A 55,390-nucleotide genomic window follows, 5' to 3' on the forward strand; every position below is an offset into this window, starting at 1 on the left:
GAGATGTTGTAGAGGTGAAATAGATGAGAGATGTTGCAGAGGTGAAAAAGACCAGAGATGCAGCAGAGGTAAAATCAATAGGCCTTGGCAACAATTCTATATGGGAACTGAGAGATAGGGAGAAATAGATGATGCCTTTTAGAGTTTTTAGACTAAATAATCCCAGTTCCTTCAATTAGTCATCATATAACATATTCTCCAGTTCCCTTAGAAGCCTCATCACTCTCATCTGAGCACTCTCCAGGCTGCCAATATTACTCCTGAAATGTGTTGCCATATTCAGTTTCTCTGGTTGCCTGATGGCACTGGTGACTCATTTGAACTTGAAATCTTCTAAGACCCCTGGATGTTTTTCACTTTAACTATGGTGTACAGACACACACACACACACACACACACACACACACACACACACACACAATATGTGAAGCCACATATTGGACTTTATATTTACCTATTAAATTCTATCTTACTATTTTTGGTTTATTGTCTACACAGTTTTAAATCCTAATTCCATCATCCAAAGGGAGCTATCCCTCACAGTTTCATGCTATGTACCTTCTATGCCTTCATCAAAGTCACTGATAAACATTTTTAAATGGCATAGACCTAAGACAGATTTCTAGGACCCTCCACTGGTTCAGGTTACTTCACTAAAAGGAGGAAGCCCCTTAAACCTTGGGACAGACAAATTTAAAACAAATATGAAGGAATACTATTTAGCTCAGGGAAATAAACTTACAGAACTCCCTAAAGTAGCACAGACTAAAATTATGCATTTTTAAATGCATAAATTTTGCATATGCCTCTTTATGTACCAGGGCACCTCTTTTCATTTTTGGCTTTGTGTTCCCAGTATCTGTGCACATTTTAGGTGCTTAATAATTGTGGGTTGGTTGACTGACTTTGATGAATGCATGAATGACTGAGTCATAATGAATTTCAAGGAGAAACAAGGATATTTTTTAATATCCAGCCTTGGAAAGTGACATCAAAGAAAACAACCACATCTTTCTACAATGCATCTCGTAGTGCTTTTTTTCTGAGACTATGGATTTGACCCTGAGTAGTGATTGTTATATTTAATTGCAAGTTTATCTCTGTATCTCAATTTCTCCAACAGTAGAGCAAGAATGTCTACTACTATTATCTACCTGCTAGGAGGTTTGAGTGCCTCAATAATTTCCTTTGTGTAAAAGCTGATCCATGTAAATTCTAGGTATTATCATCATTATCTATACCAAATATTCATTCAGTGCATGTTACGGATGTACAGGATATTGTGCTAATCACTAGGCATACAAAGAGATGCAAAACAGCCTCCTTCTGCCCTGAAGAGGCTCACATTCCATTTAAAAAGACAGCACAGATGCGTAAAATGAGAGACAATATGGGGAAATAAAAAAGAGAGGAGACATCTGCTTTGGCCTATACAGAAGGCACCTTTTTTCCCCTCCTTCTCAAAGAAAAAAAAATAGAGAAAATGAATGCTCCAATACTCGGAGGACAATGGAGATAAGATGAAAGAAAAATATCAAAGGACAGAAATTTTTTTCTAGTCCTACCCTAGGAAATTACATTTTATTAATAATATTTTTCATACTAAGGAGCAGTGTGCCATAATAGATAAAGAGGCTGGGCTTGGAGACAAAAGGCCTGAGTTCAAATCTCATCTGTGTCACACAAAGCTGTATGAGCATGAGCTTCAGGGCCCCGGGCAAATCTGTAAAACCTATAGATTACTAAGAAGTTATAGATCTGGACTCCCATGGGAGGTCTTGTCTTCTCTGGCACATCTGACAATGAAGGTACCATTTCTTTGCAATTCATTATCCTCTTGGTTAGCACAGATGGTGTTTTTAAAAACCACTTTTTGAATTCTACTGACTGGCAACTGCATCAGGCACATGTATTATCCATCACATTTCAAACAACTTTGTAGATTTATGCTTGGACCAATATGTCCCCGCCCTCTCCCCCTCTCTTTGTCGCTCTTTCAGAGAGATTTTTGGTGATGAGATAGCTTGGGGGGCAGTGGTAGAGGGGTGTGATTTTGTTAGTTCTCAAGTCTAGGGAGAATGTGGCCTATAGCTACATATGACCCAAAATGAGCGTGATGACTCTGAGGTCCCTGCTAGCCCCAAATCCCACACTGTCCTGCTGCATTCTGCTTTGTGTCCTCCTGATATATGGGCAAGTTATCTACATGGGGGACCATAATAGCCATCCTGGTAGATGACAAGCTCCCTGAGGGCAGGGGTTAGACTGTTCATATTCTTTGATCCATACCATCAAACAAAGAGCCTGGCACATGGGCTCTTAGTGGCTACTGAATGTGGTTCTTTGAATGGCTTTCCACTGACAGACCTTGGCAGATGCTGAGAGGACAAGGTCTTCTAGACTGTGAAATCCTTTTAATGTAAGAGAAGAAGAGAGACAGACAGAGAGAGACACACACACAGTGAGACAGAGAGATTCTGTCCCACAGGATTTGGACCTTGTGGATCCAATGTTGTTGTATCCAGACCACCTGGAACAATGTCCATTCTTCCTCCAGCATATACTGTTCTCTCTTTTCACTGCTGCATTGTTTCCATTTTTTTTCTAAATAACCAAAACAAAATTGTATTCTGTACTTTCCCCTAAGCTCTTGAAAAATAAAAAGGGGATTTTTTTCCTGTGTGCAAAGTCATTATAGAAATCATGCCAACTAAAGGATAGATGGAGGGGGGAAGACAGAGAGAGATGAGGGGGGAGAGGGGGAAGGAGGGACAGAGGGAGGGAAGAGAGAGAGAGGGAGAGAGAGGGAGGGAGAGAAAGAGAGAGAGAGAAAGGAGGGAAAGAGAGAAAGGAGGGAGAGAGAGAAAGGAGGGAGAGAGAGAAAGAGAGAGGAAGGAAGGGAGGGAGAAAGGAGGGAGAGAGGAAGTAGGGAGACAGAGACAGAGACAAAGACAGATTGAGTAAGATGATAAGAGACATACACAGAGAAAAGTCTAGAGGAACAGCTACCCCAAGCTGCCTGCAACACTCCACAGTGGAGAAGAAGCAAATGACAATATAACTGGGAACTACTTAACAAAATAAATAAGGCGGGTGAGATGACTTTGTGGGGTGGGAAGGATCCAAGAAGGCCAAGGGAAAGGTGAACCCTGAGCCTGGCCTTGCTTTGGGGTGACAACCTGCCAGATGGTTGGGGAATAACGAAGAAGAGACCAGTCCAGCAGACACGTTGGCACGCAGGAATGGAAACAAGGCCAGAGCAGTCTAGGACACTGGGCCTGGTGTGGGGACGGCTTGAGATGCCAAGTGTGGTGGGAGAGGGCTGCTCTTAGAAGCAGGAGGATCTAAATTTGGATCCTGCCTCAAACACTGACCCGACGTGCGACCCCAAACAAGTTGCTTCCCCCTCCCCACCAGACGACAATCTAGCAGTCAGTCACACGACAACACATAGCTAGGGCATAGGTCTGACCTCTTCATCAAGGATAGGTGTTTCATTGGCATTTGTGGATTTCCCTTTGGAAATTTCTATTTATAAAAACATGTTGCTCTTGATTAAAAATATGACTCACTTCTTAATACAACCTTTCAATACCCATTTCAGCCACTTTCCATCAATGACCATCCACTTGGCTCCCAGTTCTTCATGATCACATATACACTTATACACATGTGTGCACACATGAATGCATGCACACGCATGCACATATGTGTACACATCCCTACACCCATATGCATGTACATGTGCACGCACACACACATACATACATATACACATAATGGCTGCTCTAAACATTTTCCCACTTCTTCTCTCTGTCTTGGATCCTTCTGGGGTCCTGATTTCTGGAAGCAGAGCAGGAAAGAAGGGAAAAGTCTGTGGTCACTTCCTCAAGCACAGAGAGGAAGCTGGATGGAAAGAAAAAACAGGTGAGAACAAAGGATAGATCATATGCAATCCCTTTTTTTTGTCCTGCATTATGCACTAGAATCGTTTTTCTTGGTAATTGCTAAAGTTCATAATTTTTAAAAACAAAAATTTTAAATATCAAACATGCATTCAAGCTGGGGTAGCCTGCTTAAATACATAAGGCTCCCTGAAGGCCACAGACTGCCTCAGAGAACCATTTATTAACACCTTAAAACATCTAACTATGCTTTTATTTATTTTGTTAAACATTTCCCAAAGACATTGTCTTCTGGTTCAGACTTGAGACCACAGACTGCATGTGTGACACCTCTGCATTAGAGGCCCCAAAACAAGGCCTCCCCTTTGTTATTGACTAGGGACTGAGTAAGGCTCGGTAGATGGGGTAGCATTTGAGTTGGGCCCTAACAGAATGGGAGGAATTTAACAAGTGAAGAATCATCCCAGCTATTTTTAAAATGCTACACATTAATTATTCTTTTGTTTTTTTAGGTGAAAGATGAAACTTTAAAATCTAACATGTAAATTGAATCGGATTCCTCTATTTGTCAAAAAGAAGGAAAAAGTATGAGAATAAGGAAGGACAAGTAGGAGAGGCCCAGGAGAGGCCCAGCTGGAATAAAAGCAGTGTCAGGGGCCGGGGAACAACACCACAGAGTGGGGACAGAGGAGGCTCTGTAGCCCTAAGCCAGGCCCTTGGATAATGAACATTTCCTGGTGCATAGAGGACAATATGGCTACTTGCAACGTATAAAGAAGTGATTCAGTGTCTAGCAGTGAATTCCTCAGGACTGAAAGAAGCATGTACCATGTAGAATCCACTACAGTGGATCTGTTTTTGAATCCTGGCTCACTGGTGCCAGTGACTGAATGGAGTGAGTCAATGAACCTCCTTGGGCCTCATTTACTTCCTCTGTAAAATGATGAGGTTGGAGTAGGTCTCTCTGCCTTCCCTTCTATTCCTACAAAGATCTGTGCTCCTCAAACAAAAAAGCACAATGGGGAAGGTTTCAGATCTGGTTTGCATCAGTCACTGGATATGCCTTGACAACTGAGAGGTCAGTTCTAAAGCATGACCAGACAATTTGCCCAGATCGTTTCTTTTTTTCTTGTGCATGAATGAAATATTGAGACATGTGGTATTAAAATTAATACAAGGAAAAGAAATGCTTTTTTTCCAGGGAGGAAGCCAGGGCAATTGGGGTTTAGTGACTTGCCCAAGGTCACATGGCTAGTAAGTGTTAAGTGTCTGAGGCTGGATTTGAACTCAGGTCCTCCTGACTCCAGGCTGGTACTCTATTCACTGTGCCACCTAGCTGCCCCAAAGTATAAGCTTTAAAAAGTGTATCTGTAAAGAAAAAAAATCCTCTCATATTTAAATTTTGATTTTTAAATTTGAATATTTTATATCATAGAACAAAATTTTATCTTTTTTAATTAATTTCTTTTAGTTTTCAGCATTCATTTCCACATGATTTTGAGTTCCAAATTTTCTCCCCATCTCTCTCCCCTCTCCCCTACTCCAAGATGTATTGCAACAAAATCTAATCTTAAAGATAACTTTTTGTTAACCTTTCTTGTATTACAAGTTTTGTTTCAGTCAACAACAACTCCTCAGCAATTCTTCTACATATAGGTGAAATCCTGTTACAAATACCAGAGTGATTTTTTTAAAAGTACATAAATTATTCCCAACCTCTAGAGAAAAGACCATTTATTACTTGTGCTCTCTCCTCAAATTACTTCTTGTTAATTTAATGCTTACTAGCTGTATAATGCTACCCAAGTCATTTAACCTGTGCCTCGGTTTCCTGCTCTATAAAATGAAAAGGTTGGACTAGATGGCCTCCAAAGTCCCTTACAGCTCTGATGATCATAGGACCCCTGTACCTGTTATATTCACCCCCACTGGCATTAAAACATAAGGTTCTTGAGGTCAGACCCCTTCCTTCCTCTTCTGCCTTTCATTCTTTCTTTCATTGGTTTGGTCCTTGTACGTGCAGAACCTTGGACAGTTCCTGGAATTTCGTTTCACTTAAATGAGCTGTCCTTTCATCGAAATGGATACTCCTTGGGCCAATTCAGATCACAAGCCTTAATTTAATAGTGATAGAGGTCTACAGAGAGTAAGAACCTTGTCCATGGTCCCAAAGATAGTAAGTGCCAGAGGTGGGCTTCGAGCCCAGATCTTGTTGACTCCAACTCCAGGATTGTATCTCTCTTCTATTCCAAGCTGTTTCTCCCCTTTGCATATATTTAACAATTAATACACATGCGTTGAATTAAATTGAATTATTGGAGCAACACTGATAAAACAAAAGTATGAGAGAGCATACTAATTTTAATAGTTCTTTGGAAGTTGTTATCATAAGACTTGATTCTGGCAGGGTTGTTTAGAAGTTTCAAATTAACCTGATTCTGATTTGCCCCTCCTGAGTTCTTCCTAAGTATTTCTTTCTTTTTTTTTCTTTTTGGAGGGCAGTTGGGGTTAAGTAACTTGCCCAAGGTCACACGGCTAGGTTTTTTGTGTGTGTCTGTGTTGTGTCTGAGGCCGGATCCGAACTCAAGTCCTCCTGGCTCTGGGGCCAGCGCTCTACTCACTGTGCCACCTAGCCACCCCCCCCCCTTCCTAAGTATTTCTAAAATTCTCCACATCTTTTAGTTTTCTATGACCTTAATAAAGCATTAGGCAAAAATTGGTAAGCAGAGAGATTATTTCTGCTGCCATAATTCTGATTAAAGGACTCAGTCATTCTGCATCACCTATTTTACAAAGCACTCCCTTTTTTCTGAATAAAATTATATGGGGAATTTTATATAATTACAACTTAATTACATTTTGTTTTTATCTGACAACTTTCTCTTCCCATAGAATTTTACAGCTGCAAATGCCAGTATCAGATGGAGTTAAGATGATTTTTCTGTAACCTGTCACCATTCTATTTTAGCTGGCCCTCTTACTACAACTCATAAGTCAAGGGAAGCAGTGATAAAAACCTAGGTGAGAAATCTTGCTTTAAATTCACATCAAAAAGCCTTAATTGTACTGCCTAGTTTCATGTGGCATTTTTCTCTCAAGATGTAGAAGTAAATATCAGGATAAGGATTCTTTCCAATGAATTCATGGGCAGTTCATATCTTGGGGTTAGAGGAGCTCATCTCCCACAGTAGGATGCCAAAGTCTGAACCCCAACAAAGAATTGTACCTACTCCCCTCTTCAATCACCCCACTTAAATTGTCCTGCAAAGGCTCATGGGAGCTGCCCTAGGCAAGACTATTTACCTTGATTAAAGGATTCAGCTGCAGGAAAATCATCCAGTCTTACCTTGCAATCTATTGAAGAGGAAACTGAGGCCCAGGGAAGTTAAGTGAATTAATCTAAAGTCACATAGCTAAGATTCAATTGTAGGTCTTCTAGTTCAAAATCCACTGCCCCACACTACCCTGAGGTAAATCAATATGTGGCTATTATCTGTCCCTTTCCTTTCCCTCACACCTTACCCCCCCCAAAAGAAATCTTAAGTTTACTGTGTCAGTAACTTTCAGATACTTTGTTGAAGTGGTTGATTGCAAAGGAAATATTAGGGAAATTAAGATGGAAAAATCTAAAGAATAAAGGACAATCCCTTCAGAAGAAATTAAATATAATTTGAATTCCTTGTTTTCCATTGGATGAATATGGAATTATTAGATCTGAAAGTTATATGAAAATAATAGTAACACCATTAATGACATAAATGATCGCTCCCCCTTTCTGTGAGATTCTAATAGTGTCATCTAGTGACCACTTTGAGCATGACGCCTCCATATTTTCAATTCCCTATATGTAAACTGTCATTGTACCACTACTTTCCCCATGTTGCCCTCAATGGTCTCAGTGCTGCAACAACATAATCCAAGATTACATTGATCCTAGCTTCATAGAATCTTCATGTTCAAAGGAACATTGGAGGTAAACTGACTCAATTCCTCCCTGACTTCCCTTCTGCAACACCTTGGACCAATGGCTCATTCCTACTCCATGGGGAACTTCTAACTATAAAGTGACCACGAATGTGGCAGAGAGTCAAAAAGTGCTTCCTTATATGGATCCCAAACCTGCCTTCCTGAAATTTTCATCCATTGGTCACCCTTAAGAGAATATCTACTCCTTGTGAAGTTTATTATCATGTCTCCCCTGCTCTTGTCTTTTGCAATTTAAATATTCCCATCTCTTTTAACTGAAGATAGAATTTACATCCTTCATTATTCCTCTTGCTTTTTTCTTGGCATGCTCCCTCCACTTATATCAATATCCCACTTAAAATATGGTGACCAAAACCAAACACAAAACCCCACATACTAAGCAGTACAGAACACAATGTAACTGTTCATCTCTTTTCATACAGACATTATTCTTCTCTTAACCTTCATTAGTTGATGCTGTTTTCTAGTAGCTACATGATCCACTCATACATGGAGCTTGTGGCTAAACTCCCCCAGATATTTTTCACATAAATTGTTATCAAACCAAATCTCTCCCATCCAGTATTTATGATTTGTTTGTTTTTGTAGGACTCTCCATTTATTTACAGAGGACCTTCATAGTCCACTGTGAATGATAGTATTTATGCTGGGGTGTCAACCTAAACTAAAACAATAAGAAACATCACTTGGAGGGGAGCTAAGTGGTAAAATGGTTAGAGCACTGGTTCTGGAATCAGAAGGATGTGAATTCAAATCCAGTCTCAGACACTTACTAGCTGTGTGACCCTGGGCAAGTCACTTAACCCTGATTGCCTCCCCCCAAAAAATACGAAAAGGAATGTCACTTGTTTTTATTTAAAAGGGACAATATGTGGAACCATCTTGAATTAGTAGCAATTACTATTAAAATACATCTTCTGACTGGGATTCTTTGAGAGACTTACTTTCTACTTAAGAAGGAACTTTCCAGTGCCTCTAGAATTAAGGACAAAACCCTCTGTTTGTCCTTTAAAGCCTTTCTCAAACGAGGTCCTTTTCCAGCCTCTTAATACAACACTCCTCTTTGAAGGCTTCACAGTCTAATCCAACTGGTCTGCTTTCACACTATGCCCTGTGCCCTTCACACTGACTACCTGTTCCGATGCTGGGAGTGCATTTCCCTCTTCACCTCTGCCTTTTATAAACCTCTTTTTTCTTTCAAATCTGAGCTCAAGAGCCTTCTTCATGGGAACTCTCTTGATACTGTGCCCCCCTCACCCCATAATTACAATGGATTTATTTTGCACATGCTTTCATGTGCACATTATCTCCCCTGATAAAATATAAGCTCCTTGAGGGCAGGAACTGTACCACTTTTGTCTTTATATCCCCAGGGCCTAGCACTGTGGCCAGGACATAGTAGGTGCTTAAAAAAATGTTTGTTCATTGAGTTGACTGAATGGGCATGTAGACAAAATATATGGATATAGCTCAATTCTCTCCCCAAAACTGCAAACAAGGAAGTCAATAGAAGAGATAATGGAAGAAACCAACATTCCCTCCAGTTGATTTGTTCTCCCTAAATAATAGAATTGATTTTTAATTATGTTACTGTTTCCTCTTTTTCTTTTGCCTACAACAAAATGTCCTTCAGCATTCTGCTCATTAAAAAGCTTTCTTTCACATTTGTACACGTATATCTTGAAAAGCAGTACAGAAAGTAAAACCGTGATATATATAACTAAATATAAAGTACGTCTTTTATTCTCCCACCTGGTAAAGAAAGCTAAGCAGACATCCATTCCATTTCTGTAGACATGGAGAACAAACACAGAAATGCCAAGGACAAACTGAAGATAACACGCAAAAAAAATCAATAGCATCTGAATGCCTTTGTTTAATGGCAGAAATAAGCAAATCTGGTGTGGAAATTGATGGCACTTAGAAACATTTAAAGTTGCACTGATCAATTCTTGCCAGACTCTTTTCATGCCATAGAGTTACTGATAATAACTGAGGGAGATAGATTGGAGCCCACATAGAGCTCCTGCCATGATAAAGTGAAATAATAAAGTCTATGTTCTCTCCTTCCTTCACTCTACCCAGGGGACCATCACATGTCAGTGTACTGCAATTCTCTTCATCTATTAGAGATGAGGAGTTCTGGCTGAGTCCTAATTTTGTCCTGAAAATGCTTTCTTTCACTTAATTGGGGGTCTTTTAAAATGGAGTCCAATCTCCCCAAGTCCAGCCAGTTGCCTGGTCTCCCATTGGCTCTGAGAGACAAGGATGGGAAGGGATTTAGCTGCAATGTTGAATGATGTGAGCAGAAAAAAAAAAAAGCTAATTCCTCATTCTTCCTGACCTTCTTAGGTCTCTTTATGCTAAGAAATTAAACTCTCTTTTAAAAGATAGTCACTAGAGAAAAGATGTTTAAAATCAACAACAAAGGATAGCCAGGCTTAATGGACGCGATGGTTGATGTATAGAGGAAAGCAACAAGGGAAAATATTCTGGTAGACAGACAATATTTGTCATTCCCTATCTGGACCTCTTCCTTCAATACTTGAAAGATCTCTCATGTCACACATATGGGAGCTTTCCCCATTGATGCAGGTCTTTTATCTTCGGGATTTGTCTTCAATGTGAACTTATTACTCATTTTAAATCATAAAAAGTTTTATTATCAACATCATGCCCCTCTTTAGATTTAACTCTTAGAATAAAGAAGAGCCAAGCCCTGTGGTGAGGAATGAAAATGATGTGCCATTAAATATAATCACTTAAAGAACTCGAAAGAAACGGCCATAGATGCTGAGATCCAAAGCAATGGTTTAACTTCTTTGTATGTCCCCACTACACATGCAAAGACATACACAAACATACACACACAGATATACATGTACACACTCATAGTTACACACACACACACACACACACACACACACACACACACACGAAGATAGTCTGCCTGCCTCCTCTGGGTAACCTTTCAAGTTCCTGAAGCTGATTTTCTCTCCCTTGTCAAATCATTATGTAGACATGTTCCCCATGTCTGTACATCATAAACATTTAATAAAAGCTTCTTGGATTGGATTTTGGTTTAAAAAATAGATTTACATGATCAATCAAACTTTGCAGTAATAGAAATAAACTTAAGCATAGGGAAATACAAGTTTTAAGGGCCTTGGTTATGAAGGTTTGTAAATTCCTACCAGCTCATCAACCACATGAGGGCAGCAAAAGTACCTTAATTATTTGGGCAACCCCCAACCTGGTATGTGCAAAGTGCTTTTCACACACATTAGATGCTTAAGAAATGACTTTCGAATGAAGCAGGATATTACTAGGGCATTAAAAAAAAAAGCACCACTGCTTATATAGGTCATGGGATAAGAGCCGGGAGGAATCTCATCTTGTACTGAGGAGAAGGTTAAGTGACTTCCTCTACGTCACACATGTAGAAAGAATCAAAAGTGGAATTTGAATGTAGGCCTCCTGTCTTTGAAAGGTAGTGTATTTTCCATTCACTGTACAATGAGTTTTCTGACGGTCTGATGAGAAATTTATTAGTGACAAGATGACGGGGTAGTTAACTCTATATTCCCCATTTTTTCCTTTGACACATCCTGGTCAGACAATTTTCCTTGGGGACAAGTGAGATGAAGACAGAAATAACTCAGATGACTGATGGGTTATTATGCACAGCTCATGATACCCCCAAAATCTTACTGACCATTTATTTAGAATACTTCTGATTGGCCAATTCAGGGCCCTGCTTGCTCGAAACTGGGGCATTTGTAAAAGGACCAGCTACCTTTGTCTACCTGGTATAAAAAACTCACCAAGAGGAAGCAGGCAGGGCTACTCAGAACTAGCCCAAGGTTCTGAGCAAGACTGGTGACCTGGGAGTCCTGCAGCAACTGCCTCATTTCTCAGAACCAGACCCAACCTTTGGTAGCAACCTCAGTAATTGAGGCAGTCAAGGCCACATGCATCCTTAACATCCTTTATGCTCTTATTTGGTTCATAAGTGATCAAGAAGCCCCATCCTTAGCGTAAAGGGGACTTGGCCCACACACAGACCCCGTTAGCTTGCTCAGAAGGCATCTCTCCACGTGAAGGGATGGCTTCCTGGGACAATGGTAATGACAGGTAAAGGAAGAGCTTTGGAGAGATAGTGGAACATATACAGACTGTGCTTCAATCAGTGCCTCACATATAGTAGGCACTCAATAAACCCTTGATGACTTGATTAGACATGCCATAATTAGTTCTGGTTGGCTAATCACATGGTCGAAGGGGCCAAAGTCAAGCTTAGCCACAACATTTTTATTTCTTTATTATATATTTATTATCTGAGCAAGCTTCAAGGTAGCTTTAGTCACAGCATCAGATAAGAGACTATGATGTAAGAGGAGAGACCTCAGGACCTTCATCCTCTCTCAGACCACAAGTCCCCCAAGAAATAGGTCCCAGTTCTAGCCTTTTTCTTTATTCATTTCCTTTCTAGGAACAGAAAATGAAATTTCCAACTTGGTTAGGAGGGCAAGGCCTGGCAATCTGGGAGTCACAATCGAGGCTGGATATTATACCCAGTCCTACATCGATGACCCAAAACACATGAAGTGATCTTCAGGAGCTACCTTCTGGACCTCCACTGACAAAAGCTGGAACAAGGACTCACTGAGCAGGGCTGCCCCTTTTGGACATGAACTTGGTAGGGCCAATACTATTCAAGACCCAAGCAAAGTAAATGTCTGAGGCTAGATTTGAACTCAGGTCCTCCTGACATAGGACCAGTGCTCTGTCCACTGAGCCCACCTAGCCACCCCACTGAAAAGTACTTTTAACAAACATTTCCATCAGGCTAATATCCATATTAAATGAAGCATACTTTTCTAATTAATTTGGGCCTGATGGTTGTGAGATTGATTTTAATTCAAATTAATTAAGCCAATGTCTGTTAAGCATCTAGGAGGAGAGGCATAGTGGATGGTTAGCTTCAGTCAGAAAGAGCTAGGTTCAAATCTTGCCTCTGACATATAGCAGCTATGTGAAGCTTACACTCTTCTTGCAAGAGGGGAAGAAGTTACAATTTGTGCCAAGATGGGTAAATACAGAATATATACAAAGTACATAGTTAGTATAAGCAATAAATCATAAAGATGTAAAATTACTGTAACTAAAAACAGTAAGTAGAAGTAATTTCAAGGCAAAGACTTTTTTTCCCCTTCATCTCCAAACTGTGACAATGACAATCTAAGAAGCCCCATGAGATTTACATTCATGTCAGTCAACTGTAACGGTGTACAGAAAGCAATAAATTTGTCCCATAAAGTTGCCATGGTTATATTGGTTTTGACACTATGAAATTGTCTGAAAAGATGATAATAAGTGTCTTTCTAAAAACACTAATAACCAACTGTATTATTGATATTATGTGGCCATCTGGCTGCCCACTGAGGACATCTTATCAACTGCCTGGACTACTCTGGTTGGCTGCACCCTTGGTCACCATTTCCCCCTTGTTTGGGATACAGTAAACAAGTCAATAGCACTATTACTTATTAAAAGGGGATAGTCAACCAACTGCCCGATTCTTCAACTTACATACTGTGACTCCCTAGACCAAAACTCTATCCCCTGATTACCACTTTCTTTTGAAGGCAGAGATTTTCTCCCTAAATATTTTTCTCCTCAGTCCTTACCACAGTTACTGGTACATAGTAAGTGTTTAATAAATGCTTTGCTTTTTCATTACTTCATTCACTTGTTCATTTAATATTCCCCCTCTCCTGCCCACCAAGTGGCCCTACAACCATGACCAGTAGACCTTTCCCTTCCCCAATCCTTCACCACTGTCCACCTCCCCCGAGATCCTAGATTCCCACCTTCAGCATTGGGTAGGAAGCCCTCTGTTTAGGTCCTACCCCTCCCATCTCGTGGCTGTGGAACCGTGAGCAAGTTATTGAATAACTCAGCTGTCCCCACCCCATACGACTCTCAAATGCTAGAAACTGCAGAGTTGATGTGGATCTTGATTGTTAAAGGGAACTGCCTCAGCCAGGAATTCCCCATAGCCATAAAATAACAGGTTCCCTCCATGACTGAAGACAAACATCTTTTTAAGGATTAAAATATAAGAAGACTTAGAGAAAATGATTCAGCCTTGTGTAGTTGGGAGCCTACTTTCAGCTCTGTCCATGGTACTGAGATCCCACTACTATTTCCAAACAGCACCAGGGGAGGAGAGCCTCTGCTATCCCTCAAAACAAGGGTCTAGTAGTCAAATATTTTAGTTCACATAAAGCATACAATTTTAAAGAATGAAAAATGCAACAAAATATGTTTATCATTTGTGTTAGGGTGTTTGGGAAAGACTCTGTCTAGGAAACCTGCAAATACTTTATCATCATAATAAGGGGACCATTCCAGTGAAATGATTCCACAATTCTATCCAAGTTCCCTATTAAAGATCAACTGAATTGGGGGCAGCTAGGTGGCACAGTGAATAGAGCACCGACTTTGGAGTCAGCCTGAGTTCCAATCCAGCCTCAGACACTTAACACTTACTAGCCACGTGACCTTGGGCAAGTCACTTAACCCCAACTGCCCTGCCTTCCCCCCTCCAAAAAAATAAAATAAAATAAAGCAAAAAAAATATTCTAGACAAAAAAAAAAGATCAACTGAATTGACACCTCATAGATACTTCCTAAACTGTATCTTCCACATGATGACACTGAAAATCCTCTATAAAGAAGCAATTTTCTGTTGAGATATCTTCTGTCATACCATCATATCTAAATAGCATTCCAATTCATAGGTATTATTACTTCAGTGTTGGGGGGGCGGTGTTTGCATCTCAGCTTTTTTCATCTGCTTTCTTTCGTTGTGCTCAGACTTTTTTTTGGTTCACTCATTCCTTGAATATTCTGAAACAATTTTTCTTGGAACATTTTAGGTTGTTTTTTAATTTTATTTTATCAGTTTGGAGAGTTTAGAATAGTGTTTGGCACACAGAAAGTGTTTAATGAATGCTTTTTCACTCATTCATCTCATCCTGGCAAAGAATTCTCTTCCCCAAGGTCAATTTTTGGAGAAGTGTCCATTAACGAAAACTGGTGTTTATCTGCTCAAAATAATGGCCCCATGCATACATAGACCTTGGTGAGGAGAAGCCATCTTGGATAATCTCCAGTTAAAGGAATAAAAAAGCCAACTGAATCTAAAAGAATACCACTTAGAACTATGCTCAGCCTAGGGCCCCTGGATTTTATATTAAACGATATCCTGAAACTTAGCACTTCTGAAGAGAGTGGGGAAACAACAGGAAAGAATGGAAGTTCCATGGGAACACAGGGTGCTTCATAATTCTGATTTAGTGTCTCACTCTCAGTGATCAACTCCAAGCATGGGAAGATGAACAGGGGCTCTTTCCCCATCATGAAATTGGCTAGATAATTTAAATAGATCTATATATGTTTGTTTATTTCTATGCATATGCATATATAAACTTTTGGTCTAAATTACAGACTCAAGAGTGTAGTTCAAATGATCAGATGCAATTAATGATAGAACTTTTCAGTGTCAGAAAGCTTAAGACAAACAATTCTCAACCATGGTTTCCAGTGATGGGAGAGAGGCAAAATATGGTCTCTTCTAACCAAAATAAGTTTTACAGTAAGTTAGTACTACATCTCGAAGATCAATCAGATAATTAACTTGGAAGAAAGTTTTCCAAAGATCTTACACAGATCTTTGCATTTCTTTTAAAAATAAATTGCTCTGAAAACATTTCTATTTCTTGAATCTGCCAATAACTAGCCTGTTGCCAAGACCCTACTTATGGCATCTCTACAATGGTGGAACTTGGCAGAATTTACACTTTACCAGCAGCACCACTGTTGAGAACCCTGAGTCACCATCTTACCAGCAGGAGGCATCAGCAACAGAGAACCAATGGGGAACTTCAAAAAACAGGAGAAAAAAATGCTAATCATAGGGTAAGAAAGGATATGGAGTGGACAGGCAGACTGCCAGGTCTGCCTCACAATGCTCTGAGGGATTGAGTAAGGCCTCAATCACAATGGATGAACTCTGTCACCCAGGACGGAACAGTCTAAATTTTCACAAGAGAAAGTCTCATAATTGGAGAGATCCGGGTACTATTATTAACTAGTCATATAAGTTATCAAATAATATTTGACACCTCACAGTTTAAAATTGGTATGAAGGTAAGAACTCGCTTGAGTTCTACCAAGAACACAACACCACCATCTAGTTAGTTCATCTGCTTGAAGAATGGTGCATGATCCTTACAAGTTGAAAAAGGAAAAAAATATGCTGTGTTGATATCGTAAGATCATGGATTTCAAGCTTGAAAGGACTGTAGAGGTCAGCCAGTACAAAAACTTCTAAACTGACCTCCCTACATTACATTTCTCCCCTCTCTAATCAGCTGCCAAATACATATTCCTAGAACACCCTCTATTCAAGTATCTTCCATGGCTCCCTACTGCCTCTAGGATGAAGTACGGATTCCTCTATTTGGCACTGAAAATTACAGAAAGGGTGGGGATAATAGAGAGGACAATATTCTGGAAAAGACGGGAAGGGATGGGATCCAGCATGTAGATGCAGGGGTTTATCTTTGCAAGAAGGGCCACCTCTTCTCGTGAGAGATGTGGAGGAAATCATGGGCGAACGTCTGAATGATGTGCAATTAGGAAGAGGAGAGAAGAGGGATCTCTTGCTGAATAGCCTCGATTTGTCCAGTGAACTAATGGCCAAGGGCCTTGGCTGAGAAGGGAGAAGAGAATCTGTGGCAAGAAAGACTGGAGGAACACAGAGCTTAGGAACGGGCTCTAGAGGGGGAGGGAGAGTGAATCAATCAGAGGAATGCCTCACTGCAGGTGTGTAGCGTCTTCAGGAGCTGGAGGGTGCTGAGATTTACCTGCCCCCACAAGCTTTATTCAATGGCCCAGGGCAGCATGAACACCCCTGGCAGCTCCCATTCCGCACCTGTTAGTACAGATTCTGGCAAACTTCACCGAAACAGACCATTTTCATCAATGCCATCAAACTGTCCAGGAGATTTATTTCCTGAAAGAGCCACACAATTGTTTTGCAGCTCTCAGGTTTTTTAATTAATTGTTATTCACCAGCCCCCTAATGCCACTTCACGTTGAAATGCCAAAGCTATTCATCAGAAAACAAACACTTCTGCCACATGCATTTGCGCAGGAAAACCAGCTTGGGTTCTTTTCAGTTTGCTTAGAGCCGGGTAAGGAAGACCAGGGCCATAACTAGCAAAATTTTCCTCGGGGGCAAGTGGGGAGTCCTATGTTCCGGCTGATATGCCTTCAGGATGGCACAGGAAGGTACTGGCTAGGAGGACTGTCTCCCATGACAGCTGCCCATTTGATGTGACTGGAAACAATCTGGTCCCGTTTCCTTCTAATTCCTCACTAAATTATGCCTCCTCCATCAGTCTCTACTGCTTCCTCCACCAGAAAAGAGTCAGCTCCCATCCTGAGCCCTGCTGACCCACCATTCTGATTTGATACTTTCTTCGTCTCTCCAGATTTTCTCTTTTCTATCTTCTTTTCCTTTTAGATTTTGAACTTAGTCATACGAATATATACATTGTTTCCCTCAACCTAATGTCAGATCTTTCATGGCAGGGCCCACTTCCTTTTTGTCTTCACAGTCTCAGCATCTGGCAGTGTTTGGCTAACAGAAGAGGCTTCATAAATATTTGTTGGCTGACTGTCTGGGAAATAGCTAGGCTGCTCAGTGGATAGAGTGCTGGGCCTGGAGTCAGGAGGACCTAGCTTAAATCCAACCTCAGACACATCCTAGCTGTGTGACCCTGGCCAAGTCACTTTATCCTGTTTGCCTCAGTTTCCTCATCTGTAAAATGAGGTGGGGAAGGAAATGGTGAACTACTCCAGTAGCTCTGCCAAGAAAACCCCAAATGGGGTTGAGTTGGACACGACTGAACAAACACCTGGTGAAAGAAACATTATCTAAATACTCTCCCATATAAGTCAGACTAGTTTGGGTTTTTTTTTTTTTCTTAAAAGGAAACCATTCTCAATACTTGGTTGGCTCAAGAACCCAAAGGTTCAGGGCCTTCAGCCTCAAGGCCACATGTGGCCCTCTAGGTCCTCAAGTATGGCCCTTTGACTTCACAAAATCCCCTTAAAAGATTTGTTTGAACTCAGAAGGCCACAGTCAGGGTCCTAGGAGGTCACATGTGTCCTCAAGGTCACAGGTTCCCCACCCCTGGCTCAGGCAATTAGCTTTACTATTCCTTGTCCCCTGAATATACAACAGCCTAGAGGACTGCCTGGACTCTGATGCCTGGCTGGCTGACCACATAATAATCCTAAAATGCTTAACCTAGTGCCAGGCCCATGAGAAGCACTACATGTTAGCTATTGTTATTATCATTCATAGCTTACAATTATCAATTATCCCTCTCAGCTTTGGAACACCCTTCTGTGTCTCTCAGGTGATGCATACAGTACCTATCTTGAGAAATTATGGGTTATTACATTTAGAGTGAGAAAGGATCTTATAAATCACCCAGGCCACCTCCCTCAATTTACAGAAAAGGGAACTAAGTCCCAGGGAATCTGTGATGGGACCTTGGAGGCCATGTAGTCCTTCATTTGACACAGGGGTCAGGTGAAGTCAAGAGAGGTAGTAATTTACTGAAGACCACCAAAGTGCTGAGCAGCACAATTTGAACTCAGGCCCTTGGACTCTAAGTCCAGCCCTATTAATGAGGGTTCCTTCCAGACAAAAAACTGCCCATGCTTTAGGGGTTTTGTTCTTCATGGATCTCTAATTCAACCAAACACATATTAAGTGCCTACTGGGTACAGAGAACTATCCTAGGCCTGGAAGAGACAGTCTAAATAAAGCAGTCTCTACTCTCATGAAGCTTTAGTCTAATAATAGAGGGATAAGCCTTACATAGGTAACTATCTGAAACAGTAATGCATGATAAATGTAAATTAGAGAAATATAAAGCTAGGTTTTACTCAAGGGTCCAATGGGCAGGCATTGATGCCAATGGCTAAAATCAGGAAAGACTTCATAGAGGAGGGCAAAGTGTCTATCTATCTATATACAGATATTTGGTTATTTTTGCTGAACTACATTTTGTTTTGCTTTTTTTTTGGAGGGCAATTGGGGTTAAGTGACTTGCCCAAAGTCACACGGCTAGTGTGTCAAGTGTCTGAGGCCGGATTTGAACTCAGGTCCTCCTGACTCCAACACTGGTGCTCTGTTCACTGCGCCACTTAGCCACGCTGATGAACAACATTTTGTTGACTTCCTTTTTATTCTTCATTGTTTATGAGGAATGGCTCTCTTGTTTGGGGAGAAGGGAGAAGGATATTTTGGGAAATTCAAGGGGTGAAAGAAAGAACACAAAACTAAGATCACTTTTTACAAGAACAAATATTTTATTTTTTCCCTGAAAAAAACTAATTAGGTCCAACCAAATACATTCCACATTTACCCTGCTGTGGCCTGTGCCATTTCTTCACTTACACAGCGCCAGTCTATAGGACAGCTGCAGAAGAACTCAGACAGCTATCTCTGAATACAAAAAGCACCTGAAATTTTCCAACTTTGTTTTAGTAAAATATTTTCATAATTGGTACAATACGACACCATGTTTCAGGAATGAATATTCCCAAATGCAACCCTGTAAAACTTAATTCAATACAGCTGAACAGACACTGTGCTGCACGTAGCTGAGGAACTGAGAACAAGGTAAAATGATGAGCCAGAGAGGGCATCATGATGACAGGTGGACCTGTAGCCGAGTGTTCCTTGGCTTGACACTCGAGGTCCCGAGTGAGAATCCTCTCAGGCTCTCCTAGACAATCCCCAAAGTGGCTGTCACCAGCACAGCACCCTTTCTTCCACCTGCTGAGGGAGGGCAGTGAGGCTTGTGACAGTGAATCCTGCCTACTCTCTTTAGAACCATGCTGTCAAAACTCACTCCTCGTCCCCGGGGACGCTGCTCTCTGAACCTCATCACCAACTGCTGGGACTCCCAGAGCTTCGGGGGAAATGAAAATTCATCCCTCCTTAGCAAACCAAGGCTACTTACTAACAAAGTCACTAGACCCTCTGAGCATCAGTTTCCTAATCTGTACTTTTCTGTACATTCTTTGATTCTATGAAAAAGCTGAAAACTATCCTCGGAAAAACTTCTGCTTTATATAATAAATGTATTCTTGAAAAGTTCTAAATTCAATTTGTATAATTATCTTCTAAGACAATGAAGTCCACCACAAATAGAAAGCGGGCCACTAAACCATATATAAGGATCACTGAAGGGCACAGATTAACCTAGAAAACCATATATTAACATTATTTATATTCTACTATACTTTTAATTACTTTGTTAAATACTCCCTAATGACATTTTAATCTAGTTTGGACAGTGTATTTGATACCTTTGCTCTGAACGACCTGAAAGCCTCCTACTTAAAAAGAAGCATTTTGTAAAGTAAATAACCCTCCTCCAGATTGTCACGTTACGTTTCCTGAAAGTAGGGTCCACGTATAAGAACCAATATTTCCCTGACTTTCCATTCCACCAGAACCCCTCCCCAACATCTCTCCTTGTGAAAAACATCCAGCTAGAGACCCCCAACCTCCTCCAGCTCCCTGACGAAATTCATTTTTCTCCCTTTAATTCAGTACAAGAAAAAAATAACCCAGAATAAAGAGATGATGCACCATGCCACCAGCACAAACTGTCCAGGAGTCCAACATGAAAAGAGAAATGATGGGAATATTCACATATCTGGATACTCTTCATTAAAATTAACTTATTTTTAATTAACTGCAATAAAATATTTCTCTTTTTCTTAGAATGTGGGTAAGAAAATGAAATATCAAAGGAGGAGATTATGTTCACTTTGCTGTTGATAATTTAATTGTTCCAGTGTTTGGAACACAAACATTGTGGACAGTAGTCGCTACCTCTTTTCGAGGTTATGCTTTTGCAAATGAAATGTTTATAAATATACAGCAATCTCTCTTTAGATACTCTGGCAAATAGTGCAAATAAAGACATTCTTTGGGTCGTGATTTTAAAACATTCCCAACATCATATCCTATTCTCTATCAACAACTAGTTAACAAAATATAAGACTATAAATATACACATTTCCCAACAGCATTAGTTTAACATAACTATGTCTGTTGAAAAAAAAAAAACGATTCAATGACAATATTCTCCACTTGTCCAAAAGACATATACTTCTACTTAAATAAATATAGAAATCAGCTCCTGTGTCTCTTGAACGGTTGAGCCTCACCCCAAACACAAGAGCTTGGTACTTCACCCACCTGCTTATTACACCAGCTCTGTGCCAGGATAAATACCTGCAAAGGCAGAAACTTGCCTGAAAGTAATACATCAACCATCCCTTTCAGTTATATACAGAAATGAAGGTTCCACGGATCCCACGCACTCCTTGGAAAACATCACACAGACCTAGAGCCAGCAACAGCTTCTGCCCGAGACAGAGATATTCCACAGCCTTCCTGGGAGGGGAGACGAGCCACGTGTCATGGCCCGTTTCACGGCCCAAGGGACTCTTAGGCTGCTATCTGATGTGGCCCGACGCATTGATTCTCTTGCTGGGTGTCCCGGGCAGGAGATTCCCGCTGGTGCCGTTGGTGATGTTGGCGGCCGAGTCGCTGACCCCTATGTAGTCCACTCTGCTCTCCAGTTTCACCAAGCGCTGTAAAATGTCGTCCAAGAGGACAGCAATAGTTCTTTTCAAATCAGCTGGGAAAGGAAAAGACAGACCACAAGAGGAAGGAAAAACAGTGACTGAATGATTCACGTTAATGTCCCTGTGGGTCTGAGAGGGAATCAGAAGGAAGTGTGCAGGCTTTACGGCAAACCTGAACGTAAGGACATTCATATACTCCACAGATGTTTCTGAAGCATCTGTAGGAACAACATGCCCCAGCCTGGGAGGAGGCAAGTCACCTAACCTACATGAGACTCAGTTTCCTCATCTGTAAAATGCAGGGGCTTGACTAGATGGCTTCTGAGGAGACTTTCAGTTCTAGAGCTAGGATCTTATGTTACTAAAATCATTCTTTTCCTAGTGTTTAACTACGTTTAAACTAATTTAATTTGACATGTGGTTGTTATGACACAGAAGTGCCTATTAATTATCTGTCTTTTTGGCCAGGCAAGCTGGACATGAGGATTCAAGGCAGGCCACAGGCACGGGGAAAATGTGTGATCAAGGCAGGCAAGTGTGAATACGATTCAAGCTCATTTGAACCAAAGGCAGGAAGTTAAGCTCTTTCAGCTGATTTAGGGGAGGCCAGGACCTGGGGAGCAGTTCTAGCTCCCAGCAAGGGTTTTCTGGGGCAACAAGAAACAGCCTGGAGAGGGAGCTGTTAGGAGGTAGAGGCCAAGGCCTCGGAATTTAAAATGCCCTATCCAATCATGACAGGGCCTAATCCTTAGATTCTGAGCTAAGGGAAGAGGACGGTCCTCTTCTGGATCCACCTCAGATGGTGGGGCCATCTTGGTGATCCTAACTCGAAGGTCTGTTCTCCAAGGTTCTATGTCCCCAGGATTGGGACCCAGGACCAAGCTGCTCAAGAATATTGCTATGATGACCATGACTGTCGTTATCTTCCTTGTCCAAGGTTTTGTCTGCCAGTTTCCCTCTCTCTCCCAAGGTAGGCAGGCTCTGGGCCCTGACCAGAAACTTTACTGACAAAATCAGCTAAACAGAGTCACTAAGCAGCCTCAGTGCCTGCACAAATTAAATTTACCCAGAGGAAGGCTCAAGGGCATCTTCTCTCCAAAGAATTTCCCAAGGCAGGGGAGAATTCTCTGAATTGTGCCATGGGATGGACTTTCCCCTTTATACTTGGCAGTTTTCCTCTTCAGAGGAAGGGGTAACCTCAACCCCCCCCCCCCCCCCCCCCCCCCCCCCCCCCCCCCCCCACCGCCCTCTTTTACGGGAACTGAGAAAAGGAAAAAAAGGCCAAGGAACGTCTGGCTCCAGAAGACCCCAAAGGAATTTCCCATCAAAAACCAAACCTAAGAAGGATTCTGGCCCCAAGCTAAGGTTCAGCATGAGTTAGGAAAGAACATTCTAATTAGGGTCTGGACCTAAGAGTGAGGTAAGAAGAAGCTATTAAAAGAAAACTTACCAATTAGGAAGAAAGAAAACCCTATTTGTATCTTGGAATGTTGGACTTAACAATGCTCCAAGATACAATTAGCTTGTTTAAACTGTTTTAATCGAGCGTTTTTTATATAAACAGTGAGGAAATTGTTCTGTGTACAACAAGCTTGAGCAGAGGACCACCTCTTCTGTCTTCAGGACAAACGCTTTTACTACCAAAGACTGTACATGGCCCCTGCATCTATCACATGAGCTAAAAGCACACTGGGGAAGGATAAGCTGGTGGAACATCCCATATCATTCCTAGGGCCTGAGCCCTAAAGTACAAGTGGAGAATCACCTCCATTCCAACTGAGAACAAGCCACATCATCCCTAGCCTAGAGGAAGGAAAACTGTCATGAGGCAGGGCTGGTTTTCAAGGCTGGTTCATGGGTCTAAGAGTCTAGATCAGGCTGGGGGTCCAGGTTGGTTCCAAATCATTGGGTCTGCATTCATCCTGTGTCTAAAAGACACCCATGGCTGTATAGAGCCCTTGGCTAGGCACTGAAAAGATGAAGAACAAGGGAGAAAATAAAGAAGCAGGAGGAAGAAAGGCCCTTGGGCCAGTAGCAAAGTCTTAGATGAAGCAGGCAGGCAGAGGAATTAGCCAATTGATCATAATTGTGCATCTCTCTTCTTCTATAATGGGGGCAAGAACAGACCATGCGCATGAGAGCTCCTGAGGCACATGAAGGATGAGGGAGTCACCTCACTCTTCTCCATGGTCTTCTGCTCTGTTTCAGGGTGGTCAGGAAATTGAGGAGAGAGGGCAAATTCCCAACAGCTGCTGTGTAGAGGGAGATAAGGAATCAGTAAAGCAGCAGAAGGACCTGAGATGATTCTCCACCTAGATCTGTAAGAGGCAAAGTCAGAGTTGGCAGATCCAAAACAGGACAGGTCAGATTAGTGACTCAAGTCCATCGGGGCTGGGTCCGGGGACCAGTGAAGCAACACTAAGAGCAGGAGAATGGGGATGTCGAGGGGGACCTAACATCAAAATGAAGAAGGGGAAAGACCAGCTCCATTGGTCGTGGGGAGGCAGATATGTTACTGGAGGGCAGAGCTCCAAAGTCCAGAATGTGGAAGGTAGCACAATTCTCCAAGATGGTTGGGGTCTAAATAGAATCAGGCTCAGGACTGAAATGGGGCAGAAACACAGTCTGTAGGGGTGGAAGACACCTAAGAGTTCAATGATCAGGTGTTGTCAATATGATTACTGAAGTCCACAGATTAATGCCAGATTATGGAAAGAAGACCAGAAGCCAAAGACTAAATTCACTGAAAATGAGAAAAACCCATAGGATGATAGATGGGTGGGGAGAGGAGCAAGCTCTGAGTCTCACCTCACTGAGGAATGGTGATCTGGAAGTGGCTCTGGGAACCCACATCTCCCTGGCCTCATAAATCAAGCCCAGTGGGAGAAGGAGTTGGCTCTGGGGGAAAGGACTGCAAACAGTGTGGTGAACTCAGATGAGAGGTAGGTTTCTGTTAAATCCAGGCAGGGAGAGAAATGTTGGTTGAAAAGTTAAAGAATATAAATGGTAGTTTGTGGACAATAAAATGGGGGCTCCAAAGGGCACCATGGGGTGCTTTGAGTTTGGGTGGGACTGGAAAGGAAAAGGGTGAAAATGACAGAGGAGGTGCACGATGTTCACCCACACCTAAGACAACTAAACCATGTCCTGGGATGGGGACGCTCTGACTGCTCCCAGAGGCTAAGTCCTACATCACAGAGAGCGATGGCTTCGGCACTGGAGTCCAGGGACTGGAAGCCTCTGTCACTCCGAATGGGACCATGGGAAGGCTCAATAAAGGGGTGAACTCAATGGCCCGAGGTCCTTACTGGCTTTAGATATAGGATCCCTCAGCAGCAGGAACACGAAGTGGAAAAGGCTTGACTGAAGCCCTGGCCCATTGATGGCTGGAAGGATGGACCAGCCCCACTGATCTCCTAAAGACCATCCTGATGGTGGGGGCTGGGCTTTGCATCAGGAAGGAGTTCCCTCACCCAAGAAATCACTGACCCTTGAAATCAAGCTAGATCTGTTTCCACAGGAGACAAAAATCTCTATCTTTGGTCATGCTAAGAAAAAACAAACATATAATACCTTAATAATGCCATTAGATATTTAGGAAACATTTTATAATTTGATTTTAAATCATAACATTTTTATCAATCACAATTTTAAAAAAATTCTGTTTTATAGGAAGATTTTATTTGAAACACAATCCACTCAGTTCTGTATACAAATATAGCGCTGGAGAAATAGTAAATACTGAAGAATAAATGCTGGAGAAATACTGAAGTCTTAATTCAGAGTCCACTTACATAGAATTTGTGATTAATTCAGAATTAGATTGGGGTAAAAATTTACCTTCCCATTATCTATGAAAAGATAATTTGCTAAACAAATTATGTAAATCAGGCTACAGAGGGATTTCTCAGGCTCATTAAAATTTTTAAACACTTTTTAAGTTTCTATAGGAGCAGCCTATTAGCAGAAAATGTGCTCATTTCAAAACAATCTTTGGCAATCACTAAAGCTGGAAATGAAGAAAGACCACAATGACTAGATTTGAGTCAAAAGATGCAGCTTTGTATCCTGGCTCCACCAGGCATTTCCTTGCCATCCTCCCAGCCAAGCACACTCTGAACCCCCCAGACTTCCTGATACCATGACCACTCACTCTGGAAACCCCCAAAGAGGAATCATGCTGCCGATAACTGGTGAGTCAGAGCCAGTCAGTACAGATGTACATGGCCCACTCTATATTAGCCATCCCCAAACCCCGCTTCACAACCATCCAGCCATAGATGGCCATCTCCTTGCCATCCATTTTGATGCCAGGGTGGGTACTACTACCACCTCTCCCTCCCCCAATTTCTACCTCTTATCCTGGGAACAACAATGAAATCAACATGACTCTTGAGAAAGGATATTAATTGGATTCCCCTATGGTTCTAACTCACCAGCCCAGTGCCTTACAAACCAAATACTTTTCCCTGGCCACTACTCCTCTTCAGGTATCTCCCTCTATTAGAAAACAAGCACCTTGAGGGCAGGAACTATCTCCAAATACACACAGTTGGCACACAGTAGGCACTAGATACTTGTAGAAACCACAACGAAAAGAATGAAAAACAGAAACTAAACACTCATTATAATGACCAAGGTCAGGCAAAAAGACACGAGAATGCCCCCCTCTTTTCCCCTCTTTTATCTTTTCTAAGGGTAGGGGATTCTGGGTGAAGATGCTGCCTAATACTGGGGTTGATGTGGGGTATGGAGGGGGTGGGTTGGTTCATTTAACCCTGAACTAACATTTTTTATTCTTCATTGAAGGCAGAGCCTTGAGGAGGACAGGTGAGAGGGCTATTTACAAATGAAGATGATGTAAAAACCAAAGTTACAACTAAATATACAGTTCTGTAAATGTTTGTTTACTGACATAATTGGATATTTTGGTTGAAAAAGACAGGCTTGCAGTAAGAAAAAAAAAAAACAGTGAGCACTAGCAAATAGGGCTTGATCACCTAATCTACTTATTTATAGTTTTGGGGGTGGTTTTTTTTTTTGCTTTTTGGAGGACAATTGGGGTTAAGTGACTTGCCCAAAGTCACACGGCTAGTGAGTGTGTCAAGTGTCTGAGGCTGGATCTGAACTCAGGTCCTTCTGACTCCAGGGCCAGAGCTCTATTTACTGTGCCACCTAACTTCCCCTAATTAGTTTTTTTAAAAAGAAAGATTTAATGAGAATAAATGACAGGCCCCTTAATCCCACAGCTAATCACCAGCTGACTAAAAATAGTAATGCCATAATCCATTATTGCCTAAGTAGGTATCAGATCAGTAAACAACAGGATTAAGTGTAAAAGGGCCAAAGAAAACAGAATTCACACAATTGTAAATACCTTCTCAAAATGTGCAGCTATGAAATACTGCCTCTTTTTGTCAATAATTATATTGTGCCATCACAAAAACCACTTTTAATGGTTAGATGGAAGAAACAAGTAAAGAAGACATGATTATTTATGGGCATGGAAAATACTGATATTTAGATCTAAACCGAGGCTGGATTCCCTTGGCCTCCCAGCATGCAACATCACTTTATCATGCAATAGAAAACATAATTAGGGAGGCAAGAGATGGGTGATATACTCTGCTTTCTACAGTTTAATATAACTAATATTTGAGTTCTCTGCTCCTCCATGCATACATCCAGCTCTTCTCCCTTCTGTTCATTAGTACAGTTGATCAAGCATTTGCTACAAAGGGAATGGATTCTGAATGAGGGTAAGATCTGTTCTCCCTAATGCAGCAGTAAATCTGAATGGGACTTAACACATCAAAGAACCTCTCCTAAGCCCCACACTGAATGCCATGCACATGAGAGGAAGGAGACTTACTCCAGGCTGCATTCTGCCAAGGGGTTCAAACATGCTGCTTTCTAAAAATAAACCCAACCATCTCACTTGGCCTAACTGGATCCTCAGATCAACAACCCTGAAGTTGCTGCTCTGAGGGCAAAGTCTGCTCTTCCTCTCCTTTGCTTTGTTCACCAGCTTCCTAAGCTGGTTTTCCCCAACCTCTGCCAGCTGTTCTCCAAACACTTACCAACAGCAGTCACTGGGCATTTACCTAAGATTCTGTGTTTTCTACAACTTCTGCAACCTTTAAAAGTCAGTCTAAACCATTTTTTCTAAAGGAAATTTCAGTGGGCTGTATTTAGGGTGGACTATTTTTTATAATTTTACTTGGAAGATTACAAGAAACAGATTTATTAAAGAGCTATATTCAGCCAGAGGCATATGACACTGATAAAGATAAAACATTAAACAAAGACATCAGGGTCAGACATCAGCTGTAAGAGCATTTGGAGGGTGTGGGGGAGGGGATGGTCCAAGCTGAATGGAGAAAGTTTGGAGGCCAAGAGACTCTCCTCTGGCCCTACTCACTTGTAAATACAGTAATGACAACCAAGTTGTGCTCAGGATGCCAGACCAACAGATGCCAAGGACATTCCATTAACAAAGCTGAATGGCTAGAGAGACTGGCTCATTCCCAGAAAATATGGGGTCCCTGGGTAAGTCCCTTAACCTCTCTTAGCCTCAATTTTCTCATCTAAAAAATGGGAATAATCACAACATCTTCCTCACAGAGTTGTTGTGAGGATCCTATGTGAAAACAAACATAATTTGGTGTGCCAATCTGAGTGCTCTGTACGTGGCTATTATTAAGCATCCACATTTACTTCATGGTAAGGACACTCCAGGAAGGCCAACAAGGGAGAGGCATGTCTATGTGGAAGCACACACGTGCACAGATGTGTGAACACCCACAGCTCTTTATATGGGCGCACAATGTAAAAAACCAAAGAACACGAATTTAACTAAATACCTACTACACACCAGCCGTCATGCTAATCCCAGGGAGCACAAGGATAAAACCAAAACAATCCTGCCCTCCCAGAGGTGACCTTCTGTCAGGGGAAACAAACATGGATGGGCCTGATCGGTCCGGGGGAGGGGGGCAGGGCAGGCTTGTTGCAGGAGGTGGGACAAAAGGACAGAAGGCATCCCTGCCGTGGTCACCAGACTGATCAATGGCACAGAGGCGGGAGACAGGGCACACAGGAGGCTGTGGCCGTGGCAGGCCAAAGGCTCTAAGGGAAGGATGGATAATCAGACTCAGGGACTGTTTGTACATGGCCCTGAAGGCCTGAAGAGGACGGAGCTGCAGCTTACTGGGCGGAGACTGACCTGGTCAAACCAATGCTTTAGGAAAATCCCTGGCAGCTGCATGAAGGATGGATTATGGAGGAGGAAGGCCATGAGAAAGCCAGCTCTGGAAGGGGGGAGACTCCATGAGCACAGGGAAGGGCATGGATGTGAGAGGCATTGTGGAGTCAGGCGGGATGAGGCTTGGCAGCTGGCTGGAGAGGAAGGCTGAGGATGGCTCTGAGGCGTAAACATTGGGACGGGAAGAATAATGTTTGGAAACAGAGGAGTGTCAGAAAAGAATTTGGTGGCAGCAAGGATGCAGGCATGTGTGAGCAAACCCGAAGGAGGCCTTGCTTGGGTTTGCTGTAGTGATCAGTGGGCCAGGTCACCTGTTAGCCTCCTCAGTAGCCAAAGTGAGTCATGACAGGCCAGAAAGAAAGATGGGCTAGCTTCCTTTGAGCCCGTATCTGGCTCGGGAGAGAGGCATTCAGTAAAAATTACTGACACAATAATCACACTGTGTACAGTCAAGTCTCATCAGAGAATGAGCTGTTCAAGATAAGCAATGGCTCAGGGGGTGTGCACCAGAACTCATTTTTATGCATTTAAAAAATCTCCAACATGCCCGGCGTGCATCTCCTGCCTGCTGAAACTGAAGCGTAGGACTGAAGAGGGTTTTCACTTCTCTTGATCCTCCCTATCCAATGCCTTATTCTGACAGTGACAGGCTGGACCTGTATCTGTACCACCCAACTGCCAGAGACAGTGCCCCTCTGTCAATGAAGTCTGAGCAGGACTCAGCCCCAGAGTGACCAGAAAGTGACACATCTGGGGTCCCCTTGAGGACCTTCTGCTGACTCTCAGACTGCCTGCAAACTTCATCAGGGAAGGAGAGTCCTGGCCTACAAAATCACCCTGTAGAAGTCTTGCTGATTCAGGGCTCTTGCTAAGGACCCAGTTATCAATCACAGGGGGCTGAGCACAAACATTTACAAGAGGGCTTCTTTTTTTTTTTTTTTAAGCAATCAGGGTTAAGTAACTCGCTCAAGGTTACATGGCCAGGTGTTTCTGGGTGGGTGCTAAGTGTCTGAGCTCGGGATTCGATCTCCGGGTCGTTCTGACACTGGAGTCGCTGCTCTTACTCGCTGTGCTACCTGGCCGCCCCAACAAGAGGGCTTCTTGATAATCAGTCCAGTAAAGCCCAGGAAGCCCTTCCAGGACTGGTTTTTTAAACCATAAGCAGAGTATTGCAAAGGAAACCAATTATACTAAAAAACAGTATACTAAGCATGAGCATACTTCTTATCAGAATATTTTAAAAATAAGTTCACAAACCCCGGGGTCCAGAAGTTCCAATTTTTAGAAACTGCTCTTTTGAAAAAGTCTCTGATTTTAGACTTGAAAGCATGAAGGTGAAATTTGAAAAGAAACTGCTCCATTACTTGTGAATGACTGATTTTTTGGAGCTGAGTATCTTCTTAGCCCACAGAAGCTACTCCGAGTGCTATCTTCTCTCCGAAACCTCCCACACCTACTCCCTCATCCCTCTCTCAGCTAAGGACCTCGAGTCCATTCAGAAGGAGTTCCCACCTACCCATTCTCATCTCAAAGCCCCTTAATATCACCCCCCCCACTGTCCTCCTCCTGTCCCCTAGTCTGACAAAAAGGTGGCTGTTCTGTTAAAGCCAAAGCCTGTCCGTGACCTCTCCCCTACCATCTTCTCCAGCAGACTTCAACCTCAATCACTGACACCACCATCCCCATCTTCAAGTTCCCCTATCCACTGCTTCTTTCCCTATTGCCTTCAAATGTGCCAAGTCTGGACCATCCTTCAAAATCCTTCAGTAGGCCTCCTCAAGCCAGCCAGCTTATCATCTCCCCTCTTGCTCAGTCATCTCTCTCAAACTGTCTTGTATGTATTCATTTTTGTGTTTATATTGCTGTGTCTAAGTACATGTGATAAAGAACTTGTGAGCAGAGACAGGGTCACTCTTTGTCCCTGTGATACATGGCATGGCAGCCAACACACACACACACACACACACACACACACACACACCTTAAGAAATTCCTTCTCATGGACTAATAAGGAACACAGCAATACTTTCTGAGTGGATCCTCCCAAGGGGTCAATTGTCCTCCCCAGCAGAACAGAATTGGGAGGAAGAGATTAGGAAATCGTTACTTAGTCAAAGTAAATTTAATTTACTTTTAAATTCCACAGGCTGTTAGTTTAAGCCAAGTAAGAAGTCTTCTTGGGAAAGGTGGTGAAATTCAAGCCTTCTCAAGTTTAAGCAAACTTGTGAAATAGTCCCAGTTTCACTGACTAATTGTCACTAAAGGTCCTTGAAGAAGCTTTAAACTGATATGTAAACTAGTTCTTGGAGGGGGTAAGAGAATTCATACATTTGTTCTTGCCATTTCCTCCTTTTCTGATTTTCTATACTTTACTTTGCTCTTGGTTTTTGTTTTTCTAAGCAGAGAGCTAAAAAAGAGGGCCACCACTGCAGAAAGGGCAAAGATGGTGGGAAGAACAGGCACAAGAAGAGGTGGCAGGCATCTGTTTGGGCTTACCAATCAAGAGATATTTATAAAGGACCTACTAGGTGGAGGATGCAAGTCCAAAAACAAACAGTATCTCCCAGCATCTCACACCCAGAGCTTACATTTGAATGGACCTCAAAGGTGTGCATGTACCAATCTCAGACTGTTCATGCCCGCAGTCAGACCAGAAAAGGAGTTTCTCAACAAGTGTGCAGAGGTGTCCCAACTCAAAGAGTCTGGGGGCCCTGAGAAGGCTGCTGCCATCCTTGTAGCCAAAAAGCCACACCCTGACAGTCTGAAAAGACTGAGGCTGCAGGGCCAGAGCACAGCTCAATTCCCATCACGATGCCCGTCACCATCTTACCGTATCCTGCCAGAGACGCCCCATTCTCGCCATTCACGAGGCTCTTATTCTCCTCCGCCAGAGCCTTCACGTATCTCTTGCTCAAGTCTAGGATCTGCTCCCTGAGCTCCACGCTACTCGGATGTCTAGGATGCTGGAATGTGTAGTGAAGCAGCATCAGCCCCCAGATGAAGCCGAACACCAGCAACAACAAACTCAGTTTCTGAGACATGTGTTTTCTCGAGAGTGTCAAGAACATTCCGGAGGTGGGCGCGGGTGGAGCTGGACGTGAGAGTCGGGAACCAAAGCCACAAAATCGACAGAAAAAGGGTTTGGAGGAGGGACCCCTTCAGTCTCCTGGATGGCTCATCTTGGACACCACTCTTTCCAGCTGAGCCAATGCACTGTCCCTAGGCGGAATCCAGGAAAAAGAACAGTTACTCTTCCAGTTCTGGGCAGAGCAGCCAAAGGATGAGCCATGGAAGAGCTCCGGGAAGCTCCTGGGTAACGCCTCGACCTGCCTGGCTTTGAGAAGAGGGAGCGTCTCAATCACCTGATCCCTTCTAACCTTCTCTCCCTGTTCCATTAAGAAACCGTTTCAGTGCATCGCCCTCAACAACCCTCTCTGAGCTGCTTAAATCATAAGCATTATTACCAACAACAGAATGGTAGAAAAAGTACACATTCCCTTATAACTGAGAGCTTACCTTGGACCCCGTGGGCAGCTCTGCCAATTCCATGCACCACATTTGGGTACAATCTTAAAGCTCCATCTCCTACAAAATGTGAGAAAGGTTAAAGTGGGCAGGGAAACAGGAAGGTGGGGAGTTGGCACAGCAAGGCCTATAAACATGGGGATGAGGTGGACCTGAGGATAAAAACGAGAATTGAGAGCAATGGGAAAACTGACAAAGGGCAGAAACAGGTGAGCCTGGATGGAAATGCACTGGAACCCATCAGGAAAGGAGTAGGTTTAACTGTCTATAGGAAATTTTCATAAGAAGTAAGCTATTTCACAATGATATTGGGAGACATGTTACTAAAGAGAGTAGCTCCCCAGAGGCCATTCAAACACACTTTTCTTCAATGCCAGCTAGTTCCAAGTACAAAGGCCAAGAGTGACACAAGCCTGGCCCTCGTGGGAGGGGTGGCTGCTTGTCCTCTGTTCTCCAAGAGGACAGTCATGGTCAGGAAGGCAATGCCACAACTTAGCTCGGGAATTGGATTTAAGTGAGGCAAGGCTGTGCCAACATCTCACACCCAGATGCTCTAAATCTCTTCTTCTGACGGTTGAATGTCTATGAAACTCAGTTTCCCTACCTGTAAAAAAAGGTCAAATAAAACACCCGGCCAACCTCCTAAGGCAAAATTCTAGGATTATGAAACTATCTTATGATCAAATGTTAAGAGCTAGAAGGGATCAGCCATCATTTCCATTTTATGGATGAGGAAACGGTGGCCCAAGAAAGGTAGTTGACTTACTCAAGTTCTCCAAGGAAGGATGGAAGGGGCAGAAGCCTCAAGCCTCTTCACAGCCTTCTGTCCACAGCACCAGACATACAGACCCATGCCCACTGTCAGCCGCCACTATCCAGAATGCCATCTCCTCAGCTCTCATCCTTCAGGACCCCATTCAATGCTTGCCTGCTAAATGGAATGAGCTTTGACTACTTCATTCCTCCAGGATACTGACTTCTTCTGCCTCCTTGCAGCCCTCCGTCCACACCACATAAGTGAACATGGAATCATACTCTGAATTTATTGTTCACTCTTTTTCCTGTGATGGTCCCCCATCTAGACTCTAAGCTCCTTGAAGATAAAAACCATTTCATCCTATTTCTATGTCCTGGAAGGGTCTGCAGAGAGCTGTAACCATGAGCAATTTATTTTTGAACACTCAACAACCCTCTGTGCCTCACCACAGATGTAAAATTGTCAGAACATGTAAAGTTTAAAAAAATGAGGATTTGGTGAGAAGCAGCCAACTGTCTGGTCCCTGAAGAGCACAGACACAGTGCTGTCTGTCTGGGATTACACTTGTTCTCCTGGACCCTGAAAGGCAAAACTAGAACCCACAGAGGAACTTTTCAAAGAAACAGATGGAGGGTCCAGTAGTCCAAAGTAAAATGAGCTGCCTGGGGATGGGGGGCGGGGGAGTGAGAGAGGCTGGCAGGGAAGGAGGAATGGGTTTGGCCCTGAGGACTTCAGAGAGGCTTGCTAAGAACCTTGAGGGGCACATTAGTGGAGATTCCTGCTCCAGGATTCAGAACTCTCTCCACTCAGAGATTCTCTGATTCACTGGAGGAAGAGGGGTTGGAGGGAGAGAAGAGGGAGGAAAATGACCCAGAGCAATCATCAGAAGTCTCAGAAGTGACAGCCTGGGCTAATTCCTTTAAAAAAAAAAAAACAACAATATGGGGGTAGCATAATCTTCAGTCCTGAGGAATACTGGTGGGGCTAAGTCATGCCCATAGGTACCACCAGCAGGCCATCTGGTAGTAAAGGTAGCCCCCGCTACCCACCTGGGACTCAGAAGAGGGTAGATCATCACACAAATATGACAGGATGCATATTTTCTACATCTTTTTCTCATGGTTGTTCTAGAACAACCATCAGCTGGGGATGACAGAAGGATGTGCCAGACCACTGTACTGGGCAGCTCCTGGGCTAGCCAGCACAGTCACAGCCCATTCTCACTCAGAAGAACAAAATGAAAGACTAAAGACAGTCCATCTGCCAACCGATGCTGAAAACCCAGCTCAAAGGCCAGACCTCACTAGGGTTCTCTTTGTAAAACAGGGGGTCTGTGGTCACCAAATGAAGAATCTGAACCCAAGACTATGAGGAGTGAATGAAGAGATTCAGCTCCTGCCTAAGGCTCCCCTTCAAAAGGCTCAGAACTAACTAAGCCTGGGCAGGAAAGAAAGCAGGCAAGTCTGTCCATCTACCCAAAGTGGCGATGTGTAATTGCCAGGATATTGACACAAGGCGTCAACAGAAGAACACTAAGTCAAGTGACCAACTCTTATCTTGCTTTTGTAGGATTTTATTATAATACAGAACAGATCCAATTTTCTTACACAGTGGACTGCATTGTATTTTCAAAACCTTTGTTAACACAATTTACCATCACCTCTATGCTTAAAAATAGCTGTATGCAACATATCACTGATGTAGACTGTATGCCAATTAAAAAATTTCCTGCAACAAGAGATACTGAGCTGAGACTGAATCTATAGATTGTGGCCAGTCCTAAGAAAAACCACAAAATCCAATTGCAGGATTCATTCGGTGCCTTTTTCTGACTCCTGGCCCTGCCCAGACGCCAATTCCAACCTTAACCCTAATCCCTGGGGCCAGTGCTCTCCTACCTCCCTCCTTCAGTGAAATTTCTCAAGAAAACACCAGAGAGACTCATCTATAACTTAAAGTGCAGGTTATTATCCTTCCCAGGGTATCTCTATTTTAATCCTTATCTCTAGTGGGAGAATGAATGGGCTTGCTCTCCACTAAAAGGCATTTCAAGCCGAATTTCCCATTCACGGGAAAATTAAGGGGGTGGAAATTACCTGTCCAGCCTTCACCTAAGGTAGGGTCACCAGTACAGCTTTGGATAACTTCATTGGACCCATCTGGATCCCAGTGACACCAAACCCACAGATTTCCACGTCACACTGGAATGGTGAGAATTAAATTGTAAGAAAACACTGACTGGGGCAGCTAGGTGGCTCAGTGAATAGAGCAGGGCCCCAGAGTCAGGAGGGCCTGAGTTCAAATTTGGCCTCAGACACCTAACACTTACTAGCCCTGTGACCTTGGGCAAGTCACTTAACCCCAACTGCCCTGCCCTCCTCCCCCAAAAGCAAAAAGAAAAAAAAAATAGAAAAAGAAAACACTTACTGTCCAGAACAACAAAAAGCAAAGAGTTTCAAAAATAGAGATCAGTTAAACAGAAATGAAAGTAATAGGAAGCTAAGACTCATGAAAATTTCTACCATCAAGATACAGATGAACCATCAGGTTCTGCCACAAGAGATTTCAGGTAGAGTTCATACTAAGTGAAGGCTAAAAGCTGGACATAACACTAATTATTACACTGTCAAAAGAATCTATAAATTAAGTCCTCAATATCCCCTGTTAGAAATCTGACTAAACAGTACTTCTCTAGAAATTAATGACTGAAAATTTTAAAACTGTGGTAGGATTTTCTAATTAAGTTTAATCTAAAATATATAAGTCAAAATATTTCACTTAAAATTATTCTAATTTTTTTAAAGAACCTACTTCTAACCACACAGCGTACCTGAGAAATATCACTACTGATGGATACTAGGGAGAAGGGATTTTGCCACTGTGGCTGCAACCACACTGGCACACACAGGGCAGCTGCTACAACAGATTCTTCAATCTGCTTTTCTAAAGGAAAGCAACTCAAAAAGGGTTAACAATCTCACTTTAATTAAACATATATCTCATTCACTTAGTTCAGGGGAAAAGTCAGCACCCTGCACTTCAGAGAAAATACAAACAGAAATAAGAAGCAGAGAAAATAGCACAGATCAATAGACAGGGGCTTCTAACTGAGAAATTAGCATAGACAACATACAGATCCAACTGTCTCACCAACACAATATATACATACATAGTTACCAGAGAGAGAGAGAGACACCAACATCTGGTTTTTCAAAGCTAAAGGGGCTCCTTACCAGCTACCAAGAGTCTCACCCCGCCAAATCACAAGAACACTCTTCCAATGAGTGAGCCCCAAAGCAAAATGCTAATTTCAGAGTATATGTACCCTTCTCAGAGCCAGAGTGCATCACAACCTCTTGACCCAATGCCTAAATAGAAATTAGCAAAAGGTGTGAGCCTTCAAACAAGCATCCCCTAATCAAGCTTCCCTCAATGGGCTCTGGGTGAGGCCTATTAATGGGCAGGGAAGATCTTCTATTCCATTAACATTATAGTCACACTTTTTTCTTTTTTTCTTTTTGGAGGTCAACTGGAGCTAAGTGACTTGCCTAAAGTCACATGGCTGGTTTTTGTGTGTTAACTGTCTGAGGCTAGATTTGAACTCAGGCCCTCCTGACTCCAGGGCCCGTGCTCCATTCACTTCGCCACCTATCCGCCCCTACAGTCACACACTTTAGTGTACTGGATCCCAACAAGTGTGGATCCAATCAAATGTTTTTTTCCTTCCTCAGAAAAAGTCTCTTAAAAACCTAATCACTGATGGTTTCAGAAAAACCTGAGACTTATTTGAACTGATACTGTTGTGCCCAAACCCAAATCACCCATCTCTTGAATTGAAGCCCACCATTAAGCCCCTTTATATATTTGTCTTATACCCTGTAATAGCTTGAAACAGCTTAAGGCATAGTCTTGGTTATTGCCCAACGTGTAGCCTGGGGCTAGGGTACAAGTTTATCTTAAGGAGAGACCACCCTCTTGTTTCTGTTCCTGCTGACCCAGCAGGGTCCCCACACCCTGTACCCAGAACATGACCCCTAGCCTGTCACCATTACCCAACCACCCTTCCCCTGTACCCGGCACCCTGTTCTGGGAGGGACTCCCTAGTACCCTTGTGCCACATTCCCAAAATAGCCCTGAGCTACAGATCTAACCAATGGCAATTCTTGGCTTCTGTGCATCATTGCTCATCCTAGTTCCCCTCCCCAATTGTGGTTTTATGGTTTTAGCCTTTATAAGCACTGTGTGTACCCCAATTCAGGGCTGCCTGATTTGAGTTTATACTCCAGTCAGTCTGGAACTTAATCAATAAATCCACACCTAAATTTACCTTGAACCCAGGTCTCAGCTCCTGCTTATTCTCTGCACAATACAAAAAGTGAGCAGAACCCAGAGAACAGCAATATTGTAACAATGATCAACTGTGAAAGACTTAGCTACTCTGTTCAAGAAAATCCCAAACAATTCCAAAACCTGTTCTCCACCTCCACAGAGAACTGATGGACTCCGAGTGAAGCAGATCTTTCACTTTGTTTTTCTTGGGGGTTTTTTCGTTTGTTTTTCAACATGGTTAATACGGAAATGTTTGCATGACTTTTCACATATAATGGATATCATAGTGCTTACCTTCTCAAGAGGTGGGAGGAGAGCTGGAGGGGAGAGAATTTGAACTCAAAATTTTTAAAGATGAATATTAAAAATAAATATTTTTTTAAAAAAGGAAAGAAAACCTTCTTACAGGGGAAGGCTGCCATTCACACAGCACCTCCAAGTTTTTTGTTCCATGTGCACATTTGAACATTCAGAAAATAGCATCCTCAGGGCTGGGAAGGACTCAATATTTTGTGCCTATAAATACAGCAGAATGGTTATTTTCATTAAAATCCAATTATATTGAGGGCCAAAGACATTTCCTTTTCAGAAAAAAGGGGAAAATTCCCCACCAAGCTCAATAACACTTAACAGGAAAAAAAAAAGCCCATCATGAACAATGCAAATGCAACAGTGTAGAAACCATGGGCAGAACATTTTGACATTTCTGCCAATCCAGAGAGGGTTACATTGGTTTAGTTGTTCCACCAAAAAATCTACTCTAGAAAACACAAAGGCTAAGAGAGGAAAGAGAACCTTAGCCAGTGAGAAGATATGGGGAGCTCTCTTGAGAACAGAGTTTAGGAAAGCAAACTGAGCTGGAATGGGAGAACCCCTCCCTGTACTTAGGATGAAACAACAGGAAATGCCTGGAGGACAACCTGGAATCCCCTAAAGGCCAGCTAAAAAAAGAAAGCTGATCCCTAAAAAAGCAACATCATCAGTTTCTCCAAAGTTCTATCTCTTCATGTGACTATCTCAAGAAGGCAGAAAAGTCATACTCCTTTAGAAGGTAGAAAGGGGTGGGATGCGCCCAGGATTTAGGGTGGGGGCTGTGACCAATAAAACAAAGCATGTGAGGAAGCCCAGAACAATTCAACCCCAGAAACCCATAGACTCGATTCTTGTCTTGGGAAACACCTGTGAGATATTCCCAAAAGCGGTAATAATCAACTACCATCAGCCATGGAAGAGTTTTCTGGGTTTGGGGAGTGTTGAGGAAAGCCCAGCTCACAGGCTTGGAGGCAGAAATTCTGGCTTGACCACCTATTAGCTATGGAAGATTAGGCAAGTTCCCCCATTACTGACCCCCCCCCCAACTCTTTTATCTGAAAAATGAAAGAGCTGGTCTCTGAAGCCCCCTAGATAGTCTCTGAAGCCCAATAGTAGTTTCTGAAGCCCCCTAGATGATCTCCAAAGCCTCCTTGATGGTCTCTGAAGTCCCTTAATGGTCTCTGAAGCCTCCTGAAAGGTCTCTTCCCCTCGATGGTCTCTGAGGTGCCCTCCAGGACTCATTCTAGGATGCTTGCTAAGAGAAAGGAAAGCTTTTAAAAGGACAATCTGGCTTTTTTTTTTCCCCAAGTCAGACAAGCAGGAGACTAGACAAGAGGACAATGCGAAGGGTCCCAGCTTTAGACTGGAGGGCTTGGGTTCAATCCAACTCTGATAATTCCTCCCTGTATGACACTGGGTCACCTCTGGCCACTCCTCTGAAATGAAAGGGCTGGACTGGACATCCTCCCTGGTCCTTCCCACGTGAAAATTCCCAGATTCTGGGCCTTCTGCCACCGTGCCCCACTTCCAGTCCTTAAAATGACATCCTCCCGACCATCCGGAGAGAAGACGAGAAGCCAGGTGGAGCCCTGGTCGGGCTGCAGAATCATCATCACAGCCGTAGTGGTAGTGTTCATGGACAGTACACAACCTGCGCTCACTGTGGACGGAGCCCTGGGCCCGGACTCAGCCCCGGGTCCGAACTTACTCTCCACTCATCGATCGAGCCTCGCCCACACCCTCCAAGCTGAGCCCCCAGCCCCGCCCCACCGGCCAGGGCGACCCTCCCAGCGCAGCCCTGTCCCACCTGCCCAGGGCGGGAGGGGGGGGGCGGTCCTTATGGGGTGGGCTTTCTTGGCCGGAGGCGGCATGCCCAGTCCGACGGGGGCGGGACGGGGGCGGGACGGGGGCCCCCTTCAGGCCCTCCAGGCTTCGGGGGCGCCCCGGGCGCGGGTCGAGGAGGGAAGGTCAAGGTCAAGGCTCCAGCCCTGCCCCTCCCCCGCTCGACGGCCCCGAGGGCAAGTTCGGGCTGCGATCTGCACCGCTGGAGGGACTAGCCCAGGGAGGAGCGCCAGCCCCGAGGACGAGGCTGGAGGCGGGGCTGGCCCCGGGTCCGAGCCGTGCTCTCGTCTGCGCCTCGCGGTCCGGGGCCCTGACGCCGGGTCGCGGGTCCCTGGGGGCGCGGCGGGAGGCCCAGCCGGGCCCGGAGGGGAAGCGGGGCACGGTGCAACGGAGACGCCGCCGGGATTACCTTGTCTGTCCGTCCGTCCGTCCAGGCCAGAGCCTGGCCGCGGGTGCCCTCGGCGGCACGGGCGCGGGCACCGGCGAGGAGGCGAGAGCTCCTTCTCGGACTCCGGGCGCTGCGCTCTGGCCGCCCCCTCGCTCGCCCGGCTTCCGCTCCGCCTCCCGCGCTGTATTGTGGGAGGTGTAGTTCGGCCAGGTGGAAGAGGGGCCTGGACGCCTGGGAGGAGTCTCGGAGCGTCCGCCTCCCGACACGCCCCCTTCCCCCGCCCTCCTCCGACTCCGCCCACCGGTCTGCCTCCTTCCCCGCCTCTTCCTCCCACCACCCCACCACCGGAAACGCCGTTGCGAAGCAACCAGGGGCCCCGCCCGTCCCTTCTCGGCGGGTCGTGTGCGTCTGTGCGCCTGCAGATTCGCTCTACTGGCTTCCGCGAGGGTGGGTGGGGCGCGATCTGTGCAGAGAAAGGCTCATACACTTGTAGCTGCAGGAGTGTCTGCTAAATTCAGAGCTGGGCGTCTCCCCTTAGAGGCCATGGAGCCTGGCTCCAGCACTTGACAAACGATCAAACTGAAGCCCGGGGAAGTCGTGAGGCACGCACGCTGAGCCTGGAGTCTGGAAGAGCCCAGTTCAAATCCTACCTCAGACACTTGCTGGCTGTAAGACCCTAGGCAAGTCGCTTAACCTCTGTCTGCCTCCGTTTCTTCTTCTGTAAAATGGAGATGATAATAATAAATTAGAGGTTAGCCTGTTCAAAGCAGAAACCTGGTCTGCATTAATCAAACACCTATTTTATGTTCAGTTTTCTGGGTTAGGTTCTAGGCATACAAAGAAAGACCCGGGAGGCGCGCGTTCAAATGCTGACAGTGGCTGTATGGTATAACCTCTCCTGGTCTCACTTTCCCCACCTGTAAAATGGGGACGATAGAACAATCACCCGCTTGCCAGGAAAATCATGTAAAACAATGTATCACTAATGTATGTAATACATCACTATTGTGTATCACTATGTATCACTAATGTATGAAATATGTTGTTGGTGTTGTTATAATGTTGCCAATGGTGTAAGGGAGGGAGGTCACATGGCCTCAGGGATAGGATCCTTCTTCATTTCCTTCCCCCCGGAAGAAACGCCTAAGAACCAAGGCCCACAACTTCTGGCCTTAGGATCCTGCACTAATGACTGCTCTGTAGTTCGTCATCTCATTTTACAGATGAGGAAATTGAGGCAGAGTTAAATGACTTACCCGGGTTCATACAGTTAGTACCTGCGGCCGGATTTGAACTCATGGAGATGAGTCTTTCTGATTCCTAGCCCAGCACTCTCTCTCCCTACTTCCCCACCTTCTCTAAGACTAGGGCTGCATCGTTGGAGGAATATTCCTTTCCTGGGAGTTCCCTATGCCAGTGAAATCTCAGTTCCCAGGTCTCTATGCCTATAATTTAAATATCTCAGAAAGATCACATGGTAGTTGCATAGTTTTTCAGTCATGTCCATCTGTTCACGACTCCATTTGGGGGTTTGGGAGCAGAGATTCTGGAACAGTTTGCCATTTCCTTCTCCAGCTCATTTTACAGATGAGGAAGCTGAAGCAAACAGGGCAAGGTGACTTTTCCGGGGTCACACAGCTAGTGTCTGAGACGACATTTGAACTCAGGAAGATGAGCATCCCTACTCCAGGCCTGACACTGTGCACTATGGTGCCCCCTAGTCAATAAATATTCTAACGAATGGAACGTGACAACCGCTTCTGCAATCTCTCATTTGATTTTTGCACTAAAGACATGAAGGGACAGTCCCTTGACAGACTTTGTGAACTTCATCTGAGAACTAGCTGTGCTGAGATCAGAGAGGTCCACTTATTCCTTCCTCCAACAGGCACTCCTTAAATGCTTACTTACTATGTGCCAGGTACAGAGATAGAAGGGAGAAAACCCAAAACAGTTCCTGCCCTTACAGTCTAAAGGAGGGTCAACATGTGCATTGGAAATTACACGCAAGGAACAAGTCATAGTAACAACAAATAATTTTATCAAAGAGAATAATAATGAGACAATATACCCAAAACTATAGTATATGGCAAAAGCAACAGAGGAAAATTTATAACTCTAAATGATTACACCAATAAAAAAAAAAATAAAGAGCAGACTAAGGAATTGGGTATGCAATAAAAAAATAGAAAAAGAACAAACTTAAAATCCCCAGTTAAGCTCCAAGTTGGAAATCCTAAAAATTAAAGCTGAGATTAATACAAATTGAATGTAAGAAAACCATTGAATTAATAAATAAAACTGGGAGCTGATTTTATGTAAAAATGTATAAAATAGATAAACCATTAGTTAATATGATTTTTAAAAGGAAAGAAGAAAATCAAATCACTAGTATCAAAAGTGAAAAGGATGAATACACTACTAATAAAGGAATTATTAGGAGATATTTTGCTTAATTATGTGCCAGTAAATTTAACAATTTAAGTGAAATATAAGAATACTTACAAAAACATAAGCTGCCTAAATTAGCAGAAGAGGAAATGGAATATCTAAATAAACCTATTATAGAAAAAGAAATCGAACAGGCCATAAATGAGCTTCCTAAGAAAAAGCATCAGGACCAGATAGATTTACAAACTAATTCTACCAAACATAACTAGTTCTAATATTAAATAAGTTATTTGAAATAGGCAAAGGAATCCCACCAAATTCCTTTCTGAAACAAATGTGGTGCTGATATGCAAACCAGGAAGAGCAAACATAGAGAAAGAAAATTTTGGACCAATTTCACTAGTGAATATAGATGTAAAAACCTTGAATAAAACATTAGCTAAGAGGCTACAACAACATCACAAAAGTAGGATTTATACCAGGAGTGCAGGGATGGCTTCAAATAAGGAAAACTATCAACATAATGGATTATATCATTAACAAAAGTAACAAAAAATCATATGATTATATCAATAGATAAAAACTTTTGACAAAATACAAAATTCATTTCTCTTAAAAGCATAGCTAGAAGTTCATTTTTCCTTAAAATGATAAGAAGTATCTACCTAAACCCATCAACAATCATTATTTGTAATGGGGATAAGCTAGAAAAACCTTGCCAATAACATCAAGAGTGAAACAAGGATGCCCATTGTCCTCAATCTTATTAAATATGGTTTGGGTTCTGGGGTTTTTTTGTTTATGTTTTCTTTCATAACATGGCTAATATGGTAACATGTTTTGTATGACTATACATGTATAAGCTATATCAAATTGCTTGCCTTCTCAAGGATGGGTAAGGAGAGGAGGAAGAGAAAAAATCTGGAACTCAACAATTTTTTTTAATGTTAAAATTTGTTTTTACATGTAGTTGTAAAAAATAAAATATAATTTAAAAAAAACAACAGTGAAATAGGGGCAGCTAGGTGGTGCAGTGAATAGAGCACCAGCCCTGGAGTCAGGAGGACCTGAGTTCAAATCCAGCCTCAGACACCTAACACAAAAACTAGCTATGTGACCTTGGGTAAGTCACTTAACCCCAATGGCCCTCCAAAAAGCAAAAAATACAAAATACAAAAAAAAAAAAAAACAACAACAGTGAAACAAGCAATGGGTTTGGAGTCAAAGGATTCAAGTTTTAAATCCTGACTCTGCCACTTACCTGGGTAGTAAGGATGTGAGACTCAGTTTCCTCATCTGAAAAATGAGAAAGTTGAACTATATGATTTCAAAACTTACTTCCAGAACTAAATCTATGGTCCTAAGTTAATCTGCAAGACAGCAACTCTGCATGGGAAACAACATAGCTGTTACTGACCTGAAAACTTTCAGAGGGCTAGAGCTTAAACTTGGTTACAACAAAGTGGTATGGGGGTGGGGTGGAAAGTTCAATTTGTTCAGTTTGTTTACAAGCACCTAATACATTTCCCTAAGGTTCTTGGAGCTCTGAGCCACTGGACTGTGCCCCTTGAACTTCTTGGATTCAGAACCACAGATTCTCTCTCTCTCTCTCTCTCTCTCTCTCTCTCTCTCTCTCTCTCTCTCTGTCTCTCTGTCTCTGAATCTGTCTGTCTCTCTGTCTCTCTCTCTCACACACACACACACACACACACACACACCTCTGTCAACCAACAGTACTCATAGCAATTTGTACATAATTAACAAAGGGTAAGGATGCCTTCTTTTTCACCCAGAGAAAGATAAAGGAGCTGCAACAATCTAATTGTAGAAAATGCCTAAGATGTTGGTTTGACTCTGATTTTCTAGCCTTTGCATTTCAGACCAGGTTCACACCATGGAAGCTTGCATGCAAAGGCTACAGAATGAATCTGCATGTGCGTATATATGTATGTAGTATTTAGCACAGTGTCTGGCACATTGGCTTTGTGGGATCATAGACTGGGAGCTAGAAAGGTCTTCAGAGGGCATCTAATTCAACTTTCTTCTTTTATAGATGAGGAAACTGAGGTCTAAAGAGGTTAGTAAATTGTCTAAGGTCATGGACACATACAGTGCTCTTTCCATACTGAATTCATAGGATATTTAGGACCAGCCTTACCAGCATGTGGAATTTATACAAATAAGCTAAAAGCAAATCTCTCTTATCGATATCAATTTTACCTTTCTTGTTGTTGGCTCAGTCATTTCAGTACTGTCCTATTTATTCTTGGTGCTCTCATTTGAGGATTATTTGGCAGAGATACTGGCATGGTTTGCCATTTCCTTATCCAACTCATTTTACATTTAAGAAAACTGAGGCAAACAAGGTGAAGTGACTTGCCCAGGGTCACTCAGCTAGTAAGTGTCTGAAGCCAGATCTGAACTCATGAAGATGAGTCTTCCTGACTCCAAGCCCGGCACTCCATGCACTATGGTGCCACCTAACGGCCCATAGCTCATAGTCAGTAGATGTCAATGACTTGGTTTTGTCCATGTGGGAAATTTTTCAACTTGTAGAGTTCCCAACTATTCTGGAACTTAGAATCTTAGAGAACTATGTGAGGTTCTGAGGGGAAGGAACTTGTCCAGCTTATATAGTCAGTAATCCTCAAAGGTATGATCTGAACCCAGGCCCCCCTGACTCCAAGTCCAACACTCTATTGATGCCACACTGCCCTTCTACAGTTGCCATCCTTCTCTAGTCTATACTGTCCATCTGCCATCTGATACCAGCCTAGGTATTTACAGAGGTTCAACACAATGTTGACTATGGGATGGAGAATATATTTTTAAATTACAGAAACTCTAGAAGGCTGTTTACCCAATTATAGAGGTATGAAATAGGCAGCAGGGAATAAATACCCACCACTAATGAAACAAATAATTGTTAAAGTAGAAAAGTGTTAAGTTCAAAGTCATTGTACCTAATACAATAAATGAACAAGTGCTGCTGCAAAAATCACTGGTATACATTTTTCTAGCTAGAGCTCAAAGTAGGAGTCAAGCCAATTCTCTCTGAGTAGCCTAAGCAGGACAGAGTTAATGTTTAATAACCATATTCATAGAAACAACACATTGTTGTTCAGTCATTTCAGTCGTGCCCAACTCTTGTGACCCCATTTGTAGTTTTCTAGGCAAAGATACCAGAGTTCTTTGCCATTTCCTTCTATATCACAGAAACATAGGGATAGAATAGTTTTACTCCTGCTTCCCCATTTATAAATATAAATAATATAAAATATAAAAACTGAGGTACTATTCTACCTAACTGCTATAGTTCTAAAGGCATTTTAAAATTTGCAAAATGTATTGGAAATTTGGAGAGAAGCTTCTATAAGAACTCAAAGTCTTATCAATGTCTGTCAACTAAGCATCAACTAATTCTGTTTTACTTTATTCCTACAATCTTCCAGAAGTTTACCTGTCATATGCTTCAATTTCTCATGTTCCATAACTTTACAGTTCCAATACAGTACCCAATCTTTGATCTACTCAGACTGGTGCTATGGCAGTTCAGATGTAATCAGTTGAGAAAATACTGACACTGTCAGCTTTCCCAACTACTTCCACCCACACCCAGTCAGTCCTTTTCTCTGATGTTCCAGAGTAGATAAAAGAGAGATGGTGGGAAGGAAGAGAGAAACTGGTAGCTTGAGTCCTAGGTTGTTATCATTTCCTGCCTGTCCCTTTCCTCTAGATAATATTCTATTTTCTACATATTTATGTCTACACAAGATGTAAAGCCTTGGGAACAGGCAAGTTGCACTGTATAACAACACACACACACATTTTGTTAGTTACTTGATAATTAATTGGTGCATACATCCATCTATCAATAAGAATTGCCTGATCTCTATCAAATTCCAATCTTAGATGCTTTGGGGGATTAAATGAATGAATAAATAAATACACACATACATATATGTTTGTGTATACACACATGCATACATATATATGTGTATGTGTGTGTGTGTATATATATGCTCTGGTGGGGTTTGCAGTATGACTAAGAAAATATAACAGAGAAAAATGAGAAGAGAGCAATACAGCACAGTACTAAATTATATAGTATAGGAAATAAGGAATTTAGAGAAAGCCAATATGAAATTTTTAATTGCTGTCATTGAGACTTGGTACACAAAAACCAGACCTTATCAGTATTTATTAGTTAGGAAGGATAAATGCAGAAGACATAAGAATGAAAAATAATTCAATAAAGGTTAGTAATATTTTAAAAGATATGAAAGGGACTTCATGATTTTAAATTTTTTATATTTTTATTTTAGGTCTAATACTAACATGTATTGCCTGCATCATATGTTTTAATTTTCACCCAATTTTTAATATTTTTAAAGTTTTGAGGTCCAAATTCTCTCCCTCTTTCCCTTTCCCCTCCCTAAAATGGTAAGCAATCAGATATAGGTTATACATATGCAATATGTAAAATGTTTCCATATTAGTCATTTTTTTACAAGAAGAGTTAAATAAAAGAAGAAAAAAGAAAGAAAGTGAAAAATAACAGAAAATAACAGTCTGTATATCAGTCAACATCAATTCTTTCTCTGGAGGTAGATAGTATACTTCATCATTAGTCATTTGGGATTGTCTTGGATCATTGTATTGCTGAGAATAACTAAGTCTATCATAGGTAATCATTGCACAATGTTGCTGTTGCTGTGTACAGTATTTTTCCTGGGTCTGTTCATGTAAGTCTTTCCAGGTTTTTCTGAAATCATCCTGCTTGTCATTTCTTACAGCAGAGTAGTATTCCATTACAATCGTATACCATAGCTTGTTTAGCCATTACCCAATTGATGGGCATTTCTTTTAATTTCCAATTCTTAGCCACCACAAAAAGAGCTGCTATAAATATTTTTGTATAAATAGGTCCTTTCCCCCTTTTTTGAATGTATTTGGGAAATAGACCTAGCAGTGGTATTGCTGGATCAAAGGGTATGCATAATTTTATAGCCCTTTGGGCATAGTTCCAGATTCCTCTCCAGAATGGTTGAATCATTTCACAACTCTACCAACAGTGCCTTAGTGTTCCAGTTTTCCCACATCCCCTCCAACATCCACCATTTTCCTTTTTTGTCATCTTAGCCACTCTGAAAGGTATGAGGTGGTACCTCAGAGTTATTTTAATTTACATTTCTCTGATCAGTAGTGATTTGGAACATTTTTTTCATGACTATAGATAGTTTTGATTTCTTTGTCTGCAAACTGCCTGTTCTCCTGTTCTTATCCTTGACCATTTATTAATGCATCATGCATTTTAGCACTTAGTTGCATAGCTTAAGAGCTCAAAGTGATTTGATTATATCCAGTTTGGAACTTTATTAGAGACTTATTGTTCTCTAATTTCTTCCATGTAAGTCTTTGCATAAATTAGTTACTATTTCTCTAACAAGATTACAACCTTTTTAAAGCTTAGATAGATAGAAGCAACTCAATGAGGAAATAGAACTGAAGTTGGCATTAGAGAGGCTGATGGCACATGAAGCCAGTCAACCAATCACAATGCATTTATTACACCCTAATTGCATGCCAGACACTGTGATCAGGCAGTATGAATACAGAGATGATCAGTCAAAAAATATTTCTTAAGCATTGAGGATTCAAAGAGAGATGAAGAGACTGTGCCCGCCAGGTGCTCACCTTCCTGATGTCATGGTCCTCTTTGAGAACGAAGGACAAACAACAGTGAATCCTTAGTACTACTGTTCAATAAACTCCAGTGGAACATAGGCTCCTCTGTTTGGGTTTTAAAGTTCCTTACAATCTGTCATCAACCTCATTATACATGACTTCCTTTCATGAATTCGGTATTCCCGCCAAAATGCCCTTCTGGCTGTTCCACACACCTGGCACTCCATTCTCCATCTCCATGACTTTGAGTTGGCTTTCCTCTATGTCTTCAATGTTCTTACTCCTCACCCCCACCTCACAGAGTCCCTCATTTCCTCAAGACTTGCTCACATTTTTGCTTCTACCTAAAGGTTTCTTGATCCTTCTGACTGCTAATGATCTTCTCCCCTAAAATACTTTCTGTTTATTTGCATTTATTCTATATGAGTATGTCATCTCTCATAAAGAAAATAAGATCCCTGAGAACTGGAAGGTTTGACTTATGTCTTTGCAGCTTGTTGATTGATTGTACCAACATTCTCAAATTTTAATATAGTATCATACATCTATCTTGCCTCCAGGAATTCCTACTATTTGTTAAATGGAAAAAGGGATTTCCTCCAAAATTAAATATTTGTAAGTTGATTTCCAATCTATAGTGGTTAAAGAGTAACTCCACTATTGAGTTCCTTCAGATATTCAAAGAGTAATCCCTGTACTGTTTTAAATGTTTAAAAAAAAAAGATGATATTTAAGCAAATGTGACCCTATCCCCAAACCTAGAAAAAATAATATAGAGAAAGAAAACTTCATCAATGTTATAAATGAATGTGTATGTGCAAAAATATTAAGACATATACTATTAGTAAACAGCATATAGCAAAATGGGGTGGCATTGTTTATGATCAAATAGAATTTTTTTAAGCAATTGCGGTTAAGTAATTTGCTCAAGGTTACACAGCCAGTTATTTCTGGGTGTGTTGCTAAGTGTCTGAGCCTGGGATTCGACCTCCAGGTCATCCCAACAGTGGAGCTGGTGCTCTTACTTGCTGAGCCACCTGGCCACCTTTCAAATAGAATTTTTACCAGAATTACAATATTGGATCAAAATTTAAAAAAAAATAAGCAATACACATTAATAATAAAACCCACAAAAATACTATATTAATGTAAAAAAGCATTTACTCCACTACAATACCTTTTATCTTTAAAATATTACAAAGCATAGGAATGAAGCTGGAGAAAATCCATGAATCAGTGTTGATTAAATTTTTATCTAATCTCAATTGAGTTCTTAAGCAAATCAAACATCCCATTCTTGTCTCTTCCATTCACTTTCCTACCCCCTACTGTTGCTGTTCCCAATCTTCTCTGGTCCTCAAGTTTCCCAAGACAACTCCTCCCTTACTGTTAAGCATATATAGAAAATGCTTAATAAAGCCCCTGTTATAGCATGTATAATTAAGCTAAACAAATGTCCACATTGGCCATCACCTTTCTCTCAGGACTCAGGTAACATGTTTCATCACGAGACCCATGGAGTCATGGTTAGATTTTTCCCTGCTCAGAATTCTGACGACCCTCAAAGTTTTTCATCTTTTCCACAATGCTGCTCTTGGAAAAATTCTTTGGATTCCACTCATTTCACTGCATCAGTTCAGACATGTTCTGTTACATTTATCTGACACTGTCTCCTTCATAATTTCTTACAGCACAATAGTGTTCTATCAGATTAATCAGCTGATGGGTATCCCTTTAGTTTCTAGTACTTCACCAGCTAGGTTGCACAGTAGACAGAATGACAGGCTTGGAGTAAGAAAGACCTGAGTTCAAATCCTGACTCAGACACTTACTAGCTATGTGATGTTGGGCAAGTCACTTAACCCTGTTTGCCTCAGTTTCCTCCTCTGTAAAATGAGCTGGAGAAGGAAATGGTAAGCTATTCTAGTATCTTTGCTAAGAAAATCCCATATAGGGTCACAAAGAGTCAGATGTGACTGAACAAAATCTTTTGTACACAAGTCCTTTTCCTCTTTCTTTAATCTCTTTGAAGTCTAGTATAATCTCTTTTGAAAGTAATACAAAAGGGACAGTTAGGTGGCACAGTGTAGAGCACTGGCCCTGGAGTCAGGAGGACCTGAGTTCTAATCCAGCCTCAGACACTTAACACAAAAAAACATCCGTGCTGTCTTGGGCAAGTCACTTAACCCCAATTGCCCTACCTTTCCCCCTCCAAAAAGCAACAAAAAACAGTAATATAAAATTATACAATAAGGAGGACAAACTTGGTCATTTCTTTTGATAAAGTGATCCCCCAACCCTAAGGACGTTCTTGTTCACCCTTTGTTTTCAGAGAGGACCAATGACATCACGAGCTGTTATCTTGATTTTTGAGTGAATTGGATTTAAAATGAGGCAGAGTTGCACAAAGTAGTCAGACTTATTCTCTCTTCCAGAGTCATCAAAGTCCAGTGAATGACCTTGATGTCTCCTATGTCTCACCAAGCTCTAAGGGCTTCACAATGCCTGCCTCAGCTGCCTCCTTGGACACTGGAACAAATTGTTTTCATCCACCCATTACACCAGGAGAATGCTTAGGGTGGACATCCCCCTAGGTCACCAATGAGGCCTTTGGGTTACCACAGCTTCTTGGAGCCACAAGGGAAAGCTGAGTGCCAGGTGGATGCATAGTCCTGAGAAGGGCTTAGTAGGCTTTTACAAAATCTCAATCATGAAAGCAAAATCAAATTATTTTCACTATTGTACTAAGGCAAGAAAATATCCTAACATTTTAGAAATAATTTAACATGGATGAAAATACAAAGGAATTCAGTATTAATCAGAAAATCCAATTATCTAAATAATTATCTGTCTAAATAGATCACGTTGATAGAGTTCTCTGCAGTTTTAAAAGAACTACACCCACATAATCTAATTTCACTGGCCAGTTTATAGAATTGGAAGGGATCTCAAAGGCCCTGACTGAATAACCAAAGCCTCTACAAAATCCCTGCCCCCTGGTAGCCATCCAAACACTAAGGAAGGCAGAGTCTTTTGAAAGAGTCACATCACACTTAAAGACAGATCTCATTCTTCTCCTGATCCTCATTCTGATCCAGTTTTGTACCAATCCCAAAACTTGGTTCTCTCTTCTAAAGGAAGATGGCTATCATGGACCCCATGCCCCCAGCCACCTTTTCCTTGGGCACAACAGCCAAGAGGTCATCTGGTGACATTATCTCAAAGCCATTTGACAGGCAGGTGGTTCTCTTGTGAATGTTTTCAGGTCATCAATGTCCTTCCTAAAACATGGCAACCAAATCTGAAGCCAAGAGTCTAGATGTGGTTTCTCTGGAACAGAAGCCCACTGCAGTGGCATCCTGCTGACCCTTACGGAGCTTGTAGAGTATTGAAATTGCCAGGTCCTTTCTCCAGTAAATGACATCTGGTCATATCTCCCCATCTCGTCCTTGGGAAGTAGATTTTTTTTTTTATATTAGTGTAAGACTTACCCCAGTTAGAATAAATCTTACTAGATTTGGCCCAGTCTTCTAGCCTGTCAATACCTTTTTGGAACCTGACCCAGGCAGGCCACTTTTTGATAGACATATCACTATCTAAGTCACTGATAAAAACACTGACCAACTGTGCCCAGTACAGACCCACTAAGGGATCCACAGAAGTCTCCCCTTTAACTTGTTCCACACCCACCCAATTGTACCACTTCTTTGACCTACACATGGAACCATAGTATCCACAAGAACAGCCCAGCTTCTACCAAAGTAATAAAGCACACAAGCTAAATCTAGCAGAATCTCTTCCTGGCAAATCATAGATCTGCTGGCTCTTGGTGACAACCATTTCCCAGTAGCCATTTATTCAAATAGAGTCTCCATTTTCTTCCCATTCTGGGAAATTGGACCTTCTTGTTTCTGTAGTGATAGGCTCATAAGAACCCAGATCTGTAGCTGGCAGGGACTTTGGAAGTCATTGAGTCCAACCCCTTCCATTTTACAGAAAAGGAAACTGAGGCAGAAGATAGTTGACTTACCCCAAAACACCCAGTTCCTAAGAGTCTAAAGCAGGTCTTTTGGTCTCCAAATCCAATACTCCCTCCAGTACCCCCCATCTAACTGCAGAGTCTTAATGGCCCCTTACTCACTCTCTTATGATCTTTCAGGGGTCACCTGAAATTATAACTGACAGTTATCTCCAGACCCTGAGATGCAGATGAACTGGTATGCAGTCATTTCAGTCATCTTGGCCTCTTTGTGAGCCCATTTGGGGTTTTCTTGGCAAAGATATGGGAGTAGTTTGCCATGTCCTTCTTCATCTCATTTTATAGAGGAGGAAATGGAAGCAAACAGGGTCAAGTGACTTGTCCAGGGTCACACAGCAAGTATCTAAGGCAGAACTTGAACTCGTCTTCCTACGAACTATTTCGCCACCTAGTGGCCCCATATGAACAGAGCCTGGTGCAACTGAACTCCAAGGTTCAATTACCTGACCACTACCATGTGTTATCTCCCTACTTTGTTTGGGCTTTCCCTCCATCTCAGATGGACCCTTTTCAGGCTCTGTGGCAGAAAGAACAGAAGCCAAAGGGGAGATGAGGGGTTCTGTCTTTTCCTTACTGTCCACTGTGATGGCTCCCTCCTGAATTTCCATCCAATCTTTGCTGCGATGACTCTTTCCCTCAAAAGGACTAAAGACCAAACAATCCAAGCCCTCGGCCTCATTCTGCTGACCCTGCAGTTTTTCACCCGCTCCAGCTCATCTGGTTCTTTCCTAGGGCTGGTATCGTGTAGCCAGGCCACGCTTTCATGTTCGTTCTTTCTTCTATCCATGTCTTTTTTAAAAATCTGAATGGAATGATAAGGTCCTTGTGTGTCACTATCAGTCTCTACTGAAAATTCTTCATGAGGCTTGTTTCTCCTCTCTCTGTCTTGCACTCTTGCACTCACCTTCCCTAGAGAGTTTGATTCTCAACCTAGGGGATCCCAACTCTGTACCACTTGTCCTTTCTGCCCATTTGTATAAAGGTATTCCTGGCAGCCTTATTTTTAATAGCAAAAGAAACAATGCATATGTCCATCAACTGAAGAAAGACAAAACAAATATTCATATGTGGATGTAAAGGACAATTAGCACACCACAAGAAATGCAAAGCCCAACTAATACAAAGAAATATGGGAAGATGTTTCTGAAGTAATTCAAAGGGAAGAAAGTAGAAGTAAAAGAGAAATGTCCACACGGACTCCAACTGTGAAAGCAAGGACAACAGCAGGAAAAAGTTCAAGGAAAGCTAACTAAAAAATTCAAAAGGTGACAAAGAATCAAACCAAATTACTTTTGTTATCACTTTATTAAAATTAATTTACATATTCTTGGAAAAACAAATAGTGGAAATTTATAATTTCACATAGAAACTATGTCCTTAGAAATATCTGAAGAGTTGCTCATTCATAGCTGTTAAATTATAATTTAAAAATATAAAAATGATGTGATATAAAACCAATCCAGAGTCTAGGGAGGGATAGGTATTGGGCCTATGATTTCACTGATATGTGTGATCCTGAGCAAGTCACTTCTCTTTGCCTCAGTTTCCCCAACTGTAAAATGGGGGTAATAACAGCACCTCACAGGTTTTCTGTAAAGATCAAATGAATGAATATTTGTAAAGCACATAGTAGGTGCTATATACATTCTTATTGCTCTCCTTTTCCTTCCCTTTCACAACACCTCTTGAAACCTAAGAGGGGCTTTAACATGTTTGTTAAATTGAATGGAAGTGGATTTAAGTTAAAGTCTAACACCTTTCTTTGGACTTTGATTAGGTCTCCTTAATAGGTACCACATCCCCATGGACTCTGGTCTGGGTACTTGTTGGCCTCTTGACCCCTCCTTGAATATGACTGAATTCTGCCTTAGATGATGATTTGATTGGATCTGACTCTTGTATAACTGAACTGTAGCCTGGAATTAGGGCCCATAAAATGAAACCCAGAAATAGATCTCTAAGAGGGCTGATTGAGAGAAATGGAGCAAAAAAGTCAGACCCTGAATCCCAGGAGACTGCAGATGGCGCATCCCAGAGGGGGCAGCCTCAGAGCACACACCAAGTGGCCTCAAGGGAGGAGGACTCTCTGCCCAAGAGCTGGCACCCATCAGGGACAGCAATGCTTCCAAATCCCTAGACTGCGATTTGGCTATTCAGTGAGATCCTGTGGAGTTGCGAGAGCTCCTGGACCCAGGCTCCTGGAGAAAAGGAGCTGTGCAGTGCACAGAGCATTGGAGGAGGCAGTGAGAGAGCCCTATTCAATCAACCAATTGATCAACAAGGCTGTCTTAAGTGTTCATTATTTGCCAGACACTGTTGTAGGGCTGGGGATACAAGAACAAAAAATGTATATATAATATAATATAATAAATTTATATTCTGGTGGGAGAGAGGAGTATGTAGAAAAATAGATGTACTGCATAAACGTAAAGTAAATTATTGGACATGTATCCAAAATGGTTCCACATAAGGTTATGTAAGAGGGAGGGTCCCAGCAATTGTGGGGATGAGGAAGGACTTCATTCAGAAGAAGGTGCCTGAGCTGCATCCTAAAAAGAAGAGGCAATCTATGAGGTGAAGGTAAGGAAGGAACATATGGGGGGGCAAAGGGGGAGGGGTAGGAGGGAACAAGGCATAGAGAATATCATGCATGAAGAATTGATTGAATTTGAATTGCAGAGTCCAGGAGGAGAAGCAATGAACAATGAGAGTGAAAAGATAGCAAGAGGCCAGGTTATAAAGTCTTCGAAAGCAAAACAAAGGCGTTTATAGTTTATCCTGGAGATAAGAGAGAGTCCCTGGAGTTGGCTGAGTAAGAGAATGACCTGATCAGAACCATGCTTAAGGAAAATCACTTAGACAGCAATGTGGAGGGTGAATTGGAGGCAGGGAGAGCAATTGGAAGTCTGTTGCAATAGTCAGGTACTGGGTGATAAGGACATGCACAAAGAAGGTAGCTGTGTGAGTGGATAAAAGGGAGCTGGAATTGAGAAGTATTGTGGGGGCAGAAAGATGATAGTTGGAAAATGATGGGACACCTAGAGTGAAAGACAATAAAGAGCCAAGGATGCCCCAGCCCCTGGAAGGCTGCTGGTGACTTCAAAGGAATTGGAAAAGGTAAGGTTTTAGGGGAAAAGTGAATGAGTTCCATTTTGGATTGTTGAGCTTAGGATGTCTCCAGAATATAGTTGGTGGTTTGTTTTTT

At 42.3% G+C, this 55,390-nt stretch overlaps 1 protein-coding gene across 2 annotated transcripts; it reads right to left on the minus strand.

Annotated features, from left to right (window-relative positions):
* Window positions 1–19,330: 19,330 nt before the first annotated feature.
* On the minus strand, window positions 19,331–40,227 carry CCDC126 (coiled-coil domain containing 126). 2 transcript variants are annotated; one of them, XM_069088731.1, is made up of 4 exons: window positions 40,089–40,227; window positions 32,431–32,499; window positions 31,745–32,133; window positions 19,331–21,703 (listed from the first exon to the last, which is right to left on the minus strand). In XM_069088731.1, exons 3-4 carry the CDS (start codon window positions 31,980–31,982, stop codon window positions 21,519–21,521), a joined length of 423 nt encoding a protein of 140 aa, XP_068944832.1. In that variant the 5' UTR covers window positions 31,983–32,133; window positions 32,431–32,499; window positions 40,089–40,227; the 3' UTR covers window positions 19,331–21,518. The 2 variants fall into 2 exon arrangements, with proteins under 2 accessions (XP_068944832.1, XP_068944831.1); XM_069088730.1 differs by lacking the exon at window positions 32,431–32,499.
* Between the last annotated feature and the right edge of the window lie 15,163 nt (window positions 40,228–55,390).

Source organism: Petaurus breviceps, unplaced genomic scaffold (genome assembly GCF_028583685.1).
Source record: "Petaurus breviceps papuanus isolate PSGF00001 unplaced genomic scaffold, PetGlider_PUasm1.0 185, whole genome shotgun sequence".
Lineage (NCBI taxonomy): Eukaryota > Metazoa > Chordata > Mammalia > Diprotodontia > Petauridae > Petaurus > Petaurus breviceps.

Bases quoted from the DNA above. Each gene is read 5' to 3' on its own strand.
- CCDC126 (XM_069088730.1), bottom strand. From the start codon at position 31,982: ATGTTCTTGACACTCTCGAGAAAACACATGTCTCAGAAACTGAGTTTG. The intron at 21,704-31,744 runs GTAAGATGGTGA...TTCCTTTCCCAG, and splicing joins GGCGTCTCTGGCAGGATACG to CTGATTTGAAAAGAACTATT.